The sequence below is a fragment of the Mytilus galloprovincialis genome, chromosome 5 (assembly GCF_965363235.1).
Source record: "Mytilus galloprovincialis chromosome 5, xbMytGall1.hap1.1, whole genome shotgun sequence".
NCBI lineage: Eukaryota > Metazoa > Mollusca > Bivalvia > Mytilida > Mytilidae > Mytilus > Mytilus galloprovincialis.
Genome location: NC_134842.1, coordinates 3593897 through 3665985, shown reverse-complemented (window position 1 = coordinate 3665985; position 72089 = coordinate 3593897). Strand labels below are relative to the sequence as shown.

At 31.1% G+C, this 72089-nt stretch overlaps 1 protein-coding gene and 2 long non-coding RNA genes across 4 annotated transcripts; 1 reads left to right on the top strand and 2 right to left on the bottom strand.

Moving 5' to 3' along the window:
- Nucleotides 1-5770: 5770 nt before the first annotated feature.
- LOC143074972 (neural cell adhesion molecule 1-B-like) lies at nt 5771-16467 on the bottom strand. 2 transcript variants are annotated; one of them, XM_076250173.1, is made up of 13 exons: nt 16402-16467; nt 15012-15305; nt 13743-14024; nt 12581-12844; nt 11374-11670; nt 10596-10919; nt 9851-10129; nt 9541-9639; nt 8819-8846; nt 8377-8408; nt 7542-7754; nt 6697-6743; nt 5771-6075 (listed from the first exon to the last, which is right to left on the bottom strand). In XM_076250173.1, exons 1-13 carry the CDS (start codon nt 16442-16444, stop codon nt 5872-5874), a joined length of 2406 nt encoding a protein of 801 aa, XP_076106288.1. In that variant the 5' UTR covers nt 16445-16467; the 3' UTR covers nt 5771-5871. The 2 variants fall into 2 exon arrangements, with proteins under 2 accessions (XP_076106288.1, XP_076106289.1); XM_076250174.1 differs by lacking the exon at nt 9541-9639.
- Nucleotides 16468-22496: 6029 nt separating this feature from the next.
- LOC143074971 (uncharacterized) lies at nt 22497-35868 on the top strand. The gene is made up of 8 exons (XR_012978202.1): nt 22497-22569; nt 24261-24819; nt 25697-25776; nt 26380-26697; nt 27286-27398; nt 32684-32855; nt 34449-34620; nt 35301-35868. It is a non-coding gene; the product is annotated as an uncharacterized LOC143074971 (long non-coding RNA).
- A 3845-nt stretch (nt 35869-39713) lies between these two features.
- Nucleotides 39714-43332, bottom strand: LOC143074970 (uncharacterized). Its single transcript, XR_012978201.1, has 3 exons — nt 43232-43332; nt 42043-42082; nt 39714-41160 (listed from the first exon to the last, which is right to left on the bottom strand). It is a non-coding gene; the product is annotated as an uncharacterized LOC143074970 (long non-coding RNA).
- Between the last annotated feature and the right edge of the window lie 28757 nt (nt 43333-72089).

Sequence of the window (72089 nt, the reverse complement as noted above, 5' to 3'; positions counted from 1 at the left end):
GAGCATAAGAAGTTTACATTATGGTTATAAATATTCGATGCAATTATATAAATATTTTACGTCGTTTATATTGTATTGCACATATCAACTCAATTAACCAGGACTTATAAAAGTGGCCTGAAAACCTTGACGTTGCCATGAACGAGGTTTTCTGTATTGTTGTGTGTTGTGTTTCTGTTGATGATCTCACAGTAGGAGATGTTGGCAAACATTATCGATTATGATATACTGTAGTAGAAATTGTTATGGATTTGTTTTTGAATTACGTTTAAGCAAATGACTGCAAGTGACACCAATATATATACTTTAACTTTGTAATTGTATATAACTTCCAGTTTTTATACGCCCGTCAAAATTTTGACGGGACGTATTATGTTATACAAATGTCCGGTGTCCGTCCGTCCGTCCGTCCGTCCGCCTGTCTGTCCGTCCGTCTGTCTGTCCGACGTAAACATGTCGCACCGTAACTTGTGAACGACTTTTCTAAATTTCATGAAACTTAATATAGTTGTTTTTTTATGATGGTCAAATGATCTGTATACTTTTTGGTGAAAATAAGATTTAAACTTTTTGAGTTACGGCACTTTGTAACTAAAACAGGGTTGTGTTTTTTTTTCACATGTCGCACCGTATCTCAAAAAACGATTCTTGATTAGATTATTGCTTAAAACTTTACACAATTCTTAGTTATAATAATCCTAATATCTGTATACTTTTTGGTGATGATTCAAAATTTCATTTTTGAGTTATTGAGTATTTTGTAAAAAAGGGGGAGGTTTTTTCACATGTCGCGCCGTATCTCAAAAACGATTTATGATTATTGCTTAAACCTTTACACACTTCTTTGTTATATTAATCTAAAGATCTGTATACTTTTTGGTGATGATTCAAAATTTCATTTTTGAGTTATTGAGTATTTTGTAAAAAAGGGGGAGGGGGTTTTTACATGTCGTGCCGTATCTCAAAAACGATTTATGATTATTGCTTAAACCTTTACACACTTCTTTGTTATATTAATCTAAAGATCTGTATACTTTTTGGTGATGACTCAAAATTTTGTTATTGAGTATTTTGTAAAAAAGGGGATGTTTTTTTACATGTCGCGCCGTATCTCAAAAACAATTTATGATTATTGCTTGAAACTGTACACACTTCTTTGTTATATTAATCTAAAGACCTGTACACTTTTTGGTTTGATTCAAAACTTTATTTTAGTGATATTTGTAAAAAAAAAAGACATTGGGTGTTTCACATGGTAATTGCTTAAAACTTTCTCAGCAACTATTTATGTTTATTGCATAAAACTTCCACACAAGACGTCGGGCATATCATGCGCTCATGGCGCAGCTGTTTATTATCTTTGTGCTACACATGTATGTTGTCAGTTCATCATATAAAATAAAAGTAAACGGAAATTGTTTTCTATTAGTTGTTCATTTCCGTCAAAACCAAGCATTTTAAAGCTAAGGGTGTATCATAAGCAATATCCCAAAATGGAATAAATAATCCTATACCTCTCCCCAAAACAAATAAAAAAGAAAATGTACGCTGAGATATCCAACATGTTGAGATGTGTAAACCGATCAGTATTTAAAGAACGTAATTCTCCTATGCTATGGAAACAGACGTAAATCGGTCAAAAGTCAAACATCAGATCATAACATAAAAACAAAAGACTGAGAAACTAGAACCACACAAAAGCTGCGCCGATGTTCAGACAAATATACATTTTGAGAATATAATTTCGTACCGACTCTTCCAGTAGGTAACGTATGACACAGGGTGCGAATTTCGGCAATACACGTTTCTTCAGTAATGCTTGAATACATTTACATATAAACAAGTACGGTCATTAACTAGTACACGTCCTTCACATTGGTCTTTAAACCGTTATCAGTACATAATTTGTATAAGTAAATATAACATAATTGTAATTGGAGATTTTTAATACGTAGTAATTGTCAGTCAAATGATTTGAAAGAACTATATACGAACAATTATCCATTAGATCTATTTCATGACTGGCACTTTGACAAGTTATTATTTATATCTACAATTCCATATGAGGAAGTTTTGTTTCAGAGAAAGACTTAACCTGATATTGTGTGTGTATATTCCTGCATATCAAGTAAAGGTTCTTTGTATTCAAATACGAAGTATGGTCACAGTACGTAACACTTATTTACTTGTAAAAGAGAAAATAGTACTAGTTCCTCTCATTTTATTTCCAAATCACTTTAATAAAGTTGAAGAGCCGCACTTATCATTTGATACGTCTATTTGACAAGTTCACTTCTAGTCTTAAGTGGTGGGTCAACTTAAATTGATATTTTAATGAATATTATGTAGGATAAAAAGCATTTAAGGACCATTGAGCCATTATACGTTTGTCTACAGATATATAATTATTACTAATTTGTAATTGTACCTTTATCACACGAAGAAAATCTTTACTATATAGCGTAAAACTGTAATACAAAGGCGAACTGTCAGATGTGTTGACATACTGTATTAACCATTGACCTTTTGAAACGTCGATACTACAATATTAAAGGACTGGGTGATATTCAAAATAAAGCCCATTTAAAGTTCATTTTTAAATAAATATAAAGAACAAACGGAAATGCGCTTTTTGTTTGACAAAATGGGGATACTGATATAATGGGAAAAGGCCCAAAGAATGGGACATCAAATTCAATTATTTAAAAGGGAATCAGTATGTATTTGACACATATTTCTGGAAGTCGGAAATGACTTTGCAGTATAATAATTTAGTTATGTTGTATATTTACGATGCAGGTTTACACAATTTTAGCTGCCGGATCCAAAGTAAAGTCACAGGGTTGCACACATAATTTTGCAAATATAACAGAACTATATACGGCTGTCATATAACTGAGAAAAACAATAATATTCCTATATCTATTAATTAACCATTTTCTTATGCAGCGCTTGTCAAAGTCAGGAATTTGACAGCTGAATTCCAATAGTCTTTTGTTTCCATTTGTAGCTAACAGGGTTCCAATTATGTTTAAAATCCTATTTATTTTAAATCAATTGCATGGTAAATGATGATAAAAAAGGGATTAATACAATATGCATTTCATTTACAAAAAATATCTTTTTATAAGCAATTACGCTGATTACAGTTATGAGAACACAAAATAAACTGATCATTGGATATTTAAATTTAAATATTCTTGTAAATAAAACAGATAAACATGTGTTAAGGGTAATCGTTATCAGGCAAATATTGTAAAAGTCGTTGACCTACACTACAATATTAAATAAGACTAATTTATCCGACTTATAATCGTAACACAATACACCATAACATAGTATCAGAACTATAATAACAGTATTTCGTTATTATTCTTACACAAATTTTCCTGTATTTTTGACATACAAATCCTTCTTGTCAATATGTTAATATGCGAGTGTCATTCTAAACTTACTAATCGTCGAGCCCCAAGTATTTTATCATTAGTAAATGTATATTGACATGCTGAAAACATGGAAAATAGAAAAAAAAATGTTTTAAAATAATTACACGACCTCAATATTTGTGTCACTTGCGTCGGATCTGTCTGGCACCGTATTTGCAAATTTGTTTAAGATCAAACAAATATTACTTTTTGCACAACAAGTGTTGAATTATATGCAGCAACTTGTGGTAATCCAAGCGGAATTCCAAACAGTTCTTCAGATTTTTCTCACAATATTTTATTAATATGAAACAAATCTGTATCGTTCGACACTAGTATTCATCATGCTTTTTTAAAGATTAAATTATTAGAAAGAATGTTTCTCAAAAAGATAAAATGCTGTTAAACACGTCTATTTTAGTCGACAAATTATTACTATATAAAAGAATCACACTGTTTGTAAAATAAAGAAACGAAGATAATATCATCAAAATGATGCACGTTTTTGATCGAGAACTGTTTTTCATGCTGAATTTATATTTACTTAATTAAAAAGGGTACAACCCTGACACTAACCCCGAGTTACTTGTGATTATTGTGATTTTTCTTTTTACTTGTATAAATGACCGAAAATATCCACTTTCCTGGTACAATAACGAATCATAACTCTGTGTATATATGTATCAGATCAATAGCGACATGAATTCGTGCTCTAAAAACCAAAATACCAATATAGTAATCGTCGTTGTGTTAATAAGTCAATGGTATCCTGTGATGAATGTGTCATTGACTGAATTTGATTTTGATTTAAATTGCGGTTGATGTATGAATAGAAGGAGCCGATTACAATGTTATTGCACTCATTGCATATCTCTCATTCAAGAGACCACGCGCGTCCTGTCAGTTTTGTGTTATCATTCAAACTATTGTTACGGATTCAATGGACATGCATTTGTACATGCCTGTTCCAAGTAAGGAGTATGACAGTTGTTATCCTTTCGTTTGATGTATTTGAGCTTTTGATTTTGCCATTTGAATACGGACTTTCCTTTTGAATTTTCCTAAAAGTTCACTATATTTGTGGTTTTTTTTATCGTTAAATATTATCTTTGTCACAGATGAAAAATGCTACCTTCCAATTTTCTTAACCAAGTTTTAGTTCTTTTTCCTTCAATTTATACTTTGTACATCTCAAAAGAATCATGACGGGTGACAATAGCGTAGCAGGGTCTTGAAGGGTATTTGAAAATTTGGGTCCCAAATGCTCATCAACTTTGTACTTGTTTGGCTGTTTAACTATTTTGATCTTAGCGTCACTGATGAGTCTTGTGTATTAAATTGTAATCCTGGTACCTTTGATAACTGTTGTTACCTCGATAAAAAAAGTGTTTCTTATGGAAATTACCTTGCTCATGTTTACATTTTGCGTGACGAGATTAATGAGCCTGTTTGACTTTTATTCATTATTTGCTTTGTCGTTGTAATTTTTTCTGCGACTTGTAATTATCTGCTTGGTATCGTCCGTCTCTTTTGTTGATTATTTTGCTGTATGATTGTACTCATATTTTGTTATTTGAACGGATGCAATCCCTGGATGTTGTATTGATTTTCAAAACCAGAAAATGAAACGGAATTGAAACACATTCGCCATTCTCTACGTTGAAATGTAGGGCAGGATCCGCATACCCTGCCGGATTGCAGCTTCTTATTTGAAACAATTATTAATTAGTATTTGATTTTTTTTTTAAATCTGTCTTATTATAAACCTTGTTTGCGCTTAATTCTCCCCGTGACCTTTTGATAAACTTGTTTTTTTTAATAATACAATAGTTATCAAAGGTACCAGGATTATAATTTAGTACGCCAGACGCGCGTTTCGTCTACATAAGACTCATCAGTGACGCTCATATCCAAATATTTATAAAGCCAAACAAGTACAAAGTTGAAGAGCATTGAGAATCCAAAATTCCAAAAAGTTGTGCCAAATACAACATAGATGTTTCAAGCTAAAAATAGCATTATACAAAACACTTATGCAACTCTTTATTTTGGTTTGGTTTTTGTTGCCCAGTCTTTAGTTTTCTATGTTGCATTTTTAAACGTTATTTTTTTTGTTCGTCTTTCGTTTTGTTACATGATAATTACCAGATTTTCTCATATGATAAGTTCTGAATGTCCTCTTATCATCTCCACCGCCTTTTGATATTCGAATTCAAATGTATTGAAATAAACTGTCAATGACAATAGCAATATTGTTAAGTAAGATAATGAGAAGAAGTATGGTTTTCTTTTTAAAACGAAGAACTATATAATAATACAAAAAGGCAAAAGGTATATATTTTTTGTTTAAACTTGTTTTATACATAAAAAAACCCAACGAAACATAGGTTATGAACAAAGAAATGATTGAAACATTATCACAATAAAAAAAATGATTTTGTATTTTTCACCCCTCATATTTCAACATCGCACATGCTTGTGGAGTGGAGCCATCGTCACTTTCTATATGACTATTTGCGTATGAACATATTCTTTTTGAGAAATCTATGTCAACATAATTTGTCCTGTTTTCACTACCATGGATGTGAAACTTGTATTCGTTTGGTTTTGGTTCAAAGCTGACTTCAATATAGCTAAGTCTATCAGGACCCTAGAATAAAAAGAAGAATGCATATTCAAATAGATTATAATATTGTATATTTGACATCATTTTCCCTCCTGCACATACATTTATCCCCCTAATAAACAAGTTTAGTAATATTTTTCTTTTTTATCATTTCTGCCGCTGTTTGTTTTTTACTGCTGTAAGTAATTCGAGTGCAATCACGAATTGGTTGACCGTTATTAGAAATCTGTTTCACACATGAGAATGTATATGTTCAATTTTCGAAACTATCCCGTTTTCTTGCCCCCGCATCTAACCTACCAATTAAGACTTATCACCCACCAGGTTTGAGCATCAAGATGGATGCCACATGTTGATCATGATCTGTCTACCCTTCGTGAACACATAAGATCATCACTAGTTATTAGTGGGATTCGTGTTTCGGTCTACCAGGTTTGACGTTGTGTTATCTGTCTTAGTTTTGTTTTTGACATATCATGGTCATTTACCGACTTATGAGTTCCAATGTCCCTTTTGTATCTTTTGTCTCTATTTTGTAATGGTTTCTTCTATTTAAAGTTTCATTTGATTTTCCATACCACATTGCGACATGTATTTGACGAAAAAAAGATATATAATTTTAATCTTTATATAAACTATACGAACCTTCTTTATCGCCGAGTTTCCAGTTCCGCTAGCCTCTCCAACAGAACCTACAATAGCAATTCCCTTGATACAATAATATCATTTTCAAGAAAAGAATTCAACTATATTTTCCCCCATAACACCAGGTTCATCCTACAGTATGATCATGAACGGAATCAACCTTTTTTTGGGTAAACTAGATATAAATCTAGATCGTCATATTTAAATTCAGACAATTGTGAGCCTTATAAATTTGAAATGTGGTATGGTTTTTTGGATATCACAGGGTCGAATTCACTAATGGTTTGTGTGCTGTTAAAGCTCATTTTCCAGTTGGTACTGTTAACGCGATTCTGAGTTTTGCGTTCTTTTCCCGCTTGCGACAATATGAAAACAATATCATTATTAATGGCCCGGAGTAAGGATTGTCATAGCGGGTACAAAATACGTTGAATGTATGAGAAACGATAACTATCTTGCACTTCCGGTACCTCGTCATGAATTAGTGATGCAAATCCTTTAGCTTTTATTGTTAACTGTACACTAAAATAATATCAACAATAAGTAAAACAGTTTGCATTATTAAAAAAAAAATACATGCTCTTTTTTTTAAAGATCTCAGATGCATGACACTTATATCATAGAATTCGAAAATTCGACAGTATTAACATTATGCAAGACATTAGAGAGCGGTGATATATAACTAATTCATACAAAATATGTAATTATATATAAATAATAAATCAATATAACATATTCGATTAATTTGAGATGGAACAATTCAAATTCTTAAATACAAATGTTATAATTTAAGAATGACAGAGGGCATGTATGTCACATGAGTTTATAACATTTTACAATCTAACCTGTGTTCTCTTGATGTTTTTCAAGATAATTTCGTTTCCGATTTGGTGTTGTCGAATAGGAGACGGTCTGTCCTATAGTAAGATTTGCTCGTCTGTCAATAGAAGAATATACCGGGACATCTAAGTTCTGTGCGACGGCATTCTGTGCGACCGCATGCTGATCTACATTGTTCTGCATATCGTAAACATTGTTTTCAACAGCACCAACGCCAACTTCAAAATAAAACACTTTAAATGTACAACTAGGTAAAAATGAACTTTGTTTCATCACGTACTTTTTAAACGACTATCTGTGATTGCTGAATTGTTTGCATGTAAACATTGTTAATCATTTGAACTTTACAGTTTTGCAGGAACGACTAATATCAAAGACATAACACATTGCACTTGCCAAATAAAATCTTCTCGCAAGTGCACACTATTAGTACACGTTTGACTGAAAAAGAAATGTTTAATGGGAGGACACTTGCAATCTATATTTTCAACATTAAATTAGCAATATTATCTACCAATTTCAATTAGAATGACATTTCCAAATACATATTTATATATATTCATAAAAAAGAAAAAAAAAAAAATTTTCATTTTGCATTATATAACAGTGAGGTGTAAGGTGAATGAAGTATAAAAATCTTAATTCAAATAGTTTGGGGGTGGGAGTCGAAAGTGCTGCAAGTTTTGTTTAATTGATTTCGATTTTATATATATCCTTATTGGTCAATCATTTGTTCCTAAATTAAGCTAAGAGGGCGGCATGGGGGTCAGTGAAAAAAACTATATGAATTAAGTTTGTTGTATCCTTCATTGAACTTTTGATGTTGTTCCTAAAGCATACCTTGGTAAATGAATTGCTGACCTTTGAAGCAACTACAAATGTAAAAAAAATAAATTTAAAATATTGGCTAGACAAATTTGATTAATGTTGATGAGAGAAACATGTTATGTTCTTATGTTGTACTAGCACACCAATGTCCGATGTTATGGAAGAGTGCACAATCCAGTCACATTATGAATTTGCTTGCTCCTTTTCTAAAGCCTGCCATTCGCTTGTTGTCATTTGTCTGTGTATAAAATTTGTTTTTTGTTAATTATTTTACATTATGGTAGGCCGTAAGTTTTCTTTGTTTTACACTTTTCATTTCGCGTCCTTTTATAGCTAACTATCCTTGATTGTTGAAGGCTGTACTGTAACCTTTAGTTGTTCATTTATGTGTTATGTGGCATTTAGTTGTTATCTACTTGACAATACTAATTATAAAAATGGAAGGAAAGCTTACCTGATTCTCTGAAGTGCTTTTAAGTTTCCTGGAAAAGTAAAATACACAATTGATATTCATCAACTAGAATACACACAATGTTGATCATGACTGTTGAAATGTATTCATATAAACACGTTGTTTTTGAATATTTATGTATATTTACGTATAGTCAATGGAAAACAACTCATTTTGATAATATGTTTATCATTTTAGTAACGTTTTATAGTAATATTTCATTTGTAACTCTTGTTCAATATTTATTACTTTTTATAGTAAGTAAGAACTAAACACAATGTTTACTGTTGTACAACTATTTATGACCTTTTTGACTTTTATGTCTGTTGTATTTGTTCACAAATTGTTGTCAACATAATGGAATATGATGCGACTGTTATATAATTGGTAGTTGTAGCTAGCTATATAACCAGGTTTAATCCACCATTCCTGAAAAAACGGAAATGCCTGTACCAAACTAGGTATATGATAGTTGTTATCCATTTACTTTGTGTGTTTGAGCTTTTGATTTTGCCATTTGATTAGGAACTTTTCGTTTTGAACTTTCCTTGGAGTTTAGTTTTTTTATTACTTTTTCATAATATGAGATAGTACAAACATGAGTTTTTCTGTTTTGTCTAATAATGTTCAAGAATTGATTAATGTTGAAACCATCTCTGTAGTATGGACATCTGCGTAAACACATAAAATTGTAGCATGTAAAGTATTTGACTAAATAAACCTACCCATTTGATACTGCCAATACAGGACACCAATAGCTATTAGAAATGGAACAACAAATACCAAAAATACGAGAGTCTTATTGTTACTGTTTTCTGCAGATTCTAAAAGAAAATATAATATAATATGTTCGTTATTATCTCATTATATATACATGAAATATATAATTTACTTTTGCATTACTAGTTATCGTAGACGACTTATGCAGATACGATTCGCTCCACCTGGTGACCAAATAAGGCTCTCTCTTTTTTGTGTATTATATAACAGACGTAATGTGAAGTTGACAGAAACACTCTTAATAATGATGTTTACCTGTTCTGATAAGTTTCATATCTGTAAAGTTACTCGCCCCTTTCATGTTTTTGGAGTAAACTCGAATCAAGTATTCAGTTCCAGGAGTAAGTCCATCGATATAATCACTGTGCATTCCAGGATCTGAGACAGGTATTTCATTCCAGTACTGCACATCACGTCTACGATACTGGATGAAGACTGACTGTGGAAATCCACCATTAAACCTTTCACGCCACTGGACAGTGACCTTATTTTCATTAGGCTTTATCATCATTATTTCTGGTGTTTCAGGACAACCTGTAAAGCAAACATATATTTGTTTTACGAGATGATATATTTTTTTAATTGTATTAAAGTACGACAACATATTCTAAAATTCATTAGTATCACTAAAATGTCACAATATCTACCCAAATATAAAAAAGAAAATGTGGTATGATTGCCAACGACACAACTCTCCACAAGAGACCAACATGATACAGATATTAGCAGCTATAGATCACCCTACGGCCTTCAACAATGAGCAAAGCCCATACCGCATAGTCAGCTATAAAAGGCACCGAAATGACAATGTAAACAAAAAACAATTACCAGTGGAGTGATATCTTTGGTTCCATTTAAAAACAAACTAAATTAAAAGTAAAAACAATCTTAATTCACAGAACAATTAACTACAAGTATAGTAACGTTTTTCAAGTGAATTACCATTATAGAATGATAAAAATGCAAGGACAGTATTACACGTATTAAGATGATTGCTTACTTGCTGAACGAAGGGATATGTTGAAGTTGGCTGATCCAAACCGATTACTCAGTTTTATTGTATATGATCGGAAGTCATTTTCATTCCTTATATTCATTGATATGACCAGTCTACTGCCATTCACCATTGCAGTTTTGTTATATACTTTGTCCATTACCCTCCAAGTCTCTAGAGTATAATTGTCTGTATAGTGTTTCATATCACCATCAATAACGGTAAAGTTCGTAATCTCTGGAAAACTGACAAAGTCAACGGTAAGGTTGCCATCTTGACCTTTAATTCCATATTGTGTGTTATTGTTGGAGGAAACAAAATACGGTTTCCCTGAAAATGATGAAAGAGGTTAAAGTCTTTTTAACGTCAAATTATGTACATTATAAATTATTCGAAAATTCAGATCAAAAACAGTAAAATATTGAAATAAGATAGTTACATAAATTTTAAAACAAAATAAGAAATTTTAGAAATATATATGCAATCATTCATTTATTGTCCAAATGCTCATCTGGTGAAGGCAAATTGATACCATTAAAGATATCGCTGTCACTGCCTTAAGCTCTTTTTATACTGTCATAATTATTCAAAATACTTTCATTTAACATATTAGCGCAAACAAAAAAAAATGTAATTATTTAAGGGATGTTTAATGATTCCTCGGGGCGTTTAATAAAATCATAAATCAGTTCAAATATGAACGATTTTACAGAACAGACATTTAAAGGAATGATATATCAAATTGGTAGTTAACTTCTAACGCAGTAGTTCAACAAATACTCACCTTGTGCTTTGAGAAAAAATTCTCCACGAATGAAAGAGTTGCTACTATTCAATGACACATTATTAGAAGCATGACAAATATAAAATCCTCTGTCGTGATGCCGATCTGTTTCTCCCGGGATGTTGGGAAGTATAAGTTTACCATTGCCATCGTCGGGAAGATATCTGATCAGATCATAACAGTCAGATGTATGTTCCCACCGTGTAAAGATATATCGATCTGGTACTCCATTTGCTAAACAGTTCAACTGTCTGTAATTGCCACGGTCTTCAAATGTGACCTGTACCTTTGGTTGATCTGAAATTTACAAACAAATTATGAGGTAAATTAAGGCGACAATAGTTTGCCAATGCTGAAATCTCATAAATCGGCATTTATCTTTTATCTATGTTAGAAAATTCATACGTTATACTTAATCATGGAGAAGGTTCTCAAATTTGTAAATAAACGAAAAGAAGGCCGTACATTGACCTATAATGGTTTACTTTTTTGAATTGTTATTTGGATGGAAAGTTGTCTCATTGGCACTCACACCACATCTTCCTATATCTATCTACATCATTATGTAAACCAGCAATATGAGGTGAAGATATATGGTTAATCTAAACACTTTATTTAAGGTTAAAATTTATGTGCACCGTAATAAAGTCAAAATGTTTGCATTTGCTTCATTTGCAAAGTTAAATCAGGGTGTTTTCCTATGGTTTGATTGAAGGGATGCGACACACGCTTGAGGTCCGCATCCAATCACGTGGTGCTTTCACCCACCTGATATTGAATATTGAACTATGGATATCGTTAACAGACTTACAATGGACGTTGTCTAAGTGAAATGACAATAGTATCACGCAAAACGAACTCAGACGGTTCATACTTAAAATGGGCATGTTTTAGTGTTTTGTGACAATCTATTCATTAAACTATCGTTTTTGTTTAGATTTGTTGTGTTATTCTTAAAGCTTATGTTATTTCCTAACAAGCTGCATTACTATTTTTTGCCACCATTTGTTCCGGAATCCCATGTCCTTGTTGTAATATTTGTAATTTCGAAAAACGTGGGGTGCTTAACCTTTTTATGTGTGTACATGTATATATGCAATTCTTGGACCATGAAAAATATGCGTAAAACATTATGCATTATATGCAATTATGTAGATTTTGGCCATTTGATATTGTTTTATTGTGAAATTAACAATCATAAACTTACAATATACTTCAATGGTCACTACATCTGAAGCGCTGCCAGCCAGATTTGTGACGGTGCATCTGTACTTTCCTGCATGTTGTCTATTTATGCTTTTAATGTTTAAATACTGTGATCGCTCATCCAGTGGACTTTCATGTTCGAACCTTTTCTCCCATTTCAATTCTTTTACATCGTGGTTTGAACTGTAGTTGCAATTCAATGTCAAATCTTCTCCTTCCTGAATGCCCAGTGTTTTATTCAAAGAAATCGAAACTATTGGCGGCACTATCAACAAAATAATACATAAATACGATTGATACGATTAAAAAAAATGTTAACACACATGTTTAGTGTTACACTACAATATAGGTTCAACATACAATGTTTCGATAAATAAATGATTTTTAAGATTAATGCTCAATAATGCAACGACTAAATAAATATGATTACTAACACATAATAGGTCTTTTCAGAATCTAAAGGGGAATTGGTCAAACAATTGTACGTACCCCAAAGTGAAAATAACGCCACGTCAATCGTATCATTTCAATTGATTCGGACGTTTATAACGAATAACTACGTTTTGGTGTACACTTAGTACCAGAACGCATTAAATTCTGAAACGGCGAATAGCTAAAATACCCTCAAAATGATATCAAACAAACAATGATATCAAGCATCATTATAACTCTTAACCAAGGCTTCACCAATATTTTTTTGGAGAAGACGTTACTAAGTTGAAAAACTTGTGTCTAATCCATTTGTCTCTTTTTGGAACAATAAAATATGTTTAAACTAAACCAATATGTTTGAAATGTATGATTTTGATTCAGAAAGCATTTTTCACTAATTTTTCTTTACATAAATATAAGGAGAACTTCGACATCGAGCCTTGGCTCACACGGAACAACAAGCGTTAAATCGCCCAAAGCATGACAGGGGTAAAAAAACCATTTAAACGGGAACACCAACGGTCTAATCTATATAAAAAACAAAAAATGTAACTCATTATGAACCACAGTAGAAGTTTCATTATTAATACTGTAAATGTAAATAAATATACTGATGAAGACATTTCATTTTATAACATTCCCGCGGTAAAATTATTATTAATCTGGAGTGTTAAGTATCGACTAAACAAACCATGAATGCCATGAATATAACTATATTTATAAGTACTTACTGTATACAAACAATCGAACAGTGCGCTCCATAACATATGGTACGATATTGCTTTTCGTCGCACATGTATAATTTTGTAAATGGTCTTCTTGCTTTGGTATGAACGTATAGACCAACAACGATGATGCTTCTTCCTCAAGAGTCTTATTGTTAACCATCCAAACTAATTTGCCATTTGGAACCCCATGAATAACAGTACAACTTAACTCCAATACACGATTGAGATATCCGTACACAATGTGTTGAGAATCTTCCTCTACTATCGTTAGGTTGCTGGGACTTTCTGAAGTATATAATATATTTATAAGTTTTATTTATAATTAATTCCCCGCAAAGTAAACTCAAATATATATAGTATTGACAATTAATCAATCACACTCTCAGATACATAAAATCATTCGCAATATAAATGATTTATAAGTTTTATCCAACAAAAATATATTTTCAAAAGGGATATTTTTGTTAAAAAAACCGATTACACATGTTCCATGTAGGATATACAAAGTTAAGGTAAAACTTACAGTACTCCGACTGCAATGTGTATGTACATACTATCATATAAAACGTGGAGAGGAATGCAGATGTTTCATTCTTAAGCTTGTAATTATATAATAAGAATATTGTTGTATTGCAAAACTTAATCATAACATATTTGTCTTTTATGTTAAATGTAAATATTGTAGCCCTGCAAGTGAAAACAAATAAGTAACTTCTTTTATACAAGTACATATCAGTAGTGCATGTAAAAATAAAATGTTAAGACTATTTCATTGAACGTGTTTCTTGATAAACTATGACTGTGCAAGAACTCATCACAGATACCGGGTTATACTTTGGTACGCAAGACGAATGTTTTTCTTCACAAAATCGTCCGTCAGTTGACCTCCCTTCCACGATTAAAAAAATCAGGTGCTTGTGCAAAAATCTTATCTTGACACAGCCATTTAATCGCCTGCAAACATAGAAAATGTATGTAAATATTCAGCAAACGATTGTATATTGGTGTAATAAACAAACCAACACGTTTATTAATGTCTTGCGTCCAAAGCACTTTTCTGGATTTACCTTCATCAGGGACGCTCAAAGCTAAGCATTTGAAATTCGAAGATGTAAAAGTACCAAAACTGTTGAAGAGCTATATGTCAACATATTAACAGTTGTTCCAATAGCTATAGAATAGTATGATGAGCGATTTTTTTTTATCAAAAAAGGAAACTTTGAAAAGAAGGAGATCTTGAAGTATATATATATACCTATTGTAATGACTTACTTCCAATAAACAAAGCAAAGTATTCCTCATGGACAATGCTTCTAACACATTTGTAGTGCCCTTCATCTTCACTGGAAAAATGGCGAATTTGCAAATTATACTGATGACTTCCATTGACATGTATAATTGATAGTCTGTTGGATTTAGACAACTTGGGATTTATGATATCCCCATATCCATATATAAAATAATTTTCTGGTCCCTGCCATACTATCTGTTCATTTGACAATTGCTCACATGGTAAAATCACAGTATCATCTTCAAAATGGTACAAAACATTTACTGCCAACAACTCTGTAATAGTTTACGTAAAATGTTTTTTAACTATCAAGATACACAATACACATTCTTTTTTTTTTATCAAAATGATCATACAAAATGAAAGTACATATGTAAAAATGATAAGAAGTATTATATTGCTAGACTAGAGAATTGTTATCTGTTGATTGGTATGATTCAGGGTTTAGCATTGCGTCCATTTCACCGAACAGGTATATATCATAGGTAAAAAGTAAAAACACAAAAATACTGAACTCCGAGGAAAATTCAAAAAGGAAAATCAAAAATCAAAAGGCAAAATCAAAAGTCCAAACACATCAAACGAATGGATAACAACTGTCATATTCCTGACTTGGTACAGGCATTTTCTAATGTAGAAAATGGTGGATTGAACCTGGTTTTATAGCTAGCTAAACCTCTCACTTGTATGACAGTCGCATCAAATTCCATTACATTGTCAACGATGCATGAACAAAACAAACATACTCAAAGAGTAAAAATGTCAAAAATAGGGGTACAACAGTCAATATTGTGTTATCATCTTAATATCACTACATAAACAACAAATGTAACAAAGTAGCACAAAAAGGCATACAAGGTAAGGGACAAGTCGAAGCCCGCTATTGTGTGCATGATTTTTATACTGCGTAAAAAACCCATTAACAGGCTCTTTATATTTTTCTGCTCTTTGGTCGGATTGTTGTTTCATCGACACACATTCCCCATTTCAATTCTCTATGTAATTGTTATCAACAACAGTGCTTCGTCACTCATATCATAACTAGGCAATGTGCTTACATCTGTATTACAACAAAAAAGGCGACACAAGAAAATATTTCTAAATACAATCAGTTGTGACAAATTGATTAACGTGTCATACCATTGATACTTTCGAATATGTTTAACTTATAAAAAGACAAATGAGTTGAAAGCCATTAAGTGTCTCTCATAAATCTAGAATAGACAATTATAAATTGTGATAGATAAGGTAAGATACAAACGGACATCCAAAGTCATGAGTTGAAAATAATCTGACAAACAAGAGTATACAAGACATTATGAAAAGAATATTATGCAACGTTTTGAAATAAAATGCGGGTCACAATCTTACCTGAAAATATAAGAGTGAAACTAAACAGTTGGGAAATTCTCATTTTTTTGAAAATGTGTTAATCCCTAAAAAATAATAATATATGTTATTTACTAAATCTTAAACATGTAAACATACTGTAGATTCAAAACAAAAATGGAAAATATAATTTGTTACATTCACGTGTAATGTTGTCATTTTAATGTTATAATTAACACTGCCATTAAACCCGGATTTGTTTTTTCTCTATCCATTTATGAACTTTGAACAGCGGTATACTACTGTTGCCTTTATTTACCTACTATTGTATTTTTGAAATAAGCAAGATGTCAATTTCAGTTTTGGGAAGTTAACAATTCTATATTTTTTGTATAAGATCTACTACGTCCTTACGCAGTAACTGTTAGTCCAGTCAATCTAGCATAAATCTGACCCTAAAATTGAAGTGATTGCAACAGAAGATTTTGAATTTTTAATCTTTTAAATTCTACCCTAAATATACACAGAAAAAAGTCCCATCAAATTTAACTTGAGGAAAACTAAAATATTATGATTTTAAAATTCCTTTGGAGATTTACATTGATGCGAGATATAACTTTACAACTTCTATTCAACAAAAGGTATTGATTCCTGATATTTAAGCCGTCTTTGGAGTTTAACAGACAACTCTAAAATGTTTTCGTATCTTTAATCAAGCTATAACCTAGATTTAAAATTCATTAGCTGACCATTTATTAGATTTTCAGCATGGTAAAAAAATCTCAAATTGAATAAAACTACATGTAACTAGGCATATATGCTTCTTTTTGTGGTTTAAAGTTTCGTTTAACAAGGTAGATGCTAAACATATATAATGTACAGATATAAGCAATACCAAATGGTCACAAAGCCATACATTTGCAATTTCTTCAATGAAAAATGTGCAAAAAAACCTTAAATTCCCATGACATATCGCACGGTGTAGTACGTTGACGGTTGCTATTCGAAAAAAAAACGCGTCCGCTGTTGCTATCCGAAACTTTTACGGTTGCTATTCGAAATAAAATGGCAATTTAGGATGGAGCAGCCCAAAGAAACGTCAACAGGCGCAGGTAATTTGTGTATATATATAATAAAACTGGTCTTACGGAATACTATAGATATTATCAACGAATACTGTCTACCCCTAACAAGGAAAATAGGTCTCGTCTTTGAAAGCGAGATGACTAAATTAGATCACATATAAAATATCAAACTGAACTGAAATCGTTAGACAAATATGTCTTATATTCCGTGAAGACGATATCATACAAGATCAAAGTTTTTTTAATACATAATATTGATGAAATTCAAACACTTACCATGTTTACTCGTGGGTTTTTTCGGATAGCAACCGTAAAAGTTTCGGATAGCAACAGTGGACGCGTTTTTTTTTTCGAATAGCAACCGTCAACGTACTACACCGTGTATCGAGTTTCTACATTTCCTGAGCAGAAGATTATTTAATATAGTCAAATACTAACTTATAACCCTATCAAAGTAACATATTTTACATGAATGTTAGAAAATCAACCAAAAACTTACAAAAAACAAAGATTCTTTTATGCGGGGTTATTTAACTTTCTAGCCAGGCGTTGTCATTTTATTTTCGATTTATGAGTTAGACTGTCCTTCTGGTGTCTTTCGTCCCTCTTTTCGTCTCATGTGAATATCCAGAAGAAATAAGAAATGCAAAATTTAAGTTTTCCTACAGTTAGATTTTAAGGGACTTTTCTGTGTATATTTGGGGCTAAATGCTATAAATTACAACACAGACATTTTCTGTGGCAATTAGTTTAAGGCTCAAACTTAGTTTGACTGGACTATGTTGACTCTTAAAAAATACTTTGGCATTATACATGTAGTCTTCTTTTTTCTGTGTTGTTGTTTTTCCTGAATTTTCTTTGGATGTGATGTTATCTATCTTTTTTGTGACAATTAATTTTTACTTATTTATATCAATAAATACAGCAATATTATATTATATATATTTCAAAATATTAAATACTTACCGATATATATACATGATGATACAATACTTGACGCAAATTTAAAATTTCCTCTTATTAGAGTTCAAAATACAAAAAAAATAAAAAACAAATGATTTGTTAATTTCCTTTTATTCACCCTAACAGGAAACTGTTATGTAAAATGTGTTTAAAATCACGTTACACTAAATTGAGCTCAATTTATTATAATCATTATAATTATCATCCATTTTATGAAAATTGTTAATGATAAGATATGAAGAAGGTGACACAATGCTCTTCAACTTTGTACTTGTTTGGCTTTACAACATTTTTGATCTGAGTGTCACTGATGAGTCTTATGTATAAGAAACGCGTGTCTGGCGTACTAAGTCATTATACTGGTACCATTGATAACTAAAATGACATCTTTCACATGTACTTATTGTGTTCGAATTAGAGCTGCGGCTCGTTTCACAAAAAAATCTTTAAAGTAAAAACATTCAGTGTAAATATCAATTTTACATGTTATTTTTTAATAGAGTATGATTTCTCCCTCCATAAAATAACCCTATTGGTATCTACGTTGGTCATTATAATTTATTAATTTCAGAAAGACATATTCTTTCAATTTGTCTTCAAGTTTGACATTAAAAAAATACTTGTTTAAGGTGGTACCTAACACTACAGGGAGATAACTCTGTAAAGTCAGCTAAACGGTTTAATTACGTTGTGTTGTAAAGGGAATGTTAAGCTTCTCAATGATCAACATTGGTGTTTGTCAAATTGCTATATAACCAGTGTAACTTTTCTGACAAAACGGTTGGTTCACAAAATTTTATTTTTTTTTATATTTTTTGGATCAAAGTAAATACTTTGTCAAAATTTTATGAAAATTAAACGAGCCAAATTAATTTTAGTGAAAGTGTTAGGTTCCACCTAAAGGGATAGAAATGTAAAATATTTTGATGCCATTGCGAGTGGAAAAAGATTGAGATTGCGAAACACTTACATATACATATCTACTTCGCACACGCTCCATGATAATTCACAATAACTCGTAAGCCTAGCTTTTATTGCTAACAACGACGGGTGCCACATATGGAGCAGGATCTGCTAACCCTTCCGGAGCACCTGACATCATCCCCAGTTTTGGGTGGGGTTCGTGTTGCTTAGTCTTTGGTTTTCTATGTTGTGTCTTATGTACTAGTATTTGTCTGTTTGTCTTTTTATTCTTAGCCTTGGCGTTGTCAGTTTATTTTCGATCTATGAGTTTGAATGCCCTCTGGTATCTTTCGTCCCTCTTTTAGATGCTAAAAGTTTTGAAAGATATTTCATAGGGCACTTATTAGATACAAAAATGCAGCATTAATTCTAAGGACTCGTTCGTAATAAAGGTACTAGAATCCAACAATATCGCAAATCTATTCAGAGTTTTGCGTTTTCAAAAATTTGCAACTCTGTACTTTATTTGCCCGTTGAATTTCTAATTCTAACGCCACTAATAAGTATTTTGTTAACGAAACGCGCGATTGACGTAAAAATTGTAAATAAACTCATCATAGATACCAGGACTAGATTTTGTATATACGTTGTTACCTTTTCTGATTCATTAGTTACATCACTATCTCGCCTAATGTTTCCTTTGGTCAATGTGTCTTTGTACCAACCCTTGGCAGTTGCTGTAACTCAACCTATATTATTTCAATTTTACGTGTTGCTGTGTAGCGGTCATCCTTTACGCACTCCCATCCCAAACACCATCACACAATCACTATATATATACGGATCCGTGTTACTCTATAGCCCCCCCCCCCCTCTCTCTCTCTCTCTGTTTTCATGTTCAAGTCTAGCAAGTCGTTTTATTTTTGATTTGTGAACACAAAGAACTCCAAAACATTTATTTAAAAGACTATGTTACACCACACTCTTGTAATACCATCACTGGTTGCATATTCGATCTCAAAATATTGAAACAGTTCTGCTTATTTATTGTCAATAATATTTTCACAACCTTCTATTAATTTGATAATAAAATAATCAAAAAAAGTTTGGTCTGATTTGCGATTATTTCATTTCTTTATAAGACGAAATATCATCTCGTCAAGACCTACACTATCTAAAAATTATGTCCCCCTATAAAATTTGCAATTCATAAGCAATATCATTATTCATTTTACACGATTTAAAAATACTTTGCTTGACATTTAATCCATACTAATTTCATGCTTTGAATTACAGGTAGAACGTCTGGTTATGAAGTGGAAGGAAAATTGCAAAGTGTTATATGTATGTATATATATCTTTTTAGCGAATTTACAGATCTAACATTGTTGGGTTGATGTTTAGACGAGTTGTATATATCTTTTTATATATTTTTTTTTAATTAACTTCATTTGTTTTGACAATGCATGTATTTAACAATGTCCTTAAAAATATAATCCTTTTGTTTGTGATTATTGTTTAAATGGTAGATTATGTTTCGATAGCACTTGCATATGAGTTCGCTTTATTAGACGAAAGAAATTATTGGAAATGTGTCGATTTTGCATTTAGTAAATTTCATTTTCCGAAAGACCGAATCCTGAATACATAGCTTAAGAAGTATCAATCATTTACTTTTAGTTTCGCTTCCTGGAATTTAACTTATTGGGTATAGAAGTCTTATAATGTGTGTTTTAAAATAGTAAATACAAATAAAATCGGAAAAGGTAAAAATCTTGGATCATTGCTTTTCAAGTACATTCTACCCGGCAAAAACTTTGCATCCGATCATTTTTAATCAAATGTAATGTTGAATCCTATTACTAGATTTGCAAATTATTCACATTGTACCTGTATATTAACTTTATATATGGCTTCAAGTGTTTGTCCTTTATCGAAAATAAGTACTTGTGATTTTTACATATATTTGGATTATCAAAAATAACCCTTTATCCTCTTAATTGGTTTTAAATGGATATGTTTTGGTTGTTCGAAATATAAAATTTATAAAAAATATAAAACATATTGATAATCAAATCGATAATATCACATCCAGGTGAATATCTCATGTTTATCATATACATCGGACGTTATAACACACTCTATTGTTTCGAGATATTGAACAGTACAGTGAGATGAAAATGAAAATAGCTTCTATAATGAAATAGATACATGAGTTCAATATTCGATCCGATACATGTATGCACTTATATCATTTCTTATAAGAAATAGAATCATACGTCACTACTTATTATATTTATCAATGAACCTACATTTGTACTTGAATGTTAGTTTAAATGAATATGCAATATTCAAATCTGGAGAACGTTTAACACCAATACACAAAATTTGCATAATATGTAGTCCACGATAATGTCAAGGTGTCCATTATACATAGAACGTCTTCTTGTATAGTTGACGGAAAGTTGCCAAGTGTTTTATCTGTATGTACATTGTATTTTTATACGTTTTGATTTTGTTTTGAATTAACTAAAGTTGTTATTGCATTACAATTGTTTAACATCTCTTTTGCTTCTTCTTACAAGTATGAATATAATGTTTTCGAATACTATTTAATACAAAAGTCAATTCTTCGTTTTAGACAAACGAAAACTAATTGAGAAAGGGTTTATATTCATTTAAAAAAAACTCCAAATGTTATCTTCAACGCGTAAATTTCATTATCACAAATTATAAATTATTTTATTTCATATTCGCTTTCAGATCTACCAAGAATTAAATCTTGTTCTAGGACTCTTATTATGCGTGTATGCAAATGATATGATAATAGAAGTTGTAATTCGTAAAAAGGAAGTTTAAATTATCACTGCTGTTCAGTTGTTCTATTGTCTTATGTAAAAGAAACATCATTAGGGAAAATCAGTAGTTATATTTGGTCACTTTTCAATTGTGTTTGTATGTTTTTCTTTGATAAATAGGTCTTGAAAACCAAGCATGTATATCTACAAAAACATATGTTTTTAAAAGCGTTTTAAAAGGATATTTAGTATACTAGTATAACTTTATTTTTATATGCCTTTTATGCTATCGCGGTATACTTATCAAATGACCTCTTTGATTTAACCTATGATAATACGTTCAAATAGGACAGGTAAATATATACCATTACATAATTTTTATGATTAAAACAGGTGACAGATACACGCATTATTAGAAAGCCGGAAATAAGCTGAATTTATAAAGACGTTGGTTGATTCAGGTCTGTATAACATTTGAAAAATTATAAAAGTAAGTTTTTGATAAAAAGACGAGACCTGGTAGTATACCATAATTCAACATTGTTAATGAATCAACATGATCAAAGCGACTTAAGTATCGATATTATTTTTAGTATTTGATAATACAACTTGGTTATTGTAGAAATGTTTTAACTAAATAAATATAGTCGCGTAAAAACCTTTATTTCCATCAAATAAAAAACCGCTTTGCTTGAACTATTTTTACATGTATAATCAAATTATTAAAAGTTCAAACGTTAAAGCTGTTCATGTTCTTTTACATAATTTCGTTTCCTGTTATTGTTTTGCTGGAGCTAAGATTGATTGTTAAACTAAATTTCCATTGAAACCAAATAACTGCATTGATAAACGATACAATACACTGGTGTTCAAAAGTATAACATCGATTGAGAGAACAAATCCAGGATACAAATTGAAACCCAGGTAAACACATCATTTATAAGAGGAAAACAAAAGAACTACAAGAACATTGAAGTGCAACAAAAACAAAAGTCAACATATATTGAAACGAACTATTTGATAATAACTGCCATATTCATGACTTGGTAAAGGACATTTTAAGATAAAAATGTTGGTTGAACCTGGTTTAATGACTAGCCAAACCTTCCTCTTTATGACAATACTATGTAACAGAAAAACATCACAAACAACAAATTCACGTCATTGATCGATATGATGTAACAATTCTTTTACTTAAAGTTATTTAGTTTTACGGATTTTCTGGTTGACTATTTAATTGTCTTTCAAGTAAAGAGAAAGTTTGAGTAAGCACATGCAATCTTTGATTTTATATCTTTACTTTCGTTTTCAGTGAAATTTTATAATTGTACCAGTGTATATCCTACAATACCTTTTCTATTAGTAGCACATGTATTCAGTTTTTTCTGTAAATGCTTAACCTACCCCATGTTTAAAATTTTTAAAATGGTAAAAATCGTTGTTATATTCGGTCAAAGTTATATAAAATTATATAAATTGAAGATTGTTTTAGCTAGAATCAGATTAGATTGTTATGATAAATTTTTCATCATAATCATACTGATGAAATATATGTGTTATCCGTAGTATTTATGGATAATTACATTTATGTTTCTTTTTATTTATATTCGGTGGTGTTTTGTATACTTTTGACGCGTTTTCATATATTCATATCACACGAACAAATTCATTTTTAAAGCTATAAAAACTACTAGATATACTTATGTCATTTGTGGTAATAAGTTAACTTACTGGCACATTTAATATATATACATTCCACTGATTAAATCTAAATACTCATTTTGTTTAATACAAATACTTATAGAGCTGCGTATACACGATATTTGTCATATGTATTTATTTGTTTTTAATTTGTTACTTTTGTCTATATAAAATACTGCTGTATTGTGACTTCATTTCTCTACACTGTTCCGTAAACGAAAATATGGAATGTTTAGATATAAAATAAAATTTTAAATCTATGAAATATTTCCGTTTTTCAGAGATATATCATTTGAACTTTAATAGATACAAATATCATTTGAAATTCGAACAAAAAATATTTCTAAGCGGGATTAAAGAAAAGGTTATATTTTAGTGCATTATTTATCTTTTAACACAAACACTGAACAAATACATTATCCATATTATAGCTGTTTGATCTATTTTGAAGGTGAAGTGGTAATGGAAAAACATAATTTCCTAATAATATGTGTTAGAGGAACACCCGTTGGAAAAGTTTACATAAGTGTAGTGTTAAGTTATGATACGTTTATAAAAGATCTCACGTCAAATCGTTTTAAATGGTTTTATTTGCACGTAGAGAGAGCAAAGTGCTGTGGAACACATACGAGTGTGGATACTGTAGAGGTACTACACATAACAGATTTAAGAGAAACCAATGCAGCAAAACAAACACTTTTAAGGTGTGACCGTGATCGGATTACAATTCCCTGCATAGCATATCATACAATGAATAAACGTTACAAATGTGTTCTCGAACTGCAGATGGAAAAAAATATCAATCTATTCACCCAATTAAAACCGTTTTGTGAAATTATAAACTGGAATAGCCTTGCTTTCAACAGATATGTAATCCCATCATTGCATTTGCTTGAAATAAAAAGTAAGCTTCAACATAGTGGAGAAGCTGAACATCAAGTTAAAACCATAATAAAGAAGATACATCTTAATAAAAAATTAAGAGAGACACATTCCAATAATTTTATAATGTAAGTATTTAATCAATCGATATTACATTTACTAAGATGCATATTATTTAACTCATGGACACAAGAACGTCAGACATATAAAATGTGTTTGTTACATTTTATCAACTAACATTTTTACTGATATACTATGACATATTTCATTTCATTTTTCTCATTAAATTGTTCATAAAATTGATATTGAAATTCTCCGCCAATTAACATTATTTTCTTTCAGTATTCAAATGATAAAACAAATGGTTTGTAGAGTTCTCTTAGATCAGAATGATAACTTGAAATGGAATATAACAAACAGTTGTATAGTTTTATCTCTTTAAGCAAAATGATGTTGACCATCAAAAATAATAACACGCATATCTACCAAGTTTTCTAACCTCAATATATTTTTTCAATTCATACCCAATCTAAAACGGTTTTGTCATTGAAGTTTTGAGATTAACAGATATTTAAACGATATTGTGTTTTTTATGAACGACGTTTGATATGAAAAAGATGTCGAAATTCATCTTTTAAGGTCAAATATAACAAAATCATTAAATTGCAGAGTCATATAGAACGTTTTTTTTTTGTAATTATACCTGCCGACATTGTATGATTTTGCTATGTTAGTATTTGTATTCTTGTGTTTCGTTTTGTGTTGATTACCTATAACCTCTATTTGGTTTGTTCACAAAGTGGTGTCAATATAAATGGAAATGAATGCGACATACATCTGTTTGATGTGTTTAAGCTTTTGAATTGCCATTTGATTCAAGACTTTCCGTGTTGAATTTTCCGCGAAGTTTGGTATTTTTGTTGTATTACCTTTTTTAATACTGTTTGCTATATGATCGCTCACAGTACAAATATGTAGTGACATATTTAAATTTTGTTTTTACAGACGGTGTAGTCGTTCAACCAAATATGTATTACTAGTCATTATAGTACTATGGTATGCAACAAAAGCAAACAGCGCCGATGGTAAATATGTTTTTAAATGACTTATTAATTTATATATTTGACAGTATTTTTTTGTTGTTACAAAGGCCATTACTTCCTCACAAAAACACACAAACTTGAAACATATTTATAATCTTTTGACTACCTCCAAAGCCAAATTTTATGTTAAGTAAACCGTTTACGTACATATATCATTTATTTAGTCTTATTCGTCTTAAACGTCAATACTGAATTTTTTTAATTACAGGAACATCTACTATATATTTATAGTAGCTGTTTAATCGCATCGTTGTTAATTTGATGGAATTTGATGCGACAGTCATTTAAGTTAAGGAGTTTAGAGCTAAAAAAAAAAAAAGAAAGGTTCAATTCACCATTTTCTACATCTGAAAAATCCTGTACAGTTGTTGTCTATTCGTTTGATGTGTTTTATCATTTGATTTTGCCATTTAACTCGGGTCTTTTTGTTTTAAATCTTCCCCGGAGTTCAGTATTTTGTTATTTTTTTTCGGTAGCTGTTTAAACGAATTTAGTTTATAGATTATCTTAGTTTATCTGGTTATACAAGTTTATGAATACAGCAAGGCATTATTTTATATTTGGGGAATTTTTTTCATTAAACAGAAGTAATACAGTGGAAACTAATGACTAAGCCTGTGTATTTTGGAAAAAACGTTGTTCTTGAATGCATCATACATACAGCGGAGAAATCTGCACCAATGTTATGGACTAAGCTACCTAACGGTAAAACGATAGCCAAGAATAAATGCCCGGCAGACACTGAAAAGTATGCCGTTACTGTTGAATATCATGAGAGTAAAATGGTATACAATCTAACGATAAAACATTTTAACTCAACTGACATTAATTATGTGTATAGATGTGATTTCGGATTTGACTCTTATAAAGGAAATATTCTGCTTAATGAAAAAGATTTCATTTGTAAGTAAATGATCAATTTATCATTGATAGTCCCTTATATCTTTCTTTTAATAATTTAGATTAAGGATGTATGGGGTACTTGTTAATTTTAGAGACACTGTTCGACAAACATAACAAAAAAGCATGTAGATAGCAAAATACAGATTTTCGCAAAAATGTGAGATCGCTTAGTATATAATGCTCTTAATCGTTGATTGATTGAAAAAAAAATCAAAACAAAATATAAAAAAACTATCATATATTTGTTCTACATACACATCTAAACAGTAGGAAACATATGTAGCCAATTTTTAATTACGGTCCAAACACGGGACAAGTATATGAGAATGCAGAATTATTAAGTTTCTACAAGATTTCAATTCTTCTATGTAATCTTAATAAGTTAAATAACAAGAGTTTTAAGTAAAAACATACACGAAAAACTTTCTAGAATGTTTATATATTCTTCTTGAATACAATAGCAATGTTTTAAATAATTTTATGCAGATTGTCTTAAATATTCTTAATAAGATATTTGGACGAATGTAAATGTACCTGTTTTTTTTATCCAAATATTTGTTGTTGATAAAAATCTGTTGTTCTTGTCAGCTGAACCCTCGGTTAGAGAAATGAAGAACTTCAGCTTAGATAATAAGAAGTTACATGGCATTGTAATGCTTGATAATGGTTATCCGAAACCCTTGTGTTCTGGACATTTTGAGGTAATAATTGTATATGATAAGTCTGATATGTTTAATTTGATTAGAAGTCTTAGTGCAATTGCCAAATAATATGGTATGGTATTCGTTAAAGAATTATTCATTATTGTTTCCATTTCCTTTAAATATTATTGTTTAGTTGTGACATCAGTTCGATTTGACATTAGATTTGGTCGAGTCTCGAGGTTGGACAACTTTACTGTTGTGGTTACCAATAGCGTTAAGTTGAAAAAAAAATTGTGTACCATATCGTCGATACATAACTGCCGAACACTTGTTTGAAAGCTTACATTAGGAAATGCATGTACCTAGTCAGGTATACTACAATTGTTTGTCATACGTTTGATAATTTTGGCAAAGGACTTTACGTTTTGAATTGTCCTTGGAGTTTTTCATATTTTACATAAGAATTACGACTAAAAACTCTTTCATTGAGCGATAATACTAAATCATTTGGTGTACTAAATGTTAAACCCCGTCTTCTCCAATATAAGAACCACTGTCATGTGCTGACAATACATTTCATAAGATGATAAAGCAACGCGTACTTATACTTATATAAAAACAGACAAAGATGACCTCACCCAAATATACCACAAATATAAATGAAATGCTCAATTTGTCATCTATGATGTATTCTTTTTTTTTTTTACTTTTGAGTTTTTTATTTCCAACAATTACAACATATACATGACATACATACAATTTAATGCATATAAGATAAATACAATGTCATTATTATAAATACATCTTAATTGAAAATATTTTACATTTTCTATTGAAAAGATAAAGAAAAATAAAATATATAAAGAAGGAAAACAAAAAACAAAAAACAAATTCAGCTATCTTTTTATTTTTTTTACAGCTTTCATACTCTCTAATTTATACATATCTTGAGTTGTATTATCATTGCTTGCAATGATAGATTCTTTTTAAAGCATCTAGAATTATACACATATTGTTTAATATAAAGAAAAATCATGTTGTATGGGTTATTGGGGGAATATCTTGGATAACTTAAAGTCTCCAAAAAGAAAGTTAAATTTATTCATGGGGAGACTTAAACCACTGGAAAGGAACCAGTTATCAATATCCTGTAGAAAATTTTGTACAGTATTGCAATTCCAAAATAGGTGCTCTATAGACTCGTCATCTGATTTACAAAATGTACATAAAGGATCATCACTCAATTTTCTTTTAATTAAAGACTGGTTTGTTGCAATAATGCAATGGTTAATCCTATATTGCAACCACTGTAATTTACTATTTTTAGTAACAGCAAAAGGCACACTAAATATCTTTTTCCAGTTCAGATTCTGTTCACCTAAAATTTTAACCCACTTAAGCTGTCCAGTAGGAATAACATTATTTCTTGTCAGTACATAATACATATCTTTTAATCCTTTACAATGTTTCAAAAATATTTGCAGACATGATGGTATAAAAGGACAAACTAATTTGTAAGATCCTTTACGGAAAAATTTTGATGCCTCTTCCACTGCTGAAATAACATTGTTAAATTTAAGAAAATTTGTGTTAATGTTATAATTTTGCTTAAATTGGTCAAATGAAATACATGAAATATACGATCCATTTTGGTCAACTATTTCATTTACAAATCTAAAACCACTTTTGAACCATTCTTGATAAATTACTGATTTATGACCAATCTTAATATTATTATTTAGCCATAGTGGATTTGATAAAAATTCTTTCGTTTTGAAAAATCATCTCCCAGGATCTTAGTACATCTTTCCAAAAATGGTTGCTAACTGTCATGTAAAGTTGTCTAATATAATCAACACCAAAACTAAACAACTTTCTTCTATCTATATTTGACATGAAAATAGTTTGCCATTTACTATCTCTCTGCAAAATTCTCCTAATCCATGTTGATTTAAGTGCTGTAATGAACATATTCAAATCAAGCATTTTCAAACCTCCCTCCAAATAATCTTTGATAAGGATATCCTTCTAAACTCTACGTATAGGTAAGTTCCATATGTATGTAGAAATAAGTTCATTTATTCTCTTAACAATATCATCTGAAGGATTTATCAGAGATATAATGAGATGGTTTACAACAGGCTAGCCTAGAGTTATTCAAGCTATTACAGTTAGATTACTTTTAGACCATTGCTTTAAAGTATTTTTAATCTGTACAATTCTTTGAGAATAATTTATTTTAACAATTTTTTCAAGATCTACATGAAAATGATTTCTAGTAATTTAAAAGAAGTTTCGCCCCAAGACAGATTTCTGTTAGGGCATACATTATCTGTACTATATTTTTTGCTTCAAAACCAAATAACTTGCGTTTTTGAGAAATTAATATTCAGTCCAGATATTTTTGCAAACCAGTCTAATTCTAATAATGATTCTTGTAAAGATTTTTCACTCCCGTCCATAACCAAAGAGGTGTCATCAGCAAATTGTAACAATTTATGCTCAACCCGTGTGACCTTTATACCACTAATGTCACTATTTGCCCTTATTTTCAATGCCAGAATCTCAACACATAAAATAAAAAAAATGGAGACAGGGGGTCCCCTTGTCTACAACCTCTTCCAATGGTAAAAAAATCTGAAAGGTCCCCACCCTGGATGACAGCAGAGTTGATATTATTGTAAAAACCTTTAACCAATTAATGATAGATTCGCCAAAATTGAAAAATTTCAAAACATTTATAAAAAAGTCCCATGATATGGAATCGAATCTTTTTCAAAATCAATCAAAAGTAATAACCCTGGTATTTCATGTTCCTCTGTGTACTGTAATATATCATACATTAGTCTTATATTTTCCCCAATATACCTTCCACTAATAAAACCAGTCTGATCAAAATTTATCAATTTATCAAGGACACTCTTACAAATGTAAATCTGTTTGCAATAGCTGCGGATCCAAATTTATACACAGTATTCAGAAAAGATATAGGGCGCCAGTTTTTTTAAAAAAGTGTCGGGGTTATTACGTTTCGGTAAACAAGTAATAATCCCTTGATTTTGTGCTACAGATAGTTCCCGTGTTTTTGCACCATAATTTAGAGAATTTACAATAAAAATTTGAAGATCCTTAAATTTTTTTTTTATAGAACTCTGCTGAAAAACCATCCGTTGCAAGAGTTTGTTTTTAATTTTTTCAATGCTTCTCCAGCTTCTTTAACAGTAATTATAAATTCCAAGCTTTCTTTTTCTTTAGATGAAAGTATTTGAACACTTCAATTTCCCCCCTAATTTCCATAAGAAGAGTCTCAAGCATAAGCTGACAATTAATTCTAAAATGAATGTCTGTATTATTTATTTTGTCAATATTTTCGATATTATAAACTAAAGCACAATATTGTTTTTTACTTCCTGAATTTTTTACTTGATAGTATTTATATAGTCTATATCATATAATAAAGAGTTGTTAAACTTCCACAAACCTTTTCCCCTAATGAAAGGGTTAAATTCTAAATCTAGCAAAATCCTAGAGTGATCTGACCGATAGCTTGTAAGTACATTACAATTTTTTTAGACTGTTTAAAAGTTTTCAGTGAGAAGAAAAAAATCTAATCTAGCCTGTTTAAAAGGATTTCTCTTCCTCCAAGTGTATGGCTGTACATCTGGAAAAAGTTCTCTATACGGGTCTATCAAGTTTCTTTCTTCAATAAATTCAAGTACTTTTTCTCTAGCTGTCGGATTGTTAATATTCACATAGTTGCAATAATCTATACATGGGTTTTTGGACAAGATTAAAATCACCACAAATAATAAAGTATTCATTTTCAAAATCATCAATAACAGACATAATATTGGAAAATAAATATTGATATGTATTTGGCACGTATAGACATACAAGAGTTATTTTTCTATTTTCTACAAGAATATCTTAAATTAAGTAGTTTCCATTTATATTTTTTTTTTCTTTCAACACTTTGCATTCAAAATTATTTTTGAACAAAATAGCTACACCTCTAGAGTTTGAGCTAACAGATGAAAAGTAACACTCATAACCCCCACATAGATCTCACTATGTTTCCTATATCATTTGTAAAATGAGTATCCTGAATACAATATAACATACAGGATAATTTTCAAAGTAGCGTTAAATCAATGAAAAAAAGAACAATAAATGAGAAAAAGTTTACAATAAATATTCAATGGATTGAATATGACAAGTGTGATATAGCATTTTCATAGTTATGAACAATGTCTCACAATTTTTTAGTTTATACAGAATAATATCTTTACATTAACCATGTTAACATTTGCCATAAGTGTGAGAAGTATATATTTGCATGTTCAGTTATGAAAATAATAGAAATTAGTGACTGAAGGGAGATAACAAAAAATTACAAGTTAGGTCACCTTAAACATTATAAATGTTATGATTGTATACGCTAGTTCTAAGTATACTAATTTTACCATAAAGTTTCTATGTAATATAAATATCATCAATATTTCTTATTATAAAATAGTAATGTATAAATAAACTCATCTCAGATACCAGGACTAAATTTATTTATATACGCCAGACGCGCGTTTCGTCTACAAAAGACTCATCAGTGACGCCCGAATCCAAAAAAGTGGAAAAGACCAAATAAAGTACGAAGTTGAAGAGCATTGAGGACCAAAATTCCTAAATGTTTGCCAAATCCAGCTAAGGTAATCTATGCCTGAGGTAGAAAAGCCAACATATTCCATGGCAGAAATTTGACATATTGATTCAAAAGAGATAATTCACAACAAAAAAATAAATTGAGTCACTTTCAATATAAGTAGTTAAATTATTTATGGTATATTCTTATACAGTGTTGATTTTTAAGTACAAACAATGAACGTTTATAAACCAAAACCTCTAAGTTGATCATTGGTCTATTGTAATATCATATTATATTGTTCTCATTGCATGTCAAAAGGTAAAAATGTTTGTGTTGCTATAGCTTATAACTACTGCTTTGCAAATAAAGAATTCATTCATTCATTCACACTAAATTATTACATACTTCAGTAAGAGAGTAAAAGAGTTTCATTAATAGGTAAAACAGATACAATTAATAAAGTCAAAGGTAAACATCGAAATGATCAATTCCTTTGTGAACAGAATTAAGAAAATACACTAAACCGTTATTTTCTAGTTACTTACGGCATAACTAAACAAAAAGAAATAAAGTGTAAAACTATTATCAAACAAATGTTTTTAAAAACCTTAACTTCTTTAATTTCAGATGCATATGCACGTTTTATGAATAAGCTAACCGTACAAACATTGTTTACGTTAAGATTAATAATCTTTCATTTTAGGGGCAGGACATTTCAAAGTATATAAGCACGAGTAATAAAAACATTTCAATATTCTACGAAACAAAGATTGAACTTGACTACAGTACAGATGTGTGTGCAGGCACTGTCAATGTGACATGTACTTATGGAATTCATAAAGTGCTGATCACTCAACTCGTTGATACTTGCACAGGTAAGCCATTCTATGCATTTAAATATTCCTGTAATATCCAAAATAATATTGATGTGCATTTATAGTGGATATATTCTAATTAATTGATATTATCAAGAAGCATACATGAAGCCAGTGGATCGGTGTGATTAGATTGTTTAGATTTTGTTTTTCATGAACATCTCATAAAATCTCAGTTATTTTCCATATTGAACGTTGCCTAAAAGTGTTTCATTTATTAGGTTTTACCTCTTTTCTGTGGAAAGACCTATCTTCTGATTATTGTTTTTCTTCTTCCGACTAATATTGTTTTTGCGATAAATATTTGTTTCGCAATATGTCGCTTAGATATTTGGTATATGATATCGAACAGTTTATGCGACTTTGAAATTTACCCTGCGTAACCGAATACTTTTCTTTGTAGGCGTTATCTCCCCAAACACTGTTTTCCTTGTGATCACAACTCCTTCGCAACCGTAAAAGATTACGACAAATTTATTTTATAAAATTGCTCGTTATATCTTTCACATGATTTGTTGTATTTTTACTGAAGCGATATGAACACTCCATATAAGAGTTATTTCCCTTTTTCATTTGATATAAGTGACATGCATTTCTATCTTGTAAACCTTAAGTTATAGAGACCTATGATCTTTTGATTTGAGGTCCTTGATACAAAAATAAAAAAAATAGGTCATGGTCAAAGTTCAATGTCAAATTCTAAATTTTGACTTTTGCTAATTTTTGCATTTTCTCAATCACTTTTAAAGATATGTATAAAAGAACAAATGCAAAATGTTTGCTTTCTGATAATTGAGATATGTTACATTTGGTCTGATACAATGTATTGGCATCTTATAGGAGTTAGGGCCTCTGAAATGTCTAATTTTAAGATTAATTGATAATTACTTTAAATTGGTTCATTATTAAGCCAAATGACCTTTAATAAGGTTGTGTGATATATGACCTTGAAAAATAAAAACCAGAAGTGACCTTGAGAAATCCAGAAGTAGCCTTTTTGCACTTTTTTCTTATAAAAGTACTCAGAATCCATATATTTTGTAATTTTAATACATTTTCTTATCAGTTAGGACTAGAACTGACTTGTGATCAACCGGAAATGGCCAATTATCTCCTGGTTTTCAAACAATAGTATTATAAACCATATATTTTTGGAATCAGTGTGGAAAAAGCTAAATTATGAGACCGGAAGTTACATTAACTTCACCGGAAGTCTCCCTTATTTTATTACAAAAATATGTATGGAAAACAAGTATTTATCCCATCAATATGAAGAAACTAATGATTTGATGCCATTTTAAACTTTGAGTTATTAGGAACTACCTTCTTTTCAACTGTGTTTTTTCAAATAGTTGTGGAAAGACCTGCAATTGTTCTCTGAACAATTGGTTTTAAATTCTACCAGAGTTTGTGTATGATTATTATGACCTATTTTTACGAATCAACAAGTTTACAAATTCAATAAATTACGATTTTAACGAAAGCTGTTTTCTAACTTATGTAATTGCAATATTCAAGAATATTATTATTGACTAATAAGTTTCCTTAAGTATTATAAGTAATTAAACTAACTGAATAAATTTTTATTTGCAGATTTGCGAAAATCAAACCATACAACTGTACATATAATGTTGATAACATTAGCAGGAGTCGTGCTTGTAGGTGTTTGTTTGTCTGTCTATCGTTATCGACAATGTAAACAAAGAAGAATTCCCGATTCAGTTCCTTGTACGGAGTCTAATACAGATCCATTTTTGTAATATATGTAAGTTGTAAGTTGGTGTTTTTATCTTATTAACATGCTGTTGTGGTATATCAACGTACAAAAATAAAAATTATTTTATGATTGTGTGGACACCAGCTGTATCAATTAATAAAAATTAGGTGGTGACTGAAAATTTTGTACATGTGAATCTAGGTTTAAATCATTTGTACAAACTAACATAATATATTAAACAAATTATAGATTTTCATATTAAAGGCTACAGATGAATACTTTTGTGTGACAACATGATTTGATAATATTAGGTCATCTGATACGAAATTGTTTTATCTTTCGTTATAAATGTTTAGAACCTTCTGATCATTTTTTTTTATTTGGGAATTTAAGTAAATGTCATGTATAAAATGATCATGCTGCCACTAGAAATCAAGAGTATTGGATGTCAATATATGTGCATACAAAAAATGTACTGAAAACATATCGACGTATTAGACACAATTCCGCTACTTCCAACAACACACACATTTGAATTAGTCAAACATATTTTAAAATTTAAGAAGATATTAAACCAAAGATGCAATTCCCAAAACAATGTTGTAATTTCCATTTCCATAAAAAAAACCCAGCTTACTTTGAACATGTTTTGATGATATTCTGTCTTGAAATTCCTTAAACTTATACACATACAAATATAAATCTTGAAAGCCTTTCCTATCTTGTAGATACACCATTTGCATGTACCGTCTGACAGAATAACAAAATTCGTAAAAAGCAATTGCAGTGAACATGAACTTACATTCTCATTATTTAAATGTTGGATAGTTGCCTAATTGGAAAGTCATGTACGTTTTTTTTTATTATATTCTTTATGAGTACAGAATAATATTAAAGATGAATATCGAAGAAAGTGTTCTAATATTATTACGTTCTTGAAATGATTACATTAATGCGTTAATACATTGTAATTAAATAAACTATTTATCATGACACATAACAAATTGAAAATAGAATATCAATATGAAAGAATATATTTATCTAGTAGATGTCATATGATCTCCAGTCTTTGACATGGATAAAAACAGCCCTACTTCTTAAACGACAAATTTAACTGTGCAACTGTAAACTACTCAAAGGAACACCTGCCCTCAAGGACAGTGCATTAATTTAAAACAATTTTACGGATGAATATAGTGGAGACTTTTATATATATGATTGTTAAGTTTTAATCACTTTTTCTAATAATCTTTTTAAATTTACATAATAAAACAAACATGAAAAAAGATGATTCTGTCTTTGTTTTTTTGTTTATGAAATTTTCAATAGTAGGTTTTGTTTTTAATAAACTGTTTTTTTGGTTGACGCTGACAACTTGATGTTTGATATGCTAATTGTTTTCAATGCAGACTGTTATTTATATAATGATTGCGTCCAAGCCCTAAAGAGAAATGATGTACAATAGCAATGAATAAAACCTAGGGGTGTTTTGAACACAATATGACAAAAATTTCATAACCTAGTATTTTCTTCCTTATGCGCTCCAAATCAAATCATTTGCAAGTAAAGTTTACCACTGTCAATAGTTTGAATTAACTCCCTTTTCATAGATACATGTGTCATGCATTTGAATTGTTTAATCGGACGTATATGGTGTATTCCTTGTGTCGTAACTACAATCCTGATCCCTTTTCACGAAAGTGACGTACCGAATTGAACTTATTACTGAGGTTTTACTAGCATGTGTAAGACGACGGGTACCACTAGTGGAGCAGGACCTGCTTACTTTTTCAGATACCCCTACCCCCAGTTTGCGTTGGGGTTAGTGCTGATTAGTCTTAATTTTTCAATTTTAGGTTTAGTGTACTTTGTTTGCATGTTTGTTTTTTTTATTTTTTTAACCACAGGATGGTCAGTTGATTTTCGATTTACGTGTTTGAATTTCCCTCTGATATCTTTCGCCACTCTTTTTTAATCTTGGTGTGTCAGATGTGCTAAGCATCAATATGAAAGAAAAAGTTTAATATACATATTTAATGTTTGAAATGATTAATACAATATTTTTCACTTGAATAATAAGCGTACAAAGTAAAAAATACAGAACTCCGCGGAAAACTCTAAACGGAAAGTTCCTAAGCAAAAGACAAAATCAACAGCTCAGAAACATCAAACGAATGGTACAGAAATTGCCATATGTAGAAAATGGTGGATTGAATCGGTTTATAGCTAGCTAAACCACTAACGTGTATGACAAGTGCATAATTTTTCGTTATATTGAAATCGATGTGTGACCAAAATGAAAAAGACATGATGACAATGATACTAGTCAGAGAAGATATCATAAAAGACAATAAAACGCATATAGAAAACGCACAGCACAAACGAAGGATATGAATACAGGACTTTCTATTGGCAACAACACAATGACGGGCTATTAAACTACCGAGTCACGTCAAATTATACTGTCAAAAACAGGCTAAACAATGAAGATTATTGTTGACATAAACAGATAAAAATTCTATAACACGTTTTTGAGGTTAATATTAAGATGATAAACAACGCCAGTGCCTAGACCATCGTGTAGTATTTGTGAAGTTGATATGGAATATTTATCAACACGTCTTTGTATCTTTTCATGAAACTTAATTTAGAAAATGTAAATCCAATATGCAGGAGAAGTTGATACATTACTACCGATTAAAAAAGTGAAGATGTGGTTCATTGCCAATGAGACATCCTCATACGAGAGACAAAAAAAAAACCACACAAAAATTCACAACTATAGGTCGCCGTAGGGCTTTTTTTTACAATGAGCATATCATCAACCGCATATTCAGCTATAAAAGACACATAAATGATAATGTAAAACAATTCACACGAGAAAACTAACGGCCTAATTTATGTACAAAAAATAAACGAAAAACAGCTATGTAATACATAAACAAACGACACCAGGCACATATATACAGAATGTGTCGGGGTTAAACATGTTAGCGGGATCCCAAACCTCCCCATACCTGGAATAGTGATGTACCAGTACAATTTAAGAACGAACTTTGCAAATCAGTTGAAAAAGGCATAACTCCTAAGGTGAGCACATCGTAAATATTATCAGATGGATAAAGTGATAAAAAAATATAATGTACTAGTAATATGTAGACAGCTCTCTCACAAGCAAAACACCTCTAACTGTAAAAATATACGGGTATACACTTCAGTCACGGTGACAAAATGTACTGCATCCACACAGCACGAGTAACAAACCCTGCAGTAAATAAAAAAAAGGAGATGTGGTATTAAGGTTGGGAAAATTTAAAATTGTCTTGTGTGTGATGCTGAGATGACCGCTCATGTTAAATTTGAGCTATATTTAAAAAAGATATGGCACAAGAAACTGTATAAAATTTTGCTGTTTCATTAATTTCTAGTTCTGTAGGATACATAAATGGACAAAATCATATATCATGTACCTACAAGAGTGTAAAAAACACACGACACACAATTATTCTAATAATAAAACTCATCATAGATATCAAGATTAAAATTTTATAATTACGCCAGACGCGCATTTCGTCTCAAAAAGACTCATCAGTGACGCTCGAATCAAAAAATGTTTAAAGGGCCAAATAACGTACGAAGTTGAAGAGCATTAAAAACCAAAAATTCCTTAAAGTTTTGCCAAATTCATTATAGCCACAACACAAGGACTAAAAGTGTGTACGCCTGACGCGTAAGTCTTATACAAATTATCCACCAGAGACCAATAGTCTTATACTAAGTACTTCATCCCGAAAAGATAGATAAAATTTCCGGATAAAGGGACTAGGTACTGCAATGTTTTATGGCTGCAATTATAATATCAAAGGAGTAGGAATTTTGTCATGTCCAGCCTGCAGCGATGTTAAAATACAATAAACAAAACCATCTGTCTAATGTTAAAAAGTCTGCAAAATCTTTTGGAGCTTTGATAACTTCTGTCACCCTCCTATAGGGTCACAATACATAAGAACTATTCTTTTTTCACTGCATGTTAATTTTTGAAAATGTTTGAGAGATTGTACAATTGACAAAGAATGCATAAATACATTTTCTCCAATATATAGACTTGTCAGTGTAATCTGTCATGAAGCTTTTTTACGTCTTTTTACACCAGTAAGATCGGAACCTTCACATGACGAAAAGAGAAAAAAATCCTTTCTGTTAACTACCAATAGAGGAATTGATGCAACCAGCATCAGCAACGTTCTACATCACAAGAAGGTTACATATACAATTCCCATTCATTTTCAAAATCAGTCTGTTTTTATTGTTTGAACCAGTATTTTGTAATAAACAAGCATACCAGGGCCTTGATTTCGAACAATACATGAAAAACCCTCTGACATGTTACTGTCCGCAGTCACTTTATAATTATAGACCCTTTGGTCATGTTGTTACTGGGGATCTTAACATAATTCTAATTGAAAATCTCTGGAAGGTTATTTCTTATGGTCCTAAGTTTCGGAAACCTAACAAATTTGGAATCATAACTTCAAAAACATTATTGATTCCATTAAGGTTTTCGGCAGGGCATGGGTTAACCGAAAAGCAGTTGAAGTGGACACTTTGTCGGAATTGTAAAAATAATCAGGTCTCCGATAAAACGTCGAAGTTAAAAACTATGTGAATGAGATACAAAAGTCCGTTTACAGGGACAAAGAGGCTGTAAAGCGTCTATCATGATAAGTACTTTGTTGATCCTGCGGAAAAAGCTTCAAACAATTTTCTCTTTGTATGTAAATCGTTCTTCTACGAGTGTCTCGTAAAAGAATAAGGAATACATAATACATGAGCACTCATTTAATCCCATATGTATTGGACAAGGATGAGATATTGGCAAATCATAAGTACTTCATGACTTCAATGAACATTGCACTGAACAACAAATCGGAGTACTAACCTTGTTTGTATTGGATACCTTATCTTCACCACATTCCGTACAAACAACGGTACTTTTTTTTTGTTCAAATGAATTATACAAACATATTCTGTCTTTGTCAGTTGGTCTCTGCTTAGCAGAGAATTGTCGCATGACAATCATACCCCATCTTCTTCTAATATATTGAAAAAAAAACCCAACAACGACAATGAAACAGTTAGCCTTTATGTACTTGATAGACAGTCACTGGAACCACCACAAATGTTCGATTATAATAGATCTCTAGCGGTACGCTCGAAATTTGCATCCATAGACATAACTTATAAATATATACAAAAGATCAATTTTCAAAACGTTAAACTGATATACTGCATAGTTTTAAATGTCGTACACAGTTCATTTGCACCATTCCTGATCCCACGTAACACCATTACACCATTCCTCTTAAACCTTTCATTATACACTATAGGACTATACACATTCTTCCATTGCAATATATGCCATAAACCATTACACCATACACGTTTTTAAGGAAGTTTTCAACATCCATATATCTGATTGTTTATAAAAAATTTCAAATGAGTAATTCCATACGCTCGGTTTATTTACATGTTCACCGACGAAAAACTTTGGAAATGTGTTATATGTACATCGCATATCATTGAGTGATCTTTAAAAAATGAATAAGAGCACTAGTATGCATTTTAGTATAAATGTATATGAAATGATTGAATTATTATTCACGGTAATGATGGATTATTTACAAAAGAAATGAGAAAAGGGTCCTATCTGATATAATCTTACATCAAGAATGTGTGCCTGTCTCCGTTAAAGAACATAATCATAAAACAATAGGCGGTAGTTTGAAAGAGGGACGAAAGATATCAAAGGAACAGTCAAACTCAAAAATCTAAAACAAACTGACAACGCCATGGCTAAAAATGAAAAAGACAAACAGAAAAACAATAGTAAACATGACACAACAGAGAAAGCTAAAGAATAAACAACACGAACCCCACCAAAAACTAGGGGTGATCTCAGGCGCTCCGGAAGGGTAGGTGAGTTACAATCACCCTATTTATGGAAACTTACGACGGCACACTTAAATAAAATGAAATCATTCACATTGGAAAAACAAAACAAAAATCTGCAGACGAGCACATTACTCATTTGGAGATTCCTCAGTTTCGTTGTATTTCTCGTAACAATGCTCATTTACATCAGACACGTTTAATGTTTCGTATCTTCGAATAACCTTGATATTCGTTTCGCTGTTGTTACTCGAAATGGACGATTCGTCTAGGTTTATTGCTGTTTCTTCGTTACCTGTATCTTGATGTTCATTTTCGGTTATCTTCACATTATCTAAATCAATATAATTCCTACAGGGAACCAGATAGGATTCGTCCGATGATGATCTCAGGGAATTATTCTCCCGACTGGATTTTAACTGATAAACAGTACAAATTACATTTCGATTGGAAATGTTGTTTGCTTGCCAATCTCCTAAATTGACATTTAACGGTTGACGTGTGCTATCTTGTACGTTGTTTCTGGAGACTTGATGGGAAATAGTAGCGTTTATTGAGTTATAATACATACTATCAATTTCATCGTAATGGGTTGGTCTCATAATTGTTTCATCATTTCTGCGTGATAGGGTCCCTCTACTGAGACAAAGATAAAGTAAGTTAAAATAAACTCAGCACAGTAACCAGGATTGAAATACGCAAACACACAAGTATTACGCTGTATTCCGTTCTAACCAATCATACAAAGCGGGCATAATGAATATGTGAGAAATAAAAACTCTCTGTTCTGTTTTAAAACAACGTATAGAACCAGGGATTACGATTTCATTAAACGGCATAGAAACTAATTATACATTATTCAATTTTAATTCAAGACATATGTTTTGTGTTTTATGTAACACATCCATATTTAATGATGGTATGATAATATGATTATAACGAAAGACATTACATTACTTCTAGTTGAACTATGTTTATTTATGTACCATTGTAATTTTGCTAAGTTTCATCAGTTACCAATTTTGACATCGGACCCTGACTTCTTTTAAACTGATATTAACTCTGCGTATTGCTGTTTGTTTGTTTAATCTATATTGGCCAGAAGAGCTCGGAAGTGTTGAGATCCAAGAAAACATGTTTTACCCCACCATAGCTGTGCGCCTGTCCCAAGTTAGGAAGCTATGTTAGTCATGTATGTTTATTTTTATTCAAATTTGATTATATGTTTTGTAGTTTAGAGTGACGTCCATTTTTTAATAAGTAAGAACACATCGGCCAGGTGAAGCCTGCCAACTGATGCGAGATTAACCCGCTGTGCTTAAGACTCTTTGGTGACCTGTTTTCTGATCTTAAGTCAATTGTTGTCTCTTTGACACTGTTGTATCCTTAAAGACGATAAACATTGTTTTTTTTCTAAATCCTGTCAAAATAATCTAGAACTGAATTATGTTTAAAACCAATATTTTAGCCATTGATATTTTAGCAAAGAACGATCAAGAACCTACAATAAAGAACACATACATATTTTGGATTCTGCTGGACCGTTGTTTGTACGTCAATGCTGAAATTAAAAATAATGTAACCTTAAAACAGCTAATTGACTTGAATTCAGGAATAATTACCCGTTTGCAAACACACGTTATAACTTGTAGTTGAGTAATTGTGTTAATTCCAACATATTTACACCAAATTCAAAGAAGTAGGTCCAGTAAGGGCCGATTTTGGCCTCAAATTTCAGGTTCATCTAACGAAAGATTTTGGACACTATCTAAACACTAAAGTGTCTATTTCTGTTGATCCACATAGTTAATGTTAAAGATTTTAACTGATTTAGTCATAAAAAACGCTCCAATTCAAGCTAAAATGTGTCAAAAAATGTCACTTTTCAGAAGTTTTTTGTTAAAAATGAAACGCATCCTCAACATTTATATATGATATGTATTATCATCAAATACAACTTACATTTCAATATTAAGAATGAACACACATGCGGCCATTTCATTTAAGACGGAAACCGTCTAAAATTTAACAAAAATACTAAAATTGTGAAGGTTTCAGTAATTTAGCATGACTTAGTGATGCTAGTCCCCGATTAATGTGCATGGTATTGCCAAAAACAGCCCAGATTTATGAAGCAGAAGCATTTTCCTTCCAGTATATAAATAAAAGTTTACATGTCTTGCTGATGTTGTCACTTGTGTATAAAGGCAAACGCAATACTGAAATGTAAGCGACTTTGATTTTTAAATTATATAACATGATTTAAACGTTTTGCCGTCTTTCAGAAATTTAAACGTGTGAAATGTGAAATTTAAACAAAGAAATAATTTATAAGATTAATAATGACTATCGCATTAAATACTAATGATTAATGCGTATAATACTGAGGATATTCATTATCATTATGATGATAATAACAATAAAGATTAAAATAATCATAATACATAATTATGTTAATAATAATAATAACAATAATAATGATAATAGTGATATTTACAATATAATTATTCCACTATTTAAATAAACATAATCTGTTAGGTTCTTTCTAATTGTATTCGTTTACAAAATGGTATTTCCTTGTCTTTTTGTGACATGTTTTACAATTTTACAATGAGTCTTATAATCTTAAACTACCATTTCTTTTCATTTATACGAAAACAAGTATAATATAAATTCTCGTCTCTTTCATAGTAAAATATAAAAAAATTACCTTTGTTTCCACACCAACAAATAACAATCATTAAAAATATCACTCCAAGTATCATAGCCAATTCCACCGTGAAGACTTTAACCTTAGAATGTTGCTTTTCTATGATTAGAGATGATATATTATATTAACTACATATCATTTCTTTACATTACATTACCTGCATGTAAGTCTAATATTTGTTTCACGAAGAAAAAAAAAAGAGAGAGAAATGTATATTTCATAAATAACATTGTATAATTGATATTTTCGCTTAAAAACTTCTGCATCTGTGGATCCGTTGTGATTATAAACATACTTTATAACTGGTGATTTTCGACTACATCCACGTTGTTTTGTAACTTTGTTGTAGTTGTTTTATGGCAAACATACCGCATGTACAAAGAGATGATACAACCCGAAGATAACCGAAATGTATAGCAACACGTTGAAAACCTCCGATATGCATCAATATGATACAATCCGTAATATTTAATTTTCAGGGCTTATAAATCAATTGCAATATGTGCAATAAACCAAATTAGTCTTTTAATGCCAATGTAGAACAAACAGAAACTTTTGTAGATTGATTTGATGTACACATCAATCGATACTATTTACACAAATAAAACTGGATTACCTATTTGTGCAGCCTACCTGTTTTAACTATGACAATATCTGATCTGCCACTTTCACCAGCTACAGTCTTAGAAAACACCCGTAGGAAGTAAACTGCACCAGGTTGTAAACCATTTAGGATAGCTGTATATTTGTATTCTGCCGAGACTTGACTCCATAGTGATTCAAAATGTTTACGATATTCTACGAAGAATGTTTCTTGTAATCCGCTATTGTGGTTACCCGTCCATTTGACTATAATTTGTGTATCCAATGCAACAGCTTGTAGGTTTTGTGGTGCTCTGAATTGTCCTACGAAAATAGAAAAAAAGATGAATTATTGATATTACATTAGATACATTACATTCTTGAACATACCATGTCTGTGTCGTAAGAGTTGCAAGTTTTGCGGTTTATGTTGATATCTAAATCTAAGATTGTTATTGTTCAAGGCGACTGTGGAGAACATCTTCAATCCTTCGTACGACCTAAATTAGCTTGTAACCCTCGAAATGATTATATGAGCTGAAGTTTTACATGTAATACACATGCTTGTATAAATTTCTCCATTGTATTGGGATATAAACTCGAAATCGTAAAATGCAAGATAACATTTAAACAAGAATAGGTCACATATAATGTATATACATATTTTACTAAGAATACGTGGAATGGTTGCCAATGAGAAAACATTAGTTTTAGAACAATCGATTTATTTACAAACAATATGCACAAAATATATTTAATGAATTGAAACATCTACAATTATACATCGTTTCATATGAAACAGAAGAAAAAAAAAGAGAGAGAAAAGAGTCCAAGGTAACTGTTCATAGAAAGCCATGTCATCATATCTAAATACCTGATTCTTATTCCGAGCCTACGGGCATTTCACACTAATAACGCATGCTAAGCAGAGAAGCAGCAACTTTTATTTTTTATATAATTGATTTTAACTCGGTCTTGAATCAAATCCAATACAACTCTCACTAGAGTTGATTTTACTTTTATAAGACCATCGAGCAGTATACTATTTTATAGCTAAAATAAACCAAAATCGAGGTCTTACAAGTAGAAAAAAAACACTTTATAAATTTCAAACCTCTGAGGCGTTTTTTCTGGATTAACCTTCATTAGGAACTCCCTATATATTTTAAAGCCAAAAATAAACACGAACAGAATTGGAAAACAATATAAAAAACAAAGGACCTAAAAATCAATCTAAGATCACCGTCCGAAGGAGTTTACACCTTAGCCTTTCAAGGCTAACACGCAACTGCTCAGGTGTATATGAATTGCGAAATAAGCACTTAGTATATATATATATATATATATTTTATATATATATGTATATATATATATATATATATAAAATATAATAACGAACAATGACGGAACGTCACAAACCTCCTTAACGACGTCGCCCATAACGACGCCATATCAGTTATCCTGAAGAGTCCCAATAGAAGAATGAAATCGATGGAATGGAACTGTTAACTTTTTAACTTATTTTCCTCTTCTTCTTCTTTATATACAGAAAAACATCATCTGGTTGATGATTACTTTTACTATTTTATTTAATGAATATATATATATATATAAACCACACACACAAAAACAAACCAATATTTAAACACCCATATAACAAAAGGAATATCAATATTCAAATCAATTATGTAGACATTCGACTCGGATTGAAAAACACATGAAAGATATTAAAAAAATACATTGTTTACTTCAAATCATTTAATGAGAGTTCCAACTATATACTGGCTTCCGAAGCTGCAAAATAACCTTACAAATGTAGATTTGTTTTGTCTTCAAGCCATTGTTCAGCTTCTAAACTGGTAATAAATTGTTCAATAACAGCCTTAACAATTGTGGAATTTACTACGTATATAGTGTCAAAATTGCATGCATATATTGTAAATTGCTAATCTGTTCATAGGTTAGATATTTTACTCTACATACCACTTTGCCTCATAATGTCATTTAGGACAAAATTCACACACACCTTATTTAATCGGTATGTTCAAAATCAGAATGCGAATAGACATATTCAGACTCTTTAGGAACATATTTCAGAAACATTAAGCAAAAGAACTATAAATCTATTGGACATGCTTTGTTACAATTACTTAATTTAAATCTTTACTTAGATCAATCGACAAGGAAATCATTTGTAAATATAAATCAACATCAGATATCTCATACTTCCAGGAATTTCGCATATAATCTTTTCATTTGCTTTTATGGACATATTCTTTACAAAGCACAAACATGTTATCATTCACCTCAAAATATAACCAAACTTTCAACCAGACTTTATTAGGAAGGGATATAGTCACGATACTGTTGGAAAGTCATTAAAAGAGGGACGAAAGATACCAAAGGGACAGTCAAACTCATAAATCCAAAACAAACTGACAACGCCATGGCTAAAAATGAAAAAGACAAACAGAAAAACAATAGTACACACGACACAACATAGAAAACTTAAGAATAAACAACATGAACCCCACCAAAAACTAGGGGTGATCTCAAGTGCTCCGGAAGGGTAAGCAGATCCTGCTCCACATGTGGCACCCGTCGTGTTGCTTATGTGATTACAAATCCGGTAAACAGTCTAAATCAGTAGGTCATATTCATGAAAGGGAAGGGGATTGTAGTTACGACGTAAGAAACATATCCGATATCATTTGTGAAACGGTTATTCCATAACGGTCAACCAACTCGTGATGGCGTCCGTAAAATTTACTAAGGGATGATTTCAACTTCACCATTTGGAACTCTTGGTTTAATAGCGTCCTTGTGAGCAGCAAACCTCTATCAAGAAAATCATGATAAAAATGCAAGCACGGGAATATCGTGTCAATTGGGAGATATATACCCCGTATGCAGGTGCTGCTGGAATGTTGCTACTTAGAAATGGAAAGTTCACAATTGGAAAGCTGAAATCATCTCTTTTGTCGTAAAGTTTTGTTTTCAACCGACCCTCATTGTCAATGTCTAGATGTAAGTCAAGATATGAAGCCGACTTAACTGTATCTGTAGTATCCTTTATCTCTAGTTCGATTGGATAGATGCGTTCCACATAGTCACCAAATTTTAAATTGTTTAGTGAAAGAACATCATCTATATAGCGGAAAGTAGAGTTAAAGGATATTGCTAACTTCTTATCTTTCTTCCTAAGAAGTTTCTGCATGAAGTCAGCCTCATAATAATAAAGAAACAAGTCGGCGAGTAGAGGGGCACAGTTTGTTCCCATTGGAATGCCGACAGTCTGTTGAAAAACACGTCCTCCGAACGTAACACATATGTTGTCAATCAAGAAATCAAGCATCTTGATAATATCAGTTTCAGAGAATTTTTTGTTTGAATCAGAGTGATTCTTTACAAAGTAGGATTTATCCCTCCCTAAGACAAGATACTTGTATCTACATTGGCCATTCTTTTTTATGAATCAAAGTAATACCAACTCTTTCAATTTGTCTTTTAGTTTGGAATGTGGAATACTTGTGTACAGAGTAGAAAAGTCAAATGTTTTAATACTGTTACAAGATGAAAGAGAGTTAGATTGTATGTACTCTAAAAGATCTTTTGAATTTTTAAGTATCCACATCTGATTCACGCCACCTCTAGAATAGGCAGTTTCACAATAACTTTGAAGCCCGTCTCTGATTGCTGATAAAATAGATGTTAATAATTTAGAAAGAGGTTTCGTGGAGCACTTGGAAGACCCAGCAATATACCGTTGTTTGTAAGGACACTTATGTAGTTTGGGTATCCAATACAGTGATGGAAGATCCAGTTCTTCATCTTTGGTTGAAATTCCAAAGGAACATAGAACAGACCTATGATTATCCAGGATTTCCTCTTTGGTAAGTGTCGTGAGAGTATATGTTGAGTTTCCAAGTGAATTGTCAATACCTAATTCGTTTATCAAGCAGTTGATGTAGTGACTTTTACACACAAAAACGATGTTATTTGGGGCTTTATCTGCGGGGACAACAACATATTTGTCATGGAGGTCGGATAGGTGTTTTGCAACATTTGGGTCTTTAAAGATTGACGTAGCATGGACATTGATGGACCCATTCAGTGTCTTAATTCTGATTTGTATCAACGACCTCACTGCCTTAATCCATTCGGAAAGAGTGTCTACGTCTTCCTTCTCGCGCTTAGCCCATTGCCTGGCATAATCCTCGACTGAATCCATCAAAATTTTAAAGTTGTATTTCCAATTGATGGATTTAGGCTCACGATATTTGGGACCTTTCGATAACACATTTCGTAGAGAAGTAGCTGTTATTAACAATGTTAAGGTCACCGGTAATAACGTGGCCAACAGGATTATATGTGAATTCGGAACTAGCACAAGTGCAATCAGGAGGTTTAGACTTGAAGTCGTCAATATCGAGATCCTGCAAAACGCGTTTGTAATTGAAAATTTTAGTTGCAATAGGTTTGGTATAGGTATAAGAAATTATTGGTACAGACTGGTCTTTGAAATAAGAAGGGTATTTTCGATTGCACTAATTTATGATGAAGGATATTGCTTAGGTTGACGCCATCGAGACTTTTGTTGGCAAAGGAAAGATTAAGAAAAGACCTTTTCTCTTTTTCATCTTTTCCAATGCGAACTGGCTTGAAAAGTCTGTGACTTGCAATATCCGAAATTATACCTTCAAGTTTGTATTGGTTTGAATGAGGGTTTGTAACAGTGGATTCCAAACATAAATTAAACAGAGAATGAAGTTTTGAAAGGGGTAGTGAATAAAGTTTCGTGCGAATGTGATGAATACCTAACGGCTTTTGTATGAATGGCAGCAAGTCATTAATAGAGACATCATGCAGAGAAGGTGATGTATAATGACGATGACCATGACTGCGTCTACGTCGAGGAGTCGAGTTGAAAATATTCATCACATTCACCGAGTTACACGAAGGACTAGATAGAATACCTATACCATCAATTTTGTCATTGCAGCCATAAGGTGTTGCAGTTCCCAATTGTCAAATCCAGTAGCCTCCTTTTGTCTACGAAGAGTCGTTGAAAGTTAGGATTATTAGAGCTATGGTATATCTTTTCGATAATACGAACTGTCATAGAAACGATGGAATTGTCGGGCTGATTGAAATGCTGGTATAGAATGTCGTTAGCATTAAGGTTAATGTCTGATCTATGACCGCACATACGTTTGTTAAGCCTTCCTTTCGTTTCACCGACGTATACCAATCCGCAAAGGTTGCACTCTAATCCGTAGACGACATTTATAGATTTACAATTCAGATCATCGTAACTTCTGGTAAAATATGACTTCTTGGTCAAATTGCTAGTGAATTCAGCATCTGTAATTAAAATAGCACAAGTTTTGCAGCCTTTGGTCTCACATTTTGAAATGCGACAGTGTTGTACTGTGTCATCAAACACCAAAATGTCTTTAAGGAGAACTGAACATGGCTGTATATGTGTAATATTGCTATTGTCACTAGGACGATGATCTGAATGAGTCGTGTTTGAGATATTTGTCATGTCTGGTGATGTGGGGACACCTGCCGTATCAGACGACACCGTGTCCATGGTGACGTCTGTTTCGGATCTTTTTATACTGGGCGACGTCCGAGCCAGTTTCCTGTTTGATCTTCGTAAGTTCATTAAAGGTGTAATACCACCATTGATTTTACCCTATTAGTCTTTGTTAAATTTGCACTTTTCAAAAAAATGTGCAGAATTTATCCTTGTTTCAAATAAAGAAATACTTGGCATGAATAAAGTTTTATCCTGTCCAGTTCTATAGAAAAAAAATTACATAACATTTCATTGCATATAAGAAAATAACCATCATTGGAAGTTAACCAATAAAATTTCTCCCCTTATTTTAACTGTGTACAAGGTTTAGTCACCATGTAACCTCAAGATTACAAAATTTTCTATAGAAATCCCAAATAAAAAATAATGGTGTTTTGAAATACCCGAGATATATGTTTATGACACAGAAATGGTTTTACTGCAATAAAATGTAGGATTAATTACCTACAACTGTCAAATTCAAGGGAATATTTTTTTCGACCTACTTTCGTATACAACCGGATGTGATGTACCATGATTTGGTGGTATTACACCTAAAGAAGACATTTTTGTTCAAAAAACTGAATTTTACCTTTTCCCTTTGTAATACTGGTTATTTCAAGCATTTCTATTAAGTTTTGTCATAATCAGTTCAATAGTTTGAGAAAAATCTAGTATAATGAAAGACGACATCTACAGCGATTCGAGCAAATTTTTTTCGACAAATCCAAACCAAGCCGCATCATTATAGAATAGAGTGTGGACCAATAAATGATCAAATATCTATCGTATCTGCCTACAAACAGTTGAATATGATACACAAGATGATTTAAGGAAGATAAATACCACTAATGGACCTTTTCGTTTTCCTTATAAGGTCTCTTTTGGTCAATTTATACCTCTCATTTCCTCAAAATTTCAACTATTCAGGACAATAAATAAAAATAATGGGGTAACTTTCACTCAGTGATGGTAGAAATGTGATAAGAAGTGAGTAATTGAAGCATTTTAGCAGAATGAACAATCCATATAAAAGTTTTCTGTCTCCAAGGAGGTTTCAATAAGTCCTTACGTAAAAATTAAAATTTACACCGCGTTCCAAAGAGGGACATCAAAGGCTTCTCTTTACGTAAATAATTTGTCGTTACGGCATTAAAAATATTTTCATCTACTTATAACTATATATTTATTTAAGTATTTCCTAGGAAAATGTTCTATCATAGCTGAATAGAAGAAATAAGGAGAAAAAGACCCCCCCCCCCTTTCGTATGGCTTGTTCTGTCAACTGAATATTCATGGTAGAGTCCTATTTCAAGACAATTTTCTCATAAAATGTGTTTTGAAGACTCAATCCACTCAGAATATTTAATTTTTTGAACTATTTCACTTAAATAGCAAAAAATTTTAATACATGAGATTACTCACACTAAGGTCAAAGGTCCATGTACAGCTTCCCATAAAAGTTGTAATACCACCATTGATTTTCCCCTATTAGTCTTTGTTAAATTTGCACTTTTCCCAAAAATGTGCATAATTTATCCTTGTTTCAAATAAAGAAATACTTGGCATGAGTAAAGTTTTATCCTGTCCAGTTCAAGCTGGGCATTATGCACAATCGATTGCGAGGTAAGTTGATTTGTACTTTCCTCACTAAATTGGTACGATGATGAATAGCTATTGTGAACAGACTGATCTAACAATCAGGTATACATAATGTTATCTTAATACCTTTTTAGTTTATGTCAGCGCTACCACTAAATAAACAATAAGTTAGCAATATTGTGATGCGGTATACGCATCAATGAAACTCCTTATTAAACATTTTCAAAACCTATAGTTCACTATAACTTTTATTTCGAAGCTTACAATTTAAAAACACGCAACTATGGTGTACACAAAACTTTGAACTGGGTACATTTTTAATAAGTTTCATTATAAAAATGGATAATAAGTAGATAATAAATGAACATTATGTTTGATGGTACAGAGATAATTCGATGATCCCGTTTGAATATATATTTTTTGAATATTTAATATTTAATTTAGCTTAAAGGTATAGAAACAATATAAAACAACATTATTGTAGAATAGTTATATATTGAATCATACTTACGAAGATCAATTGTGAAGTCGGCGGATCCAACCTTATTATTGAGTTTTATTTTATACGACCCAAAATCTCTCTCTGCTTTTACACTAACTGTCAGCATCAGCCTACTTCCATTCACCAAAACAGTTTTATTGTAAACTCTGTCCATAACTTTCATGGTTTTAATGGAGTAGTTTTCAGAACGTAGCATATCATTCACAATTACGGAAATGTTTTCAATATCTGGAAAACTTACAAAGTCAAAAGTAAGGGTACACTGTTGACCTTTAATTCCATATTGTGTGGTATTGTTAGAAGTAACAAAATACGGTTTTCCTAAAGTAATAACAAAAGTAAGTTAAAGTTTTTTTCAAGGCAAAACGTGCGTATTATTTATAAAGAAGAAAATTTGATCTTAACAATTTTGATATGTTTACTTCATAAAAATTCTCATCCAAAACATTTAAAATTAGTAAAGTTATCTCTGTCAATTCTGTACTTTTTTTTGGACACAATTATTCAAAACCCCAATTTAAATCAAAGAATATGTAAAGAAAATCTGAATTATTTTAGTGATTTTGTAAAATTCCTTGTCAAAGTCGGGGATTTCATATAGTATCACTTTTTAGTTCAGTGATTTTACAAAATTTAAAGACAATTTCAGAGATGTATCTAATGCCTGATTTTTCCAATTCACTGAACATATATAAACCTACTACTGTTTCTGATTAAATGCTAGAAATCCATAAAACAACATGCTATATATATATATAGTTTTCAATTTAGACTCGTTTATCTATACGATTAAATGAGAAGACCTCATTTTGTGTGTCGCTTCTCTTCCTTCTACGATACATTTTTCACCATGCCTCTGTGTTCTATAGGTACATTGTAACATGCATAGTCGCATTTGTCATCCGTTCTTATGATTATTCAGATTGAGTTATTTTTGGGGAAAAACGACAAAAAAGGAGTCCGGATATTGATTCCTTCATCAGACTGACTTTTAGTCATAGATATAAGACTTCCGGTTTGAAACATGCACAATTACAACCAATCGTATGATAGATAACAAAAATGAAAAATAAATAAGCGTTCGCCATATCATGGTTTTTAGATTGCAATAACCACAACTATTATACCTCCTTAGAGAGGACAATTATTTTTCGCGTTTATGATATCTACATGTAAACTACGATTATACTACTTTAAAATATACAGGCTCTCTGTATTTTGTCTACTGTTTTCTTTGAAATGTTTACTATTTAAGGGGTCATACCAGTTGCATATATATTAAAATAAGTAAAACATGTGGAAACAAGAATGTGTTCATAGTACACGGATGCCACATCTGCACTATATTTACTAGGTTTCGAGTTGATTGGACTTCAACTTCATCAAAAACTACCTCAACCAGAAACTGTAACCTGAAGCGGGACAGACGAACGGACGAACAAACGAACGAACGCACGGATGCACAGACTAGAAAACATAATAACCACAAATGGGGCATAACAATTTATTGTTGAATGGAACGTAGTGATTTGGCAAAAATAAAAGTAGGGTAGGGATTAGATGGAGGCAGGACCTTTATGGGACGTCGGGATCGGGTGTTTTCAAGCTCGGGATTTGGGGATTGATCCTTACTGGATCCGGGAATATATTTTTTCAATTTCAGGATTTCGGGATATGAATTTCTTTAAATTCTGCATTGTTTTAAGCCCAGGATTTCGGGATCAGGACCCCTCCGACCACCCCTCAAATTAGCCTTAGTCGATCTTAGTCATTTATACAAGATTCATATCTTACCATTGGCATGTTAATAAGGCTATCAAAAGAAAAAGCACTGATGGATTGTCCTAGAAGGTCCGAGACCACAATTGTCGTCCCTTGATTTTCGTTGTTCACAAATATAGTCCCTAGTGTTGACAGTGGGTTACTTGCCATTAACTTTTATAACCCTTCCCTTTTTTATTTCTCCAGGTTTAATGCCTTAAATTGCAAGTAGGGGGATGAAATTACACTGTAAAAAAATTTAGGTCCAGAATTTTTAAGGAAAGTAGCGATTTGGTCCAGGTGAAAAAGGTTGAAAAATAGTACTTCGGAAGCTGTCAAAAGATTTCAAGACGCCCTAAAGATAAAATTGTCCATATTTTGAGTTAGAGGTGATGAAGTTTTCTATAATTTTGATATGATTTGTCCCAAAAGTAGTGCAACACTCTGTAAAAGTTTCTTTGAGAAAGCGCAGGTGGGAGTTTTTTTATTTTCATTTATGTTCTAAAAGAAATGCACTACGAAATAATTGTGGTCTCGGACCAGAAGCATATTTTATGAGACTAAACATGGTCTATATAAGCAGTTACATTTGTTTCATGTTTGAAGCGGTGCAAATTATTAATTTAATTTGACTTTTACCAAAAGATGCACAAAAGATGCATTGTAGCAAAGGAACACGAAAATAATTGAATTAACAGAAAGGAAACAAATATCGGACTTTGGCAAAAGGGAGAGGGCTTTTGATACCTTTTATGAAATTCTCCATATATAATATCTTTTCCAAAAAAAATAATCCTACAACAGTTCACAAGATGTATATACCCGCGATTTCGCGGGTGTGTTCTAGCATATATATATATATATTAGTTATTATGTAGCTAACATCCAAAAATTAGTCACCTTGTGCTTTGAGAAAAAATTCTCCTCGAACGAACGAGTAGCTACCATTCAACGACACATTATTAGAAGCTTGACAAATATAAAGTCCTTTGTCGTGATGGCGATCTGTCTCTCCCGGGATGTTGGGAAGTATTAGTTTTCCACGGCCATCGTCCGGCAGATATCTGATCAGATCAGAATAGTCAGACCTATGTTCCCACTGTGTAAAGATGTAGTGATTTGGTACCCCATGAGCTATGCAGTTTAATTGTCTGTTATTTCCACGGTCTTCAAATGTGACATGTACCGTTGGTGGATCTGTGAATTTACAAACAAATAATGTGGTAAATGGAGGCAAAAGTAGTTCACAAGGTGAAATCTCGTTAATCGATATAGTCGGGTTCGTGTTGTTTAGTCTTAAGTTTTCTATGTTATGTCTTGTGTACTATTATTTGTGTGCTTGTCATTTTCATTTTTAGCCATGGTGTTGTCAGTTTATTTTCGGTCTATTAGTTTGATTTTCCCGCTAGTATTAACGCCCCTTCTTTTATTATCTATATCAGAAAAAATCATACGTTATGCTTTATCATGGAGAAGGTTCTTCATTTTATGATAAAATGACAAAAAAGGTAACCATTATGTTAATTTGCAATATTAGGTGAAGACATAACGTTTCTAGTATACTAAGAACTAGATTTAAGGTTATAATTCAAGTGCACCGTAATTAAGTCAAGATGTTTATGTCTCAATGATTGTATGTGTTTCATTTGCAGCGTTTGATCATTTTTTTTCTCTGGTGTTACTATTGTCTAATGATGCAAATACTTTTCCATGGATCCAATTGAAAACAACTTTTATGCTACAAATTGTACATATTTGATAAATTTATCAGTTAAATTGTATAATGTATATACATTTGTAATTTTTGCTGTTTAGTTTTGGGGATATCTCTTTACTCTTTACAATGTTTACTAGACGAAAATGACACGAGTATGTTAAATAACATATGATGATGACTTCAGTGTGGAGGTTTGGTTCTTGTATTATAACAATCTGATCTTGTTGAAACTTTATGTCCTGAGTCATTCCTATGAGGGCAAATCTCGAATTGTTCCAATTCAGGTCGTTTGAGAAGTTTAAAAATAGCAATTCAATACTTGTAAATATTTTTTATTTCCTATTCTATACATTTGGATGCATTTCATGGACGATGGGTAATTATGCAAAGAAACATTTATGCATAATATTCAATTATGTAAACTTTGTTCAGTGAATAAATTATGATTGGGAAATTTAGAATCATAGAACTTACAATATACTTCTATAGTCACGATATCTGAAGCGCTGCCGGCCATATTTGTGACGGTGCATCTGTACTTTCCTGCATGTTGTCTATTTATGCTCTTAATGTTTAAATAATGTGATCGCTCATCCAGTGGACTTTCATGTTCGAACATCTTTTCCCATTTCAATTCTTTTACTTCGTGGTTTGAACTGTAGTTGCAATACAATTTCAAATCTTCTCCTTCATGAATTACCAGGGTTTTATTCAAGAATATCAAAACAATTGGCGGCACTATAAACAATTAGTACATAAATACAATTACAAAACATGTTAACACACATATTTTAAGTGTTAAACAACAATATAAGTTCAACTTACAATGTTTCGATAAATAAATATGATTTTTATAATTAATGTTCAATAATGAAACGGCTAATATGATTACTCCTACAAAACAGTTCGTTTAAGAATCTAAAGGGGAATTGGTAAAACAATTGTACGTATTCCAAAGTGAAAATAACGCCACGTCAATCGTATCATTTCAATTGTTTAGGACGTTTGTAACGAATCAGTACCCTTACGAAAATAATACCAGAATGCATTAAATTCTTAAACGGCGAATTGCTAAATTTCTTATAAAATACCTTCAAAATAACAGACAAACAATGATATCACCATCATAATAAATTATAACCAAGGCTTCACAAACATGTTTGAAATCTATGATTATGATTTAGAGAGCATGTTTCCCTAATTTTTCTTTACATAGCTATAAGAAGAACTTCGACATTGAGCATTGACTCACACTGAACAACGAACGTTAAAGCGTCAAAAGCAAGACTGGAGTAAAACCATTTAAACGGGAACACAAACGGTCTAATCTATATAAAAATAAAAAAAGAAATTCATTATGAACCACAGTAGTAGTTTTATTATTAATACTGTAAATCAGGGTTTCCGCTGGCGATAAAAAATTGTCATTTGCGAAAGAATTTGGCGAAAGAAATATATAAACCGATTTATTTTCCTCCATCTTGTTTATTTACTTTTTTTCGAGTTTCTCGGACTTTACCCGATCAGACAATACTCGGAATTCACCTTTACCTCATTAAGATTTAGACAGAAAATCAACATGATCAATAATCAGCTGATTGCATTTTATAGCTATCGACAACAAAGGACTAATTAATAAAGGTGTTGATTGAATTGTTTCACAAAATGATATGGTCAAATGACTTCCGCTATAAATGTCACATACAGAATTTATTTACATCTTTGCGACGCACGTGTTTGAAGCAAACTTTTGACATTTCTCCCTTAAAAGATAGTTTTGAAAAGAAAGCTGTTGTTGTGACGAAAATTGTTCAAAAGCAAGAAAAATCTCCGATTTAAAACTTTAATTCTTTTATCCTTTGACTTAATAAAGTCGTTTGAGTGACACATGCACGTGTTTCAAGCATAGTTGTACGTCTCAACTTTTTCATTTACGATGGTCAAGAAAAGAAAACTGTCGTTATGAAAAAATCTATCCAAAAGTCTGGGAACAACCCCTCGAATGAGAGTAACCCTTCAATGTAATGACTGCACATGAAATGAGGGATCAATTTCATGTGATAAAAGCTTTTGTTTTGTTGTAAAAATTACTTCTTAGTACAAAAGGGCACAACAGGAAAAATATATTTATGTTACTTGGCGAAAAAAATAATGAAGTGGCGAAAATTATATTGTTTTGGCGAAAGAGGTGGCGAAAAAAAATAATTGACCCAGGGGAAACCCTGCTGTAAATGTAAATAAATACACTGATGAAGACATTTCATTTAAAAACATTCCCGCGGTAAAATTATTATTAATCTGGAGTGTTCAGTATGGAACAAACAAACCATGAATGCCATGAATGTAACTATATATATATATAAGTACTTACTGTATACAAACAATCGAACAGTGCGCTCCATAACATATTGTACGAGATTGCCTTTCGTCGCACATGTATAATTTTTCAAATGGTCTTCTTGCTTTGGTATGAACGAATAGACCAACAACGATGATGCTTCTTCATCAAGAGTTTTATTGTTAACCATCCAAACTAATTTGCCATTCGGAACCCCATGAATAACAGTACAACTTAATTCCAATATACGATTTAGATATCCGTACACGATGTGTTGAGAATCTTCCTCTAATATCGTTAAGTTGCTGGCCCTTGCTGAAGTATATCATACATTTATACTTTTAGTAGATAATTGATTCCCCGCAAAGTAAACTCAAATGTATATATAACCGACAATTAATCCATCACAATCTCAGACAACATCATTCGCAGTATTAAGGATTTATTAGTTTTATCCAACATAAAATATATTATTCAAAAGGGATATTTTTGTTAAAAGAACGATTACACATGTTCCATTTAGGATATACATAGTTTAAATAAAACTTACAGTACTCCGACTGCAATGTTTATGTACATAATATCACACGTGGAGAGGAATGCAGATGCTTCATTCTTAAGCTTGTAATTCTATAATGTGGAGAGGGCTTACATAGGCTATGCCTGTTGCCCAATCAAATTCGATTTATTTGAATAAAATATTGTTTAAACTAATTAAACTAAACTAATTCTATAATAAGAATATTGCTGTATTGTAAAACTTAATAATAACATATTTGTCTTTTATGTTAAATGTAAATATTGTAGCCGTGCAAGTGAAAACAAATAAGTAACTTCTTTTATACAGGTACACTTCAGTAGTGCATGTAAAACAAAACTTGTAGACTATTTCATTGAACAAGTTTCTTGACTGACTATGACTGTGCAAGAACTCATCACAGATATCGGGTTATACTTTGATACACAAGACGAGTGTTTTTCTACACAAAATCGTCCGTCAGTTGACCTCCACTCCACGATTAAAAAAAAAGAAAAAAGAGAAAAGGAATGCTGTCGAATTTCGTCAGGTGCTTGACAAAGCCATTTAACCACCTGTAAACACAGAAAATGTATGTACAAATATGTAGCGAACGATTGTATATTGGTGTTATAAATAAATCAAAAACAACACGTTTATTAATGTATTGTGTCCAAAGCGCTTTTCTGGATTTACCTTCATCAGCGACGCTAGTTCCAAATTGTTAAATTAATAGCTATAAAATAGTATGATGAGCGATGTTTTATCAAAAAAGGAAACTTTGAAAAGAAGGAGATTTTGAAGTATATATATACCTATTGTAATGACTTACTTCCTATTGTCAAAGTAAATAATTCCTCCCCGCCACTGCCTCTAAGACATTTGTACTGCCCTTCATCTTCACTGGAAAATTGTCGAATTTGCAAATTATACTGATGACTTCCATTGACATGTATAATTGCTAGTCTGTTGAATTTAGACAACTTGGGATTAATGATATCCCCATATCCATATGTAGAATAATTGTCTGGTCCCAGCCATACTATCTGTTCAGTTTGCAATTGCGTACATGATAAAATGACTGTATCATCTTCAAAATGGTACAAAACTTTTTCAGCCGACAATTCTGTGATATTTTTTATGTATAAAAAACAAGTTACCAATGCAATAACAGTCCGAAATGATTTTACAAAATGACAGTACACATACAATAACGGTAATAATACTGGATAGTATAATGCTCCTGTCAAAAATCTTATGTTAGACTTGAGTAATAATTTTGATTTTGGTTCATTTTTATGTTGCGGAGTTATGTGTGACGTCCATGTCACTGAACTTTTACACATTATTACTTATAAGACCAACTAAAATATGCCTCTGGATAAGGAATTTTCGTCGCTGCGTCAGAGAAATATTGGTTTGCCTTATGTATTTCTATTTCTGATCTTTGGTGAGGTTGTTGTTTTCTTGACACATTCCATTTTTCATTCTCTTTTGTTATTATCATGAACATCAACATTGCTTGTTTCCTAATATGATAGTGTATACAGGTATGTGTCCTTGTGTATTTCGACAAAAGAGGAGACCAGATAAATAATGTACAAATGAAATGAGAGGAGATGAATTAACGTATGAAGGCAGTAAGTTATTCGCAGCAGTTTATTTGATAATGAGACGAAGGCCAGTAAGTTCCTTTCTTAATTCAACAAATGGTGGTTTAAAATCTTACCTGAAATCGCCAGGAAAATGCTAAACAGCTGTGAAACTCTCATCCTTTGAAAATCTGTGAAACTCTTAAACGAAAAAAATATATTAAAATAACAAAAAATGGGGAAAATTAATTCAAATAGCAGTAAAGATCAAATTAATACACTCTTTAAAGAACCAACACGTTATCATGGACTGTATCTGGGCATATAAAGTGCGAATCCAGTTGGTTCATATTCACTGTTGTATGTCTATTGTAGAATAAAGGATGATGGGAAAAACTGCGTTTGTTTAATTTTTAAAAATACAAAATAGTTAATTTGAATGTATTTTTTTAACAGAATTTCATTAGAATATAACGTTTACATGTACAATAACAATATTAAAGTCCCATAGAGTGTAAATTGAGCAGCAACATTCAAAATATTAATTTCTGAATGCGATTCATTTTATCTATAGATGCGATGAACTTTCACTGTAAGTCCAATCAGTTCTGATGTGAAATTTTTGGAGGTGCAATGAATTTTCATTGTTGTTTTACATAATACCTCGACATACAACAATTGATTTTTTTTTTAAATTACTTAAATATTGATGATATTTAAAATATGACACATGGTGTTCATGTTATATTAATGATATATAATGCTCCTAGTAGCACTAAACTTTGTTTTCATAAACATTGAATACTTGACTGAAAAGTACGACAATTAGTCTTTGTTGAAAATATAAGAACGGTCAATCTACTGAAATCGCTATGTCGTGATTAATGTCCGGAATCAACTGTACTGCGGTTATACCACGTGGTATAGCATAATTGAAATTTGTACCAATAAACTGTTTTCAATATTTCTTTGTTTTCTTACACTTGGGTATTTGCTTATTTTTAACACTGACTTATACGACATTCAAACATATTTAAGGTGACTCGACTGTTGTTCGAATTTGTTTTACTGTATATTGCCATGTGTATGGTCAATTCTGGACCGTATGCATACTTTTTCAAAATACACATACGGTCAGACCGTACGCGTACGGTCTGACTAATATAAAGAAGTTGGTCAAGTTTATTAGATACACATGTATATATCAGATCAATATAACTTATATCTCAAATCAATAGTAAAAGTTCAATAGTAATTGAAATAAAAACTCAATATGTTAACTATTTAAAAAAAGAAATCACACTTATTCAATCGGTTAATCTCCTGTATTTAGCATGTCAGTAAGTCATTTGTTGCAGCCAGTATGCTCATTGGAATTAAAGTTATCGGAAGTAAACATAATGTGGGAGAGCAATTGTTTTAGAATATTTATGAAGTTAACAAAAAATGCATATGCAAAGGAACATGCATGAACAAAACATGTTAATGTAAAACAAATATGATGTTCCTTGTTAAACTATTTTTTTCCATTTGTTTAAATTTAACCCATATGATCCCCAAACATATGTGGTCAGCTAGACCGTACACTTATACTCATACGGTCCGACGTACGCGTATGGTTGGACTGTACGAGTATACAAATACGGTTTTGACCCTACGCGTACGGTCCAAATACTCATATGGTCTGTAACTTGTATACATCTTGTAGATGTATATACAATGGCATCCAAGTGTCAATTCCTTTTGCAAGATGAAGCGCTTCTTCCGTGAAAAATCGTTTTGTGTTTGCTTAATCTTGATTACAATGTTGATGCAACATTTACACAATCAAATCAAACTACAATTATTGAAAAATAGCTCTAATGACGTTATATGCATTAGAATGCGATGAAGAGGTAGATCGAAACAGATTTTTTTTTGGGTGAAGTGGATTGGCTTTACTGTCCAAGATATATCTATTTAAGTATGGCGCGTCACGGGAAAGGATGAATGTTATCCTACATGTAGATCTGGAACTTGACAATTTAGAGAACAGAATATTGACCATACTAGCAATAAATGCCCTTTTACGGAATTTATTAATAAATTACCTCATTCTATATCAGAATTGCATCACGGATACAGTTAAAATGACATTTCAGGATCCACACATTACATTCACAGTGAATTATATCAGTGTGCTTTAAAAACAAGATAACAGTAAAAACGTGTATGGACTCCCTATTTGTATTTACACTTTTAAGTTGTGGCAAAATTTTTGCATTCTTATTAGAATTTTATGAATAGTTTATAAAGTAATAATGATAAGAGTAATATCTAAGGAATAAGTGAAATATTTTTTTCTGTCTATCATGGTCTATGCAGAAATATTATAAAAACGTTGGTGCACACTAAATAACGCGCGTAGCGGGTTATTTTGAAGTGTGCACCACATTTTTTATGATATTTCGAATCGACAGATAAACTAATACAGTTATTTTTTATGATTACGTCTTTCCACTTTTCCATGGTTCTATTGGTTTTCTTCTGATTATTTTTTTTTTTTGCCTAATTGTTTTCATCGCTGTATTGATGTTTCGGAAGATGTCGCTTAGATATTTGAAATATAATATCGTACAGCTGGTACACTTTTGTATCTACTCCTGCGTAATCAAATACTTTTCTATGTAAGAGTTATCTTCCTGAACAGTTTTTTCTTGTTATTTCTAATACTTTTTAACTGTAAAAGAAACTGACAAGTTTGATTTTCCAATTTACTCGTTTTATCGTCAGGATGTTTCGTTTAATTTTGACCAAAGCCGTATAAAGATTCCATTTGAGAGTCATTTCCCCTTTCGTATTTGATATAAGTGAAATGTATTTGTAACTGGAAAACCATAAGTGATAGAGGCCTAGGGTCTTTTGATTTTGGCGACATGTAGTAACACGTAAAATTTTAGTTGAAAGAGTACGTAGAGATAAAATAGGAATTATCACCCCTATGTTTTTCAAAATTACAAGTATGATGATATAACTTATTTGTCATATATAATTAGGATCCATGGTCTTTTGATTTTAGGTCCTTGGTTTATGACCTTCAAATATAACTCAAGGTCATTTGTACATTTAATGTTCTAGATTTTGACCTGTGCTTTTACGTCATATGTATACATGATAAAGCCATGGGACTTTTTGCGTTATGTTGCAAACCAATTACTCTCGAAAAAGCCAACCGGAAGTGAACTTATGATAACCGGAAGTACCAATTTATCTCAATTAATGTAAAAGTATATAGAACCATATATTTTCAAACCGGAAGTAAAAAATTGTCTCCCTTAATTATATCTTTTTGTATACAATCTATATATTTTTGGAATCAATGTACACTATGCTGCCATTTGACGCTGGGATTGACATTTAAAACTAAATTTTCATATTTTCATATCAAAACTGGTGGAAAGACCTTCAATTGTTCTCTGAACAATTCGTTTTTATTTTAATTCTATTTTAAATCTGAATAAACCATGAAAAATGTTGTTGACGTCATGGTCACATAACTAAGTTATGTCTATGAGGTGATAAACAAAACAACGTCAGCCAATCAGAAGACGCGTTACATACTAAATTGAATAAGTATCCAATAATTATAACATGCTTAACAATAATAATAACATTAATAATATTTTTTTTTTTTGGAGGGGGGGGGGGGGGTGTTGATAGTGTATATGTTTCTTATAAATAAATATATCAAAATCACAAATATTTCAAAATGTAAAATACCTACCATTATCTAAACATTTATATATAATACAAACAATAATTGCCTTTTATTTCATATTTCCTCGTATTAGAGTTTAAATAAAAAAAAGCACCAAATGATTTGTCGATTTCCTTCCATTTACCCAGACAGGAAATTGATTATATTATGTGGCGTAAAATAAAAATTTCGATAAAATCCGATGAAGGTTACAGATACAATAAATCTAGAAGTTTTTACCATGAATTACCAAACATATGAACATATTCAATTCTAACAAAATAATCAGAGTTTAATACTCGCATAATTATGCATGAAATAATGTAGACAAAAAAAGATAATATAACTGATGCTAACATTGTGATGTCCAAAAGCTGTTGAAATCTACATATAAATTAAATAAACATACTCAAATCAACATGTCAGATCTGTTGACAAAACTTTGAATGTTTCGAAAAACTAAATATTTTCTCATCCAATCAATAGATTACCTTAGCCGTATTTGGAACAACATTTTGGAATTTTGTACTGGCTTTATAACTATTTTGATCTGAGCGTCACTGATGAGTCTTATGTAGACGAAACGCGCGTCTGGCGTATGAAATTATAATTCTGTTACCTTTGATAACTATAAGTTTTTGTTAATTAGAGAGCATAGTGATTTGTTGGTAGATTTTGAATATCTCTATCTAATTGAAAGACATAATTCAATGATGTAAATTTTGGACAAATAGCAGTATCGAAACATTTGCCTGACGTTTTGTCACAAATTTGTATTAACGTTTTGATTTTCGAATATCTTAGAAAAAACGGAAACTGTAGAACATCCAAGTTTGATATCTTTTTAGTCGAGATTAACTTTGTAACATAAACTAAACCTGTTTTTCTAGATTAAATGCTAGGACGAACAAACCAGAGTTTGCAATTGAACACAGGCAACTTAAGAATGCCGTTATGATCCCGCATTATTCCTTATCTAACTGTTACAACCAACAAGCAAATAGTATATATATCTTTACATTAATTCCCCTAAAGACAATAGTAACTGTGTTTAAGTTAGAACTTATCATTAATGCAAGAACAATGCGAAAAGCTAACTAATATCTGATCAGTTGTTACACCATGCAACCTTACAAACAACAATTTCTTCAATATCCTTATCAATTTTTGTTTGATTTACAATTGTATAGTTTGATAGAAGACGTTTATATGTGCATATCGATAAAACAAACAACAAATCTGATTCAATATTATGATATTTTGAATTACAATGTAATAGGACATTTACGAAATCCCAATTTGGAAATGAAAATAACATACCAAATGCCATCCAGATCCCGTTACATATTTTGTTAAAAACCTCTGAATTTAAGATAATATTATTCTGGATTCAGGAACGTCACACGTTGTTTCTCAAAATAGGTCGACTTTGTCTAAAAAAAAGGATATATTCTAAAGTTTCAAAAAGTGTCAACGTGTATTAAAACCAACACAGGTTTGCATTTTATATATAGCAACATCTTATTTCAAGCACCAATAGGTAATTTTATAATAATTCGTAAGCTGGTTTTACACAAAAAATAAACTCGATGTTAGGTTTTCAAACGAAATGGTAAATGATGTATTTGTAACTTACTGTGTTTTCTAAATGAAGTGGTGTTAATCAGAAAGAACTCCCCTTGTCGTCTTAAATATTTCAAACTGATATATGGACGAATGTAGATCTAACTGTTGTATTTCATTCAAATATTTGTTGTTGATACAAAATCTATTGTTCTTGTTAGCTGAACCCTCGGTAAGAGAAATGAAGAACTTCAGCTTAGATAATAGAAAGTTACATGGCATTGTTATGCTTGGTAATGGTTATCCGAAATCTTTGTGTTCTGGAAAATTTGAGGTAATAACTATATATGATATATCTGAAATGTTGTATTTGATAAGAAGTCTGAGTACAATTGCAAAATAATATGGTATGGTGTTCTTTAAAGAATTATGCATTAGTATTTCCATTTCTTTAATTTTTTATTGTTTTAGTTGTGACTTCAGTTCAATTTGACAAAAAAACATTTTATTTTATTTAATATCAGAAACAGCTAACTATACAAGAATAGTTTACGTTTAGATTAATAATCTTTCATTTCAGGGGCAGGAAATTTCAAACTTCATAAGCATGAGTAATAAAAACATTTCAATATTTTACGAAACAAAGATTGAACTTCACTACAGCACAGCTATGTGTGCAGGCACTGTCAATATGACATGTACTCATGGAATTCACAAAGTGCTGATCACTCAATTCGTTGATACTTGCACAGATTAGTCATTCTATGCATCTAAACACATCAGTGATATCAAATGAAATATAGACGTACATTCACAGTGGATATATTCTAATCAATTGATATTTCCAAGAAGCATACATGAAGCCAGTGGATCGGTGTGATTTGATTTTTTGATTTTGCTTTTCATTAAAATCTCATAAAATTCCTTGTAAAACGTTACCGAAAAAGTGTTTTTATTATTCTTTCATACCTTGCGTATGATTATTATGACTGACTTGATTGTATGTTGTAAGTTTGCAGTTAAAAAAATTACGATTTTAACGAAATTTAAAGCTTTTTGTTAACAATTATAATTGCATTTATTCAAAAATATAATGATTAAATATGGTATTCCTGTCTCTAATTGTCTTAAATCGACTGATGAGTCTCATATAGCCGATGCGAGCGACTGGTTTATCAAATAATAATCGTATATGTGATAAAGTATTATCCTTTTTAGTCACTCAGTTTATTTACCTTTGGTCAAAGTCTTGTCTGGTAATATGACAGACAAACATAAGGGCATATGACAATTGCTTTCCCTACCTTTGGTGTGTTTGATTTTTTGACAATGCCATTTGACATCGGCCTTTACGTTTTAAATTTTCTTTTCAGTCCATGTTCTTGTAATTTTCTTTTTTTCTGGTTTTACATTCAGACTTACTATGCGGGCACCAGATGAGTGAACGTGATTTGTTTATTAGACATCTTCAAAACGTATACTGCATTTTTTGTCATGGTCAGGAAAATGATGATAGAATATAATCCTAATTTTCCTAGAGGGAATACCTGTACCAAGTTAAAGTATAACAGTTGAGTTCAGTTTATAATGCTAGTTGTAATGTAAAAGAGAAGATGTGGTATGATTATAAATGAGACAACTCTCCACAAGAGACCAAATGACACAGAAATAAACAACTATATGTTTATGTACGGCCTTCAACAAGGAGCAAACCCAATACCGCATAGTCGGTTATAAACAGCCTCGAAATGACAAATGTAAAACAGTACAAACCAGGAAACTTACGGCCTAAATAATGTACAAAAATTGTTGTCTTTGTCAAGTTTCATGCAACATCTCTTTTAACATTAACCTTGGAGGTTTTTTTTTAAACATTTATATCAAATATCCGATGTAATGCCTTTTAAAAGCTTCCTTGTATGCCGCAATAGATCATTATTAGAATACTAAGGCGTTAAAAGATAAAACAAATTTGACTTAAATGGGATTCTCTACCAATCAATTATATGAAAATCTTGAAGGTAACTTTAACTTCAACGTCGTGAACTGTCACCAGTTTTTTTTTCTGGCTCAACATACTCCCTTTCCCTCCTGCCGAAAGGCGTAGGTTCAGTAAGACCCCTTTTGGTCCCAAAATATAGCAGTTTTACAAAAATGTGAAAATGTAATCTTTTAGCTATTTATTGGAAAGTAAAATGCTTCTGCTACACAAATATGGGCTTTTTTTGACAATGCAATGCAGATATATCGGGTACTGACATCATTAAGTCATGCTAAATTACTGATATCTTCACAATTTTGGCATTTTAGTTAAATTTTAGACGGTTTCCGTCTTAAATGAAAGTAGCCGCATTCGTGTTCATTCATAATATTGAAATGTAAGTTGTATTTGATGATGTTACATAACATATATAAAGGATGAAGATGAACACGGATGCGGCCACTTTCATTTTTTACGAAAACCATCTGAAAAGTGACGATTTTTTGCATATTTGATAGATTTTTCATATTTTAGCTTGAATTGGGGCGTTTTTAATGACTTAATTAGTTAAAATCTTTCACATAAACTAATTGAATCAATTGAAATAGATACTTAAATGTTTAAAAAGTGTCCAAAATATTTCGTAAGATGAACCTGATATTTGAGGCCAAAATTGGCCCTTACCCGACCTACTCCTTTGCCATGATAAAAGTCAAACATCTCCATCTTAACGCAAATCTTGTTTCGTCATACTGGTGCAGATTGACCTGTAAAAGTCATACTTATCCTGACTTTTCCCGTTTCAAAACATAAATAAAGTATTCATTACATTTTACTAATTAGTAATTGTCTTATCTGACTGAATATATTTTTATTTGAAGATCTACCAGAATCAAACCATACAACTGTACGAATAATGTTGACAACACTAGCAGCAATGATGATTGTTTGTGCTTGTTTGTCACTCGATTGTTATCAAAGATATAAACAAGGAAGAATTTTCAGATTTAATCCTTACATGGCTAACGCTGATGCTCGTTTGCCAACTACTAGGCTGGAAATAACCTCAGGGAATAAAAAGTTCGTCCTCTGTTGTAGATACATCATTCGCATTTAAAAGCTACACCAAGCCATGAAAATTCATAGAAAGCAATTGGAGAGAACATGAACTTATACCCTCATTATTTGAACTCTATTGGATAGTTGGTTCATTGGAAAATCCTGTTATTTTTATATATTTGTATTATATTCTTTAATAGTACAGAACAATATAAATGACGAATGACACATCAAGAGTCTAATAGAATTTAATTCTTCGAATTATATTATTAATACTTAAATAACTAAATAATCTATTCTTATTTTCATGAAACAGAAAAAATAAATCTAAATAGAATACTTTCCCAGACTATTGTAAAGCGTACTAATGTTAGTGAATTATGATGTGTTATTTGTGTTCACTATTTCTAGTACTTCACACGAATTAAAAATAAATTGATGTCTGTGTCATTTTTGTCTCTTGTGGAGTGTTGTCTCATTGGCAGTCATACCACATCTTCTCTTTTATATGATGTTAACTGATTCATATAAACTACTATAAAGTATGACTTAAATTCATTAAGTAGTTGCATTATAGTCTCCAGTCTAGTCTTTGATATGGTTAAAACAGTCGAAATTTTAAAAAGTTAAGTTTTGATGTGTACAACAGTTAATTACTCAAAATAAAACCTGCGCTTAGGAAAAACGCATTAATTTATCTGTTTTGCATTACTCTTAAAAGTTTCACCATGCATGATCTAATAATTAGTTTCAATGCAAAGTATGCTTAGATAATAATTGAGTCAAAGCCTTGAAGCGTTATTCTGTAAATTATAAGGTTTACTACTAAAAGTTAGTCACTAACGAGTTAAAAAAGGCAATTCCACAAGTATTGTGAGTTATTCCTCTTTATACATTATTTTTAAAAACACAGTTTGTTCTTGGCGAAAAGTTTTAGTTAGGTAGATATCATCTTGTTAAGTAACAGTAACTGTACCTATAACACTAAAATAACGAGGTCTAATTTATTAACCGGTATCACATAAAAACGACAAATCAGAGAATTTAACTTTATATCTTACTTCATATAGAACAATAATATTTATTTGAAATTAGCACCCTCCCTTTCAATTTCCACATAATTAATAAAAAAAGACAGCAACCTGAATAAAGAAGAGAAATAGTCAAACTGTTTCATTCGCAATTTCAAAATTCTCGTATATTTTACGATTTATTACGATTTATTTAATTAATAAAGCAGCCCGTTCACCAAGTTTACTTTTATCAGTCTACAGAGACATTAGTATATGTTTTAAATTATCATAGTATCTACTATTTAAAGATTAAAACTGACAACATAAAAGTAACCACAGAGTAAGTTATATCTCTGTACACTATAATAGAATGCAGAAAACACGAATGAGCATGATTAATGACGAATGTAAAGGACATATTGCTGTGAGAATAACTAAATAATAGTACAAACAATACCATTGAGAACCTATAGAATGATTGATTTATGCGGCATCCGGGAAATGGTCTACTTATAACGTCAAGAGAGGACATCCTATTGTACTTCACATGAATAAACAATAGACAAATCATCCGGTATAATTTACCGAAAACAATATAGAAATCAAATGTATATACGACAACGGAAGAATTATTAACAATTAAAAATAGATCAATATCATTGAAAACAATAACACATTAAAAATAAATATCTAGTACTGCAATGTGTTTGTGGCGCGACTATTCTCTTGTGATAATATATAAAAAGTAAAATAACAAGAATATTGAACTTCGAGGAAAATACAAAACAGAAATTCCATAATCAAATTGCAAAATCAAAAGCTCCAAAACACCAAGCGAATAGATAACAAGTGTCATATTCCTGACTTTGTACAGGCATTTTCTTATGTTGAAAACGGTGAATTGAATCTTGTTCAAACGAGGTTGTGAGAGAATTTGAAATAATTGCCTTAGCACCATCAACATTATCAGACCTTATGATTTCAAATCATTAGAATGCATGTGATTGAATTTTTCCGCAGTGATTTAAATAATTCACATGTATTTAAATTTGTTTGACTATTTTCTACTAATTTAGTTCTGTTTTTGTAATAAAAAAGGGGGACCCATGTAGGTATTTGATTAATTCAAGTAATGACTTATGGGACCTGAGCATCAGTCTATTTTCTTATCTCAACAACAATAAATATAGAATTGCTGATTGAATGATGCATCACTTTCATGACATTAGTTGTTTCATGATGTGTTAACTTTATGTTTGTCGTTCTTTCAGACCTCCACCCTATGCAATTTGACAAACCAGTTTATGTTTGATTAAACCAATTATTCAACGCAACGTTAACCAGATTTATCTACTGTGAATGCATAATTATTTGTTGGTAAAGGTGAACCACGAAATCAAATGTTAAAAAAATGACAAGTTTTCTGAAGGCTTTGGCAAAAGCAAGAAATTAAATATCAACGAATATGTAAGTTTCCTTAATCCAAGAAAAATGCTACCATCGAAAAAAAATGAATCCACAGTACATCCTATGCACATGTTTGACTGAATATTATCTGACATTTTTTTCTCCTGTGCATAACCGCAAACGTGATATGTTTGATAAGATAAAACAAAACTAAGTTACAAAAACAAATATTTCTTTATTTAAAGATAGCATATACCATATATACACAAAATTGACAAATATATTCCACTATAGATAAAAAAAGGTTTTAAAACAAATACAGATTTAGCTTTTCAAAATATATTGATTTTATTTACATTTGATTTCGTTATTTGGCCTTTTAAACTTTTTTGGATTCAATCGTCACTGATGAGTCTTTTGTGGACGAAACGCGCGTGTCGCGTATATACAAAATTTGGTACTGGTATCTATGATGAGTTTATTCATTATACATACAATGATAACAAGTCAATAAACCATTACGGAATTATACCACATTTTAGCCTCTAACTCTCGATTATTGATCAACAAAAAAGTCAAAAAGGTTATAAAATCAGTCCAATAATGCAATTATTAAAGCATGTAAAGTGGTAATAAAATAATCCTCAAAACGTTTATATATGTAGGGATCAACACGGTAAAAATTATTTTGTCAAACACGTAAACGACATTTAATACCTCTTCATATTTTGGTTGCGTTTTTTTTTTAAATTGACCGACACAATGTGTATGAGTCTCAACTTTTTAACAATATGTTCTCACAGTTTATGAACTTGAGGAATCAATAATGACGTTGAATCTGTTTAATAACTGACCCTATATTAACAGATAAACATTTTACTTCACTAACAGATTGTACATGTATATCATTAGTGTTTGGGCAATAAATTCACTTAATTTTTTTTGGTCATGTTTTGATAAACTAAGTTAATTTACGAGATTCAAATATTGGCAATAATTTCTAGTTTTTAAAATTATAATCTATATAATACAATTTCACAGGCATGTTCAATTATATCTCGAGAATTCAAAACGTCACAAATTCAGTAATTATGATTGCAAGAAAAACTAGCGTTTCGTACGGTATTTTGATATACTTTATTGAACATATATATTGAATGTTTTACAACAATCTAACTGCAAACTGTATTAGATTTAACCTACGAATGAAAAATTTCCTCAAACCTAATTGCATGGAATCCTCGATGAATTAACCGGATGTCTATTGCAAAATAAAAGGTATACAAGGGCTTCCTTATAGTTTATTAAATATTTGAAGGAAGCAATTGTTATTTCAGAGTCATTTGTAAATTTACATACTGACTTCGCGAATGAATCCGTAAAAATGCAACCTAATATCAAACGAACATTAATGGGCGACAACACAACTGCTACACCAGTAAAACCTTTATTCAATAATTCAATCACCTTACCTGGTTGTGTTTTCTCAATTGGAAAACATATATATAAACTAGTTTTGTTGTAACTATCATATGTGTTGTATTTTTTGAAATTTAAGAATTGTACAAAGAACGTTTGGTTTTAATTTTTTTAATTTTAAATTAAGTTTTGATAAAATGGGAACTGATTGATAAGATCCATTTTAGATCAAACCGGATGCATGATTTATTTATTGATGCTTGTTTTAAAATTTTCTTTCTAATTGTTGGTGTTGTTTTCTACACTCTTTAAGCGTTTATATCTACACAAAGAAAAAAATTACATACCTCTGCTTGGCTGGTTGTCATTTCAATATCTGTTTCAGTTTCCTCCTGTTGTTTGTCTTTTTTCAATTGAAAAAAAAAGAAAAATGGTAAAATCAGATCACAAAGTGTATTAATCGTTACATAGTGTGCTAGTGACCC

Excerpts from the sequence above, each read along its gene's own strand:
- LOC143074972 (XM_076250173.1), bottom strand. The coding sequence starts at position 16,444 with ATGAGAATTTCCCAACTGTTTAGTTTCACTCTTATATTTTCAG. Across the intron at positions 12,845-13,742 it reads TGTTCGATTGTTTGTATACA|TGCCGCCAATAGTTTCGATT; the intron begins GTAAGTACTTAT and ends TTTTGTTGATAG. Across the intron at positions 6,076-6,696 it reads GAAACTCGGCGATAAAGAAG|GGTCCTGATAGACTTAGCTA; the intron begins GTTCGTATAGTT and ends TTTTTATTCTAG.